The sequence below is a fragment of the Urtica dioica genome, chromosome 1 (assembly GCF_054948205.1).
Source record: "Urtica dioica subsp. dioica isolate 48M chromosome 1, U.dioica_male_clone48M_v1_H2, whole genome shotgun sequence".
NCBI classification, from domain to species: Eukaryota; Viridiplantae; Streptophyta; class Magnoliopsida; order Rosales; family Urticaceae; genus Urtica; species Urtica dioica.
The window spans coordinates 19,994,282-20,065,069 of NC_142756.1; the positions used below are offsets into that span (position 1 = coordinate 19,994,282).

General features: G+C 38.2%; 7 protein-coding genes and 1 non-coding gene across 9 annotated transcripts in view; 6 read left to right on the top strand and 2 right to left on the bottom strand.

The window, feature by feature from the left end:
* Window positions 1-342: 342 nt before the first annotated feature.
* Window positions 343-2,913, top strand: LOC149407734 (Phototropic-responsive NPH3 family protein). Its single transcript, XM_089615239.1, has 4 exons — window positions 343-450; window positions 535-604; window positions 1,199-2,278; window positions 2,365-2,913. The coding sequence occupies exons 1-4, from the start codon at window positions 356-358 to the stop codon at window positions 2,872-2,874; spliced, it is 1,755 nt and encodes a 584-aa protein (XP_089471365.1). The 5' UTR covers window positions 343-355; the 3' UTR covers window positions 2,875-2,913.
* A 111-nt stretch (window positions 2,914-3,024) lies between these two features.
* On the bottom strand, window positions 3,025-4,412 carry TK1A (Thymidine kinase). The gene is made up of 4 exons (XM_089615248.1): window positions 4,203-4,412; window positions 3,961-4,105; window positions 3,721-3,842; window positions 3,025-3,448 (listed from the first exon to the last, which is right to left on the bottom strand). The coding sequence occupies exons 1-4, from the start codon at window positions 4,331-4,333 to the stop codon at window positions 3,184-3,186; spliced, it is 663 nt and encodes a 220-aa protein (XP_089471374.1). The 5' UTR covers window positions 4,334-4,412; the 3' UTR covers window positions 3,025-3,183.
* A 9,701-nt stretch (window positions 4,413-14,113) lies between these two features.
* Window positions 14,114-18,138, top strand: LOC149407736 (uncharacterized). Its single transcript, XM_089621677.1, has 6 exons — window positions 14,114-14,295; window positions 14,394-14,477; window positions 14,573-15,653; window positions 15,879-15,929; window positions 16,015-16,227; window positions 17,932-18,138. Exons 1-6 carry the CDS (start codon window positions 14,114-14,116, stop codon window positions 18,136-18,138), a joined length of 1,818 nt encoding a protein of 605 aa, XP_089477803.1.
* A 13,194-nt stretch (window positions 18,139-31,332) lies between these two features.
* LOC149407737 (RNA-binding (RRM/RBD/RNP motifs) family protein) lies at window positions 31,333-36,210 on the top strand. The gene is made up of 6 exons (XM_089615253.1): window positions 31,333-31,676; window positions 31,806-31,953; window positions 32,217-32,443; window positions 32,531-33,719; window positions 34,561-34,649; window positions 35,570-36,210. Exons 3-5 carry the CDS (start codon window positions 32,219-32,221, stop codon window positions 34,602-34,604), a joined length of 1,458 nt encoding a protein of 485 aa, XP_089471379.1. The 5' UTR covers window positions 31,333-31,676; window positions 31,806-31,953; window positions 32,217-32,218; the 3' UTR covers window positions 34,605-34,649; window positions 35,570-36,210.
* Window positions 36,211-41,917: 5,707 nt separating this feature from the next.
* On the top strand, window positions 41,918-42,709 carry LOC149407738 (uncharacterized). Its single transcript, XM_089621686.1, has one exon. The coding sequence runs from the start codon at window positions 41,918-41,920 to the stop codon at window positions 42,707-42,709; it is 792 nt and encodes a 263-aa protein (XP_089477812.1).
* A 21,295-nt stretch (window positions 42,710-64,004) lies between these two features.
* On the top strand, window positions 64,005-65,081 carry LOC149407739 (ubiquitin-like-specific protease ESD4). The gene is made up of 3 exons (XM_089621715.1): window positions 64,005-64,184; window positions 64,425-64,906; window positions 64,982-65,081. Exons 1-3 carry the CDS (start codon window positions 64,005-64,007, stop codon window positions 65,079-65,081), a joined length of 762 nt encoding a protein of 253 aa, XP_089477841.1.
* A 4,465-nt stretch (window positions 65,082-69,546) lies between these two features.
* TRNAL-CAG (transfer RNA leucine (anticodon CAG)) lies at window positions 69,547-69,627 on the top strand. Its single transcript has one exon. It is a non-coding gene; the product is annotated as a tRNA-Leu (tRNA).
* A 537-nt stretch (window positions 69,628-70,164) lies between these two features.
* Window positions 70,165-70,788, bottom strand: part of LOC149407741 (Auxin-responsive family protein) — a 1,766-nt gene continuing 1,142 nt past the window's right edge. For both annotated transcript variants that reach the window (XM_089615262.1, XM_089615269.1), the window contains exon 2: window positions 70,165-70,788. This exon is cut by the window's right edge. In XM_089615262.1, coding sequence (XP_089471388.1) covers window positions 70,318-70,788 — 471 coding nt within the window. In that variant the 3' untranslated portion in view covers window positions 70,165-70,317.

The following is a 70,788-nucleotide window of genomic DNA, read 5'->3' on the forward strand; positions in this document are numbered from 1 at the left end:
GTAAATGTGTACGTGTATGTATTATATATAGCATATTCTATTTGCCGTGGCCAAGTGGTGGTGGCTCCAAGAATTCAACTTCTCTGAAGTCGAGACGAGAACCCCTTTATTGAAGCCTTAATATTTGGATATATAACTCACTCGTGTGCATTTTTGACTCAAGAGTCTTGACTTGAACAAAATTAAATTATTTAATAATCACCATTCAATAGAAAAAATTAATTTAGTTGCACGAATGTCTAGAGACAAACCGATCAAATTCATACCGCCTTTGCTTCTTTGTCCTCAACCAAAGAAGTGGTCTCTTATAAAAACTCACTCTAAAAATATTTCTTCATATTTGTGATCTTTCATTATGGAAGCCACAAGCTCAAAGTGTAGTTCAGTCGCTTCAAGTCCTTTCTCCTCACCTAATCTTGGAGCCTTACTCAAGATTAGAGTTATATCATGGTACGTTAGTTATTATTGTTATTTTTGCAATAGTTTCTATTGAATAATTCTCTCTGAAAATCCATGTTTATTGTGTATTATCAGGAGCCAAGAGACGGGTTTGCCGGTCACGGTTCGGGTTCGGGTCCGCGACAGGATCTTCAACCTTCACAAGGTAATAGAATTTCAGTCCAAAAAAACTCAGTTCAAGACTTGTTTAATTACAGTCTTAATGGGATCATAATGAAGTGTCATTGTTTAATTGGAGAGCTGGCCAACCTCATTATGTTTTTCAGTTGACTGGCCACATCATAGTCATTCTGGTCAATTTTTACGATTTACAAGTGAAATTTGATTAGTTGGACCAAACCAACCAACATTATAAACTGCATAAATTTAAGAATTGGTATTTTAAATTTACACAAATAGAAAGACTTTTGGCCAATTTTCATACTAAAATTTGCTTAACTTCAAAATTTTCATTTTTTTCTTCTTCTCATTATGCACTATAGTTTTATCTTCAATTTCTTTCACCTATCTCATTTTGTATCTTAATATCTCTATTTATACCAACATAAATCTAATTATCACATTCAAAATACATTTTTGTGCTAAAACTTGTATTTTTGTTGTGTGTTTTTTTTTTCATGTTTTTTATAAGAAAAAAAAATGCCTTTTTTCTTTTTGTAGGATTCCAAAATATATATCTAGGTTTGAGTGACCAATATGTATTTACCTCATTTGTTAAAATTTATGTTTTCTTTGTCAGCATCAACTGTTTTCAAAAAGCGGGTACTTTAAGAGAGCGTTTGAGCTCGAAGACTCGAACGACCTCGAGCTCCCGGAGAGCTTCCCAGGAGGACCCGACACGTTCGGAACGCTAGCGTTGTTCCTCTATGGCTCGTCCACGATGGTTGACCCCTTCAACGTGGCGGCTCTGCGTTGCGCGGCCGAGTTCCTTGAGATGGTCGAGCTGAGTGAGCGGTTCGACTTGTACCTTACCAAGGTGGCTCTCCAAAGTTGGGAAGACACGCTCATCGTCCTCCAAAAGTGTCGGCCTCTCCTCCCGTTAGCCGAGGAGCTCCTCATCGTCGGTCGTTGCATCGAGTCTCTGGCCTTCATGGCTTGTATGGAGATTCTCGACCCTGACAGGCGGCAAGACCGGCATGCGATGGCTCTCGAGGCTCAATCAGACACGGCTCAAGATTGTAGTTCTGAAGCAACAACGATGACAACGACCAATGAGCTTTGGATCAAGGACCTCATAGCCCTCCCGTTTGAGTTCTTCAAGCGAGTCATTAGGTCACTTAGGAGACAAGGAATGAAGGAAAGGTACATAGCTCCAATTATCGTTTTCTATGCCAACAAGTGGGTGATCTCAAAGAAAACAAAACAGTTCTGGGATGACAACAATGAAGAAGACGCCGGTCTCCGAGTTTCATCGCTCTTACGAGGAGTTCTTGACTTAGTTAGGCCTAGTAGACACATCCCGGTTGGGTTTTACTTTGCGCTGCTCTCGAGATCTCTTGAGCTTGACTCAAAAAAAGGTTATGGTGGCATTGAAGATGAGATAGAAGAGCGAATCGTGACATCGTTGCACTCTGCACGAGTCGGGGACTTGCTCTTAGTTCCAACATTGGCCACGATGGAGAGAATCGTGTCGAGATACGCGTCATCTGATCCAAAGAAGAACTCAGCTGTCGCCGAGTTGTGGGACTCGTATGTGTCACGCATCATTGTCGACCCAAAAATTGGGACCAAGAGATTCGTGGAGCTTATCGAAAGAGTCCCGATAAGCTTCCGACAAAGCCACGATCATCTCTACACTGCAATGAGTACTTTCCTCCAAGTAAGCAACCGCATTTAATCTTTATTATTAAAAATGAAAATTGTGGACTTAAAATTTATTTAGGGCTGCTTTTATTTCTCTCTCAGGCACACCCAAGTATAACCCAAGAAGAAAGAGGCTTTGCATGCAAGTCATTGATATGCCAAAGGCTTTCGCAAGAGGTGTGTGTCCAAGCGGTCCAAAACGAGTCTATGCCACTACGTCTTATCGTCCAAGCACTATTCGCTCAACAGCTCAACACGCACCGAGTTTTCAAAGACTGTTCAGACTCGTTTCGACGCCCAAAGGACAATGATGATCAATTCTCCAAGGAATACGACTCGACAAGCTTTAGGATCCAAAGCCTCGAGCAAGAGCTCGAATCCCTGAAGAGAAGCCTTCAAAGACAAGAAGAGCCCAATGGGTTGAAGAACAACCGGTCCACAAGCAAGAAGTCAAAGCCAAAGCCAAAGCCGAAGCCACTAGGACAAGTCACTACGAACTGCATCGGGTCAGTCAGCTTTGCTTCTCGGAGGAGGTGCGGCGATAGGTTGCTCAAGATCTTCCGCCGGATTGCCTTTTTCGGTAGCGAAAAATCCAAGCAAAAACAGAGCTAAAAATGCAATAATTATATGAGGTTTTGTTAAAGTTCTGACAGAACCAAGCTATGAATAATTTGGTTCTTTGATGTCTGAACCAATGTATACATAAGCAATTATCTATGATCTTTGATCTATTCTGTTATCCTTCTGGGACACGAATGCATATAATTTTAACTTTGACTAGTATTAATCTTACTATCCTTCATGTCCGTTCATTCTTTACAACTGAGAAAACAGAGAACTATAGAAAATAGCACGATATAAAAAGACTATTACAGGGCGAAATAAAAACAGTAAACCCTTTAAATAAAAATAAACCACCCCCTAAACAGCCACTGTGTCAGCAGCTCCGGCTCCGGCACCAATCTGACGTGGCTCTCCGTTGACTTTGCTCCTCGCCGGCCCTCCGGTGTAGTGCTGACGACAGACTGGCATGTAGAGATCAGCTCCACCGATGAGTTCCGTACGGACATCGGAGTTCTTCCTGAAAGTGAAGAAAGCCTTTTTGCCACAGAGCTCGCACCGAGCCGTAAGCTTCGTCACTGTGTCGGCCAACGGAATCACGTCCAGAACCGATCCAAAGCTCCGCCTGAAAAATTCCTAGGGCTTCCGATTTAGAAAAAGAATAAACTGATAATAATAAATAAATAAACTTGAGTTTTCCGGTTCAATTTGGAAAGGTACGACCGCTTCGCCGATCAATCACTTAAACACAGAACCGATCTCAGCCGGACAAAACAGCAATTCCGCAGAACAAATAATTGATACGAGCAAATCTAAAATCTAGATTCCTATCACACCCGCAGAATTAATCCATTGTTTTCTATTTCCTTTTCTTTTTCTGGTGTTTGTTACTTTTACCTCAAGTAATCGCCGTCAAGGCCGGCGAGAATTACAATTTTGCCATCGAGATCCGCGGCCTGGCAGCAGAAATCGTAGAGGTCGTCGAAGAATTGAGCTTCATCGATACCAATCACTTCCAACTAGAACCGAATCATGAATTGAACAGTAAAAAAGTCAAAATTACAGTTGTCTTTACGATGAGAAAAAAACGACAGCATAATGAAATAATAATTAAAGAAAATGAAGTGGATTAATTACTTTGTCGTAAGCTTCGTCTCCGAAGCTCTGTTTGAAAGAGGACAGATCGTGAAGAACCCAACACGGGAATTTAGTTCCGTCGTGCGTCACGACGGAATCGACGGCGTATCTCGTGTCCTTGCTTGACTTTACCACCGCTACGTTTCTACATTCAGATCAGAAAGAAGAAGAAAAACAAGAGATTGAGAAGATATAGAGGAGATACGGTTTTTTAAATTCGTTAGTATGCTGTTATATCAGACCTTCCGTTGTTGCTCTCGGACTTGATTCGGCGGAGGAGAGAGGTGGTTTTCCCGGCGAACATGGGTCCCATGATGACGTGGACTTCTCCGACGGAGGATGAGGGTTTCAGGGACGACGAAGAACCGGCCATGGAGATTTAGAGAGAGGAAAAGAGAGAGAGCTGCGATGAAGAAGAATGTTTGGGTGTGAGATTTGAGATTTGAATGGAATTGGGAATTATTTTTAAAGCGAGAAAAGTTTCGAAGACTTTGGAGGGAAAAGAGATTCGTTTTGGATTTGGAGGCAAATTTTTTTGTGATAAATGCCACGTGTCTTCTTCTATGACATTGTTGAAATTAATTAATAAAAATAAATAAATAAGGCTGAGCGACAATTGTACCCTCCTTTTTTTTTTTTACAAACTTGGTTTGGACGCTTTGTATGGGAATATCTCCTCTCTTTTTATTCTTACAGAAGTAGCTGAAAATAAAATAAAAATTAAATTAATAATAAACGATCACAATATCATGAAACAGGAATAGGAAATGCAATAGCCACCATCTCCGACTCATAATATCAACATATCCGACTCATTATATCAAATTAATGTAACTTTTACATTATATTAATAAAGTGTTCATCGTCAATCCATAATACCAAATCTCACACAAAATAAAAATTCTCTTTTTATATTTTTCAGCAGTACTTCATATCAATTAAATACTAACTCATCTATTAATTTGTTATGTCAATAGTAATATTATAAATATTATATTATTATTCTATATCAATAATATTAAATTAATTTATAATAATTTAAAACTTTATATCAATATTACAAAATTAACACTTTTAATTAATAAAAAACACTAAATTTTTTAAAAAATAATAATTTTTAACTTTATATTTTTATGCATGCATTTGTATTATTCAATTTGTATTTTTTTTTATTATGTCGTGTGTTTAGTTTTATTTTTATTGAGATTTGATACATATTTTTATTAGTATATTTGTTGTGGTACCTTATTTATCGTGTTTAATTAATGTTATGTAATTTATTAATTTTTATCTTGTTTATTCTCTTTTTAATTGATAATGTGTATTTTTATATAAATTATTTGAATTAGGGTCAAAATAATAAATTAATTTTTTTGGAGGTGAATTCGCAATAAAATATTGTGTTACATCAAATTTTGTGTAGATCAATAGTGCACACCAAATTTGGTGTGGTACATAAAGTAAAAATTGATGGATTGATCAATATTTCAAAAATAAAAGAAATATGGAGATCATTTTCCAAATGCATACGTTTTTTTTAAATTAAATTTACGCGGGTTGAATAACCAAATACGAAAACTTTATGTTTTGTTATCCACATTAGGTTAAATGTTCATGGTTATCACCACCTATCTACTTAGACTTAATTAACTGGCTCATTTAAACGGATCGATAAACGAACATTGGATAAATTGTCATCCCCAGATTTTGTCAAATCTTATCTCAATTAATGAATTAATTAACATTTGTTTCACCGTTCATATAAAGTTTTTTTAGTTATATGATATTTTTTTTTGGCTTCTCTAAATAGTTTGTCCTAAAATCTTTTGATTTCTTGGTATATTGGCAATTCAAATCAACCTTTCATCCATCCTTCTACAAGTGTTCTCCTTTTTGGCCTCTCCCTCAAAGCTCCATACGTGTTTTCTTTTTCCAATCTTAATATCACGACTTTGGTGTTGCTCCGACTAGTGACGGCTGAGGTTGTCAATGTCGTAAGCATTGGGTGAATCTCGGAGTATTTTCCTTTAACAACATCTAATGACTTGGGCATCATCGCTTGTTAAGACCATGGTAGTCTCTATTATAAGTGTCAGATAAATCTCAAAGGTGATGTTCAAATTCACTGGTGGTCACCTCGATCTATATCTTGTGATTATGGTATCGCACTGCCAGGTGAAGAATAAAGGCTCCACGGTCATCAATATATATATATATTTTTTAAATCTCATAGTTGGTGGCCGTCTTCATCGGATGCCATCCTTCTTTCCTGAATCTTGATCCTTGGTGGTCGGTTTTTGTATGGGGCAGTGAGTAATTCATGGTTGCAAAAACGAGGAGTTGAAGGATATGCTTCGTAAATGGGGGAATTCTTTTGGAGGACAATATCGTTAATTTCAGTTTCTTTAATTTGCTCAATACATTTTCTTGTTGGTTCTTTTTTTATGGTATTGTATTTATGAATTTGGTTTGGAATTTTCACATTTAAAGTCTGAATTATATATTTTAAGATGAAATACTCATCTTTCAGCTTTCCGATTAAAGTTTTGGGCATATATAGAAGCACTCGGACTTTCTTCCATGAGGCCCGTGGTCTCCATGTGATTAAAGTCTCCAACCAATCTTTAATGAAATTTTAAACAAGCCATGTAGTTGCTCTAAATTTAGTGTTTTTTTTTGTTGTTTTTAGCCACTTGAAAGCTTACAAACATTGTGCTATCAACCGATTATAGTGTTGAATATTTTATAGATTGAGATCTTAACTTTCTTTGTTGTAAACTATTTTTTGTATGTGCTATTGTATGTTCTAACAGTTATCTACTGAAAAAATTCGAGAAGAAAAAGAAATAGATAGAGAAGCAAAGAAAATATCTATAAGTTAAACAAACAAAGAGGATTGCTCGAGACCTAAGTTGCACTAAGTCTAACGTTTTGTACCGATGAGCCCCACAAAATTTGACAATGGTAATATAATGTTTTGAAACAAGATAATATAACATAGAAAAACAATAAAAAAGAATGGCAAAGTTTGTGCAAAGAATCAGCGAACATGTTTTATTCTCGATAGACGTGTTGAATTTCAATATTTTGAAGGGCTTTAGTGAGTAAATTTCTAGTAGCTCTTAAATAACCATGGGGGTTGTGCAAGCACATTCAAAGCATCACCAAGACTTTTTGAGTTGTTTTCAATAATAATAATAACAGGATAATATGACGTAAGCTTCATAATCTCTCCGTCCCAAGTTTGTCGGCGGAAGACCTTCCACGTATATTTTATCTACGTGAATGGGTAAGGAAATCATATTTCAACTTCCACGGATGTTGACGACTATAAAAGAAAGGTTTTACCCTTAGTGGTCAGGGTTCTTAGACATGCAAGACCGGTGGACTAGGGAATTGATTCTGTTGTGTATGTGGTGTAATACCATATGCGTTATTCATCGTCTTACTAAGTGTTATAGATTCTTTTGGGTTTTGTAGTTTGTGGTTATTGTTCATGGTTGTTGGGTATATACAAACACTTGGAGAGTGTTTCAGTCGAAGTGATGAGATCTCAGATTCAGGGAGAGCCTGAGTTGAAATTCACTGGTAGTAATAAGAAAATTACCTTGAAGTGGGGATCATTCATATAAGAACGACGTGTACTATTGACTACTTTCATTTATTAAATTTTATTTTCATCTGACAAATTGCGCCCATAATAGGTTACGTTGCACCGAACTGAGTTACCATTGTTTGTGTCATTTTTATGCACTGCATTTATATTTCTCATCAATTGCAACAGAACAGATTGTCGCATACATTGTCTCTACATTGTGTGCGACATCTTGTCTCTGACTAAATAGAACTCAATTGGTATCAGAGCGGACACCCAAAGCTTAGGGAGTGTTCCTTATGATGTTGATTTTTTTTTTGTTTATGATGGATAAAACCAGGGAAGGTGGTTTGGTTATTCGTTCATCGGTGCTTGATAGGACGAGTTATGCCTACCGAAAAGCTTGTATGTGCGCATTTTTCAAGTATGTTGACAGTAAGACTTGGAAATCTATTATTAAACGGTGGTCTCCTCCCACCATTACAGATGAAGCTAGTTATGTTGTCTCTTTTAAGTCTGAGAATGACTTGGATGATGTAGATGATGAGGATGCTCTCAATGTTATTACAATGGTGTTGTTAGAAATATTTTAAGACTTATCAATACGTGTAAGAGTGCCAAGGAGGCATGAAAAATCCTTGAGGTTGCACATGAGGGAAACTCTAAACTGCGTATGTCTAGACTTCATCTCGTCACCACTATGTTTGAAGCATTGGAAATGCTTGAAGATGATTCTATCTCTGAATTCAACGTTTGTCTCCGTGATGTTGCCAATGAATCCTTTTCTCTTGGAGAAAAGATGTCTGAAGAGAAGCTTGTCCGAAATATCTTGAGGTCACTTCCCATGAGATTTTATATGATGGTTGAAAGGAGATCCGGGAAAAATGTCTCCCATGTTGTCAAAGACAATCAACCACAAGAACAGTATCAGAAAGGTGAAAATTTTCAGCGTCGTGAGTGGGATGGTGACAGACCAAACATCAACAAATCCAAAGAGATAAAGTATCGTGAATGTGAGGAGTTTGACACATTTAGGCTGAATGTCCAATTTTTTTTGAAGAAACAAAGAAAAGGCTACAATGCTACACATTCTAATGATGACTGAAACGATGGAAGTGAATATGATAAGATAAGCAGTTTTGTTGCCTTTACTGCTCATACTCCTGATAATGTGTCTGCTGATTCCACCACTATTGTTAGTGTTGGGAATATTGCCCACTTGAAGATAATGAATAAATGATTACTAAATTCGATAATAATATTACTTTATTAGCATTATATGATTAGTGGGTTGATTTCTAAAAAAAATTAGAATCAATAACAACTATCTTCCATAGCCTCCGTATTAAACTGAGTCATGTGCTGGGCTCTTTGACTCATTCACTAAAAGGCTATCCATGCTAATCACAGCTTATGTCTTGGGAGTCTCTCAGAGCATGATTCGAGTGGGAAGTGATTTACAGATACAGAATCCAGCCTTCCTGAAAGAAGGTTAATGTTCACTCACCTAAGGGTTGATTCCAGAACCGATAGATTGCTAGCACTTTCGAAGTAAGTAACGTTCGAAAGAATCTTTCGCTGGAGAAGCAACAATGCTTAGGGCTGATATGTATCAAGAGAAGTATAACAGAAAAATTGACTTCTCTTGACATGGGTTGAACCTGGAGGATCTTGATCACGAACTGACTATATCAGTGGACACTCGTCACGATGAGTAAATATAATTCTAGTATTAAAGGAGAGTTCAGTCTTGGCTTACAAAGTGGAGTATTTGACCAAGATTAGACGAATCGATGGAAAAAGAGAAAGGACTATTTCGTCTTTTTCATCGGATTTGTTAAGCTTCTATTACTAGGTCCATAGTCCCCGATTCGGCTCTGATAAAGGCGGATAAGAACTTTCGTATAATAATGTTTATCATTATTAATCTCACTTGCTGTAATTGTGATTGACAACATAAATTCTGGAAAACGGGTATTCGCAGAATTAAATAAATATTTATGGTAGAATTGTTTATTTATTGTTTGATCAAGTAAATAAACAATGATTAATTATTTGTTTATTGTTGGACCAAGTAAATAAATGATTAATTGGGTTTTAAGCAATTTGGCCTTGCACACATGGAAAAGTCGAATTAGGGTTTTGGCACTAGGGAGTTGCGCAAATCACCTTGGCCGTGTGCCATCAAGTTCGAAAATTTCAAATTGGTATTTACTAATATTTTCTCTTTAGTTGTTTAAATAAAGGAGAAAGAATAATATAAGATATTGTCTTTTATTCTCTCCTTATTTAAAGGAAAGTATTTATGAGAATATATGAGAATATATTTAAAGGGAAATAATATATTCTCCTTTATCATCTCACTAAATAAAATATTCTCTATTTAAATAGAGAATAATATCCCATAGATCTTGATCTGATGGATGAGAGATCCGATGGCCTAGATTTAATCCACTAGTGTGAACACAATAAAAGGAAATAAAATATTCTGGAAGGTTCCATGAATATCTCATTTTACTACTATAAATAGGGGTTCATGGGAAGGCAAGATCAAGCAATTAATTTGTGGAAAATTTCGTGGCTCTCCCTCTTGGCCGTGCGAAATTTTCTGCCTCTCCCCCTCGGAAATTCGTTTCCATTCTTAGTAAAATAAGAGCGAGATTTGAAACACCACGTTTCTCATCTAGTGAGATAAAGACTGTGCCCACTCATCTTTCTTATTCGTCTTGGAGATTACGTTTCGGAAGACTAATGTGTCATCCTCGAGTCCTTCATCAAGACGACGCAAGGAGTACGCGATTGGTTTAGGAGCATTCTGTAGCTGAACCGAAAATCAATGTAAGTATTCGTTTTTCGCTCAAATCGGTTGCTTGATAAATATGCTCTCGTGAATTAAACTAATTAAACATAACTAGATCTTGTTAATTATAACCATAATTTAATTAGCTTATGATCAGCGTAATTAATTATTTTTCCGCATTAATATGGTTATATGGTAGAATCATCTCCAACGAGTGGTATCAGAACGATTGTTCGTGTCTGATACGCGCTTGATTCACCAACAGTTAGTTCTTCCCATTATGTTAGTATTCATATTCATAATGATGATCATGATGATGAACTTTCTGATGGAGTTCTTGCTGATACTAGAGACACATAAAAAGAGGATCGAGTCTTTCATTATAAATGGGTTGAAGAATCTCAGGTACTAGAGACACATAAAAAGAGGATCGAGTCTCTCATAGAAGATAATACTAGACTCTTGGAGACTGTCCTTGAGCTAATGCATGATGTGAGTCGATTGAATTCTGAGCTTGAGAAGATGACGAAGTCAGTGCAAATGCTCAATTCCGACACTAATAATCTTGATAAAATTCTTATAGTTGGAAAGCCTGCTAAGAACATGAAAGGCTTGGTTACATTCATGGCGGTTCTAGCTCCAAGACCACTTTTGTTCCTCATACTCAAAAGGAATCTAGACAGATGCCTCATATGATGACTCCTGCATATGGCAACGTTAAGCAGCAAGGCAATTAAGAACATCAACTTATTATTAGATCAATGAGGTCAATTTTTGCAACTGACTCTTGAAAATTTGAAAACTGCCATTTCACCCCTTCGCGTTAGACCCCAATTCATTTTTAGACATTCTGTTAAGTTTTTCGGCCAAAATGATGATAAATGGATGAGTCTATCACGTGATAAGTAAAACGAAGAAAATTATAATGGCTGCGTTTGGTTGGAATTAAAAAAAACCCTGTTTTTATTTTTAGAAAAAACTAAAATGTTTATCCGGTGTTTGGTAAAACTGTTTTTATAAAAAAACTTCAAAAGCGATTTTAGATTTTGTACATGAGATGGAAAATCTAGGATTCTTAGTTTTTAGAAAAAAGTGTTTTTAAGTTTACTATATAAATTACTGTAATATCCTCATACAAAATATTATTCATATATATGTATATAAATAAGCATATTAATAATTATTATTTAATTATTAAGAACATGTCTATTTTAGTCTTTTTACTATAATATATTTATTTTACCAAACGCTAAATCAGTTTTTGTTACCAGCAACAATTGATTTATAAACAGTTTACCAAACACCTTGTCAGTTTTTGAAAAAAACAGTTTTTTCAAAAATTGAATCTAAAAGCACTTTTTTTAAAAACAAAGCTATGCCAAACGGGGCCAATATTACCCTCATCCTTTTATACAGCCTATAAAACAAAATTTTATTTGTTTTCTTGATAATAAGAAATCGAAAAAAAAGCTTTCTCCGATATTCATCACAAACACAAATTTTGGGTGATCGTCGCTTTCCTCGTAAATCAAAGCCTCGATAAGTTTTGCGAAGTCCCCGTCGGATGTAGTTCATCGTCGCATAGTGTGTGAATCTGCCAAACACGTAAGCACAATTTAGGTTGAATTTGTGCGATAACAATACAATCCGACAACGACGAACAGCCTTCGAGCCATCGATGAATTTTGGGCCCTCCACCCTCGCACAAACTTCAATCCTATGTGGTCTTTTTTGTTTTTCGTGGAGAATATCGCCGGAGAATCATTTTCCACAGAGACAAAATCTCCGGCGAAGTCCATGCATCTGGAGCAGAGCAGCTTTTTTTTGCAGAGCTCACAGAAAAGATTGAACTTTGATTCAACACAAAATTATATATACACTCACGAGTAATGATTTATGAAATTAAACTAACCAGCAACATAGCAAGCTCAATGTATCAACCAAAAATTCATTTACTTTTTTTTTTCCAAAAAACACCGCATATAAAAGCCATCGAAGCTCGTCGAAGGTCTCTTTGTTACCAGAGGAATGGCTGGAAATCGAATCCTAGTCCTTCGTACACCATTTTTTAATCGAATCTCTGAGATTTGAAACAGATCCTCACTTCGTCCAATACACCGAGAGAATCTTGAAACAAAGCAATCGAACCCCTGCGATCGCGTACACCATTTTTGTAGCTTTGCCGAGAATTTGAAAAAGCTTTTGAATCAGAGAGAGAGAGGAGTGTGCGATTTTGTTTTCTTGGTTAGAGAGAGAGAGAGATAGAGAAAGAGAATTTATATTTAAATTGTTTATTTTCTATTTTTTAATATAGTGAAATTGCTCCATCTACTACCAAATCACTAACTTTTTTCCAATTTCCAACTAAAGTCATAATTTGGCCACAAATGCCACTAACTCAAATGTACAACTACCATTTTACCCTCCACTTAAATTTTTCTTACAACCCACACCAACTCTCCATATCCCCCTCATATCTCACATTAATCCCTGACTCTCTCTCTCTCTCTCTCTCTCTCTCTCCGTTGGTCTCTAAAACCCTCGGCGTCTCTACCCCCACGACACCCAAACATCACGCAGAGCCAAACGCCCACGAGTTCGTCGTCCAAGACCAGCCCGCGCACAAGATCGTCGTCCAAGACCAGCTTGCACACAAGGTTTGTCTCGCATTTCTCCATTTCTCATAAATTTCGTGGTTCAAAAAGTTCAAGTTCTATGTCATTTTGATAGTTTAAAAATATTCAAATGTTCTGTTTGGTCTGGGTATGTTCACCAGTTAGTATGAAATCGTCAACAGAGTTCATCAATTGTTGACTTCAGATGTCAATAGTGGACGTCAACTGTTGACATCTGAAGTCAACAAATAATGATTTTGTTGACTTCAGATGTCAACAATGGACGTCAACTGTTGACATCTGAAGTCAACAAATAATTAATAACTCTGCCTATGCTTTTTGTACGCAGTGATGGCGACTATTTATTTATTATTCAAGCACAGTGGAACTTGGGTTGAACCTGGTTGTTATCATGAGAATGGATCTTTCAGAATCATGGTGCCGTATGAAGTTAACTTCGCTAGTTTGATGCAAATCATTTACGCGAATTTGGACAAATCACCATCCACTCATACCATTGGTGTTGCATACGCGATGGCTGGTGCCATGAAACCTGTTGAGATAACCAACGACGCTACGTTGGAAGGATATTTATATTTGAGGAAGAAGAGAGAAGATGACACGGAGAAATTACAATTGATATTGGAAATAAATGAAATTCCATCCGGGCTCGATTCTCCAGGGGTTGGATCCACTCGCAACAGCCGTGATAGTGGTTGCGTTGGAAACCCGCCTAGAAGAGTTTCCGACATGTCATCCATACCCGAGGAGGGGTGTGGTTCGGTTCCAACTCCTGATTCGGTAATTCGTGGTACGTTCGGATTGGATGACATTAGATTGTCAAACTATGAGACACAACGACAACGACAATGCTCTCCACCACGAAACTCGCCTCCACCTATAAATTCCTGATCCCCTCCTCCACCAAGAAACTCTCATCCTCCACCACGCAACTCCCATCCTCCACCACGATCCCCTCCTCCACCACACAACTCCCCTCCGTCACCATGATCCCCTCCATCACGCAACTCCCCTCCTCCACCACGATCCCCTCCTCCACCCTCACAAAACTCCCGTCCTTCATCACCGTCTCCACCAAATTCGCAGAGCGTCCCAAGTTCATCTACTAGGAAAGGCGCAAACATGGATGAGACTATTATTTTAGATGGTCATTCCCCCGTATTTATTGAGCGACATGCATTGTACAAGGATAAAAAGACTTTACAGAAACACTTGATGTTGTTCGCCATAAACAACAACTTCACGTATAAGACAAAGAACTCGGACAAAAAACACATTGCATGTTGTTTGTCTGGGAGAGCATTGTAATTGGGCTTTCCGGGCCGTGAGAAAGGCTAACACGCCCATTTTCCAAATTAGAAAGTAAACTCTCTTTGTTGAATTATGTATGAAATTGAAATAGTGTAATTAGATCTCTGTTTTTTGACATCTACTGTCAATTGTTGACATTAGATGTCAACAAACAGAGGGCTAATTACTCACAGATGTCAGTTGTTGACATCTGATGTCAATTGTTGACATTTGATGTCAACAATTAACATTAATGTTGAAACTAAGTTTGTTATAATTTTCATGTTTTAGGTTCGACAACGACCACAGTTGTGCCCTGAACGTAAGACAAAGATGTCACCCACAAGCAACGAGTACTTTAATAGGAGAGGTTGTGAAGCATAAGTGTATTGATCCAAGCGTGGGTATGTGCAAACCGAAAGAGATAATGAACTACATGCAAATGGATTACGGGGTGTCTATGTCTTACAAAAAAGCTTGGCATTCCATAGAGCAGGCTCTAAAGTCCCTCTACGGCAATTCCATAGAGTCGTATGCATTCTTACCTAAGCTAAGGTACATGATCGAGACTAAGAATCCAGGTTCCTTATTTGACCTCGTCACTGGTGAGGGCGGCGTATTTATTAGTTTTTTCATGTCACTCGGCCCATGGAGAACGGGGTGGAAGTACGTAAGACCCGTGATTATCGTCGATGGTACTCATTTGAAGAACTATTACAAAGGAACGTTGTATACGACATGTGGGATGGACGAAAACAAACAAATTTTTCCACTAGCCTATTGTATTTGTCCTTTAGAGTCTAACGAAACTTGGATTTACTTCTTCGTCAAATTGAAGGATGCAATTGGGGAACGGGAAGAGAAAGTATTTGTATTTGATAGGCACGCTGGGATAATCAATGGCATCAAGACGGTATTTCTGAACTGTGATCATTGTTTTTGCATGTACCATCTTCACGGTAATTTGAAGACTACTTTCAAGGGGATTACGAAGGAGGTGAAGTGGAAATTTTACGGTGCCTTGAAGGCATACACTCAGCAGGAATTTGAAAGTTTCATGGTCATGTTGGACGTTGAAAATCCCGAAATACGACGATACTTAGCTAATGATGTCGGGTATCAAAGGTGGGCACAATGCATGTTCAGGAGAAAGAGGTACGGTATCATGACGAACAACAACGCGGAAGCATTGAATGCATTAAATGTAAAAGTCAGACACTTTCCAGTTTCGAAGTTGATGGATTGGCTGAGAGAGAGAAGTATGAAATGGTTTTATGAACGTCGAGACGCTGCGGCAAAAACAAACACGCTCCTGACAAAAATATACCAAGCCAAAGCAGACAAGTACATTGCATACGATGTTCGAATGGAGGTAAATGGTTTCCGAATTGTTTATTTCATACGCTAATTGTGATTTCATACTTGTATGGACATGTATTGTTGCACAACGTATGGTCAACAACAGATATCAACAGTTGACGGGTTTTGTTGACTTCATATGTCAACAATTGACATCTATTGTTGACATGTAAAGTCTACAATTGTTGTATGTTTCATGTTTTGTACAAGATTTTGATGAAATTATGTTTTCTAGTAGGTGATGCCATCTTCAGTCGACGAGTTTGAGGTCGTAGACAGAGAGGGGATTGTATATGCTGTTAATTTAGAAGAGAGGACATGCTCATGTCGGCGATGGCAGGCTCATAATTTTATTTGTCCACATGCAATCGCAGCATGTCGAGTACATAACCGTCAAGTTGAGAACTACATTTCCGAGTTCTACTCTACAGAGTATTTGCGGGCAACCTACGCAGGTGTACATCATCCTCATGGCCACATTTCGAGTTGGAATATTCCCCCCGAGGTGGAGAATATCAAAGTTCTTCCGCCTCAACACAAAGCACGTGCCGCCGATAGGCCAAAAAAGAGAAGAATACCATCTCAAGGTGAGGACATTATTAGACGCAAGTGTACGCGTTGCGGGCAAATTGGCCACAATCGTCAAACATTCAATAGTGCTACTCCTTTGTCCACGCAATAATTTCAGACCTCTTTGTGATTTCCACCATTTCAGTAGTGACTCTTGCTGATTTCTCAGTTTATTGAGAACTTTATTTGTGATCTCCGACTTGTATGCAGATTTCAGACATCTAAAGTCAACAATTGACGGTAACTGTTGACATCAGATGTCAACAATAGACGTCAACTGTTGACATCTAGATTTCAACAATTGACGTGTTGATATCTGATGTCAACAATTGACGGGTTTTGTTGCATCAATTCACAAAACAAGCTAGTACTAATCAATTCTATGAACAAACTAGTCATTGACAACAGATGTTTGACATAAGAGTACATAATGAGATGGGGAGTGCTATTGTTTACTTCAGATGTAAACAATAGTCATCAACTGTTGACATATGATGTCAACAATGGACGTCTATTGTTGACTTCAGATGTCAACAATAGTCATCAACTATTGACATCTGATGTCAATACCCTCTCAAGGAGAGGATGTTATTAGGCGCAAGTGTACGCGTTGCGGGCAAATAGGCCACAATCATCAAACATGCAACAGTGATACTCCAATTTAAATTGATGTCAACTGTTTACATCTAGTGAATGAATTTAAATTTAGTTCTTCACTTAGGCATGCAATTCACAACATTACACATATATAAAACATAGTGTAAACAGACATATTAAGCAGTTTCAGGCATTCAAGTCATACAAAAACCCATACACAAATATAAATATTATGAAGTTTAGACCAATGATGTTGGGAATTCATCGTCAGAGTCATTTCTTGTTAATCTTCATCCTCCTATAATAGAGGAGTTCCTCTCTCTGGATTTTCAGCATAAACAGTCGTGTCCCCTTGGGCACGACTTCCATAAAATCTCATTTTTTCTTCAACCGAGTCTCCCAGTCGTCTCCGAGGATTTCTTTCATAACCCTTTCGAGACACATGATCGGACCCGATTCAGTCTCACTACAAAAAGTATCCAAGTACCATATGTACTCAGCATGGCTCATTTGAAACTCCGTGAGTTATGCATCACCGAGTTTCGATCCGCTTACCTTATTAACATCAATTGACTACAATTTTAGTAATTGTCTACAATTATAGGTATGAATGTCTACAATCATAAAAAATAATAACCAAAAATCAGCTTTGCTTGGCATCAAAATGTACCTCATTTTTAGAACATTTTCTCTTTCGGGGCTCGAAGTCGTCATAGCTTGTCACTGGAGATTCAATGGAGTGTTTTTTATGACATTTCTGCATTTTTTTGACAATATTAGAGTCAACAACGTTCATTATTTGTTTATTTCAGATGTCAACAGTTGACGTCCATTGTTGACATCTAATGTCAACAAATGATGAACTCTGTAGAGTTTAGAATTCAATTTCTCTCATCAGTTGTTGACATTAGATGTCAACAGTTGACGTCCATTGTTGACATCTAATGTCAACAACTGATGAACTCTGAAGATTCTTAACATACCCAAACAATATCCTAAAATTTTAACCACAAAATTTAAAGAAAAAGCGAAACGAACCTTGTGTGCGACTTGGTCTTGGACTAAATCTGGAGTTTTGAGTTTGGCGTTTGGATCTCGTCGACGTTTGGGTCCTCGGGTTTTAGAGAGCTGGTGCGAGGAAGAGAGCTGGTCCTCGGGCTCCTGGGTTTCTTGGGTCTGGTGGCTTTGGGGTAAAGAAAGAGAAAGAGAAAGAGAAAGAGATCGGGAAAAAAACAGTCCGACGAGGGGACAGAGAGAACGAGAAGAGAGAAGAGAGAGTGAGAGAAAGATATAGATTGACGGGAAGAGAGAACGAGAAAGAGGAGAGATAAGACTGATGCGAAGAGAGAGAGAGAGAGAGAGAGAGAGAGAGAGAAAGAGAGAGAGCATAGAGTGTTGGTGAGATTGTAAGAATGTAAGAAGTGAATGGTAAATTGGTAGTTTTGCATAGGTGTTAGTGGCATTGGTGTCGAAATTATGCATTTGGTGGAAAATAAGAAAAAGTTATCATATAGGTAGTAGTTTTGGCAATTTCCCTTTAATATAAGAGATAAAGTATTTACTTTTAATTATTATTTCTCCTTAAATTCTAAGATTACAATTTTGTCCTCATTTTTACTAAACATGTGATCAGCACATGGCCATTTCTAGTCAATTTTCACGATAATTCTAAGAGAAGTACTAAAAATGAATCGGAGTTTAACATGAAGTAACGTGAAGAGGTGAAACGACAACTTTCAAAGTTTTAAGAGTCGGTTGTTAAAATCTTCATAGTCAAAGTAGCAAAAAAGTCATTAATTCAATAAATAATGGACAAGTTGACTGCAAAGATGAATATGAAAGTGTAGATGACGTAGGTATTTACAAATTCCCTAACAGATACAAAGTGATGTTCTTACACTACTATATATGAGGAATTTCTTTATCTTTAATCTTTACTTTTGTGAAAATTGTGAAACTAGTTTTTAAGAGAGAGAGAGAGAGAGAGAGAGAGAGAGAGAGAGAGAGCTTCAAACAAATTTATTCTCTCTTACTCTTATGACTAATTATTCTTCTTATTCTTCCTATATATTTGTCTTCTTCCTTTTGCCGAAACAAAAGAGGCTTCGTTTCCGACCAAAAAATTGAAAAATTGAAAGGATATTCAACAAAGTGACCAAAATGGCAAGCTCAATTTTGATGTTCATATTTTTTTCAAAACTGGAAATTGGTGTTTGAAAATTTAGTAGGTATTTTGATGATGTAAAAAATAATCCAAACTGTTAATCACGTTTTTGGATTAGCACTAAGAACCATCCGTGTTTTGATCTATGGTCGGACTCAATGATCGTACGTAGGTTAAGTTTGGTGAAGTTCTTCTCTTCTTGTCGTTCATGTCTCGTCAATGAATTTCCTTCGTGCTTCTCGCGTTCGTCGGGCTCTTGAGTCTTTGTTTCTTTGAGTCTTCAACCCTTTGAATCTCTCTCTAAAGCCTTGCTTTCAACCCGTAATCTCTCTTGACCTTGCCTTCAACCCTTTTCTTCGAGTCTTCACGTCATTGTGTTCTTCACGTTGCTCATTGTTCTTGGATCTTCAAATCCTTCGAGTTCCTTGCTGGATCTTTGAATCCTCGTACCTTCACCTAAGCACAAGAAAACATGAATCTAGAGGGACGCGGAGGGTTTTTCCTCGACGCGTGCTTCGACGCTCAACATTAGTCGTGTTGTATTGTGTTCTTGGTGAACGATTTATGCTTGTCTCTATGTGTTTTAGATAGAGAAAGCCGTGGTGTGATTTTTGTAGAGTTTTTCCAAGTTGAGATAAACTTACCTTGAGAGAGAGTTGAGAGAGGTATTTATAGAGGTTTGAGACTTGTCTTGGTTATGAGTTGAAGGAAAGAGAGGCTGGAGGCAAGTTTTGCCTTGTGGCAAGTGGGGTTGGCGGCAAGAGGCTTTGGGCAGGTTGGCGACAAGAAGCCCTTGGCAGGTTGGTGGCAAGGAGCCTTGGGAAGGTTGGCGGCATCATAGCTAGAGGAGTTGGCGACAACTGCCTCTAGGTGGATTTTTGGGGTTGGCGGCAACCTGGAGTAGGTGGCATTCTGGATTGGCGCCGTCAGGTTGGCGTCACCTCAGGTTGGTGCGTCATCAGGTTGGCGTCACCTCAAGTTGGTGTCACCATCAAGTTGACGGCATGATAGGTTGACGACACTATCAGGTTGGCGACGTCATCAAGTTATTGCCACCATCAGGTTGGCGACGTCATCAAGTTAGTACCACCATCAGGTTGGCGACACCATCAGGTTGGCGACGTCATCAAGTTAGTGCCACCATCAGGTTGACGACACCAACAGGTTGACGATGTCATCAAGTTATTGCCACCATCAGGTTGGCGACACCATCAAGTTAGTGGCATCATCAGGTTGGCGTCACCTCAAGTTGGTGTCATCATCAGGTTGACGACATGGCAGGTTGGCGCCATCAGGTTTGTTTTGTGCCCAAAATGAGTTGGCGTCAAGAGTCAAGGTTGATTCGAGGTTTTACCAAAAGATTTCTCTTGTGAACTTGAGATTTACGTATGAGCTTGCGTTGTCGTTTTTGCTCTCGGTGCGTCATTTCTACCTTGCGAAAATCTGACCCAACACAAACTTTTAAAAATCATGCATAAGAATACGCTACATTTCTTATTTTTCTCTAATTTGTCCAAAAGTCTTCAAATCTCCACCAAAATTGTTTTAAGATCCAAACACGTAGCTCACTATCAACCTAAAAAACAAAGAAAACTATAAATTAACATCAAAACACTTCAGAACTCGATTTGGATTGAGCTAAGAAATACATTGTGCGTACAAAATACATTTATAATTACCTGAACGTTTATAGGTCGGTGAACGATAAGAACAATTAAACTGCTATACGTGAATTCTCACCTCAATAGTTTGAACGGTCGATGTAGAACTTTGTTATCTTTTCTAAGAGAAAATGGGTCTTGTTATTCTGAATTCATGGTTCAGTAGTGAAGAACACGACCCACTATCCATATCCATGGCGAGGATCGAGCTCAGCATAAGTGTGTCGAGATCAAGTTATTTGTACGTCTCAAATCTGAGCATCAAGCAAATGATGTAGTCACATGAAGAACTTAGACTTTGCGGAGGACTAGAGTTGATCCAACTCTGTCATTCAAACCACCTCGGATGATTTAGGTCGAGTAGGAAATGCCTCGTGAGGTAATTTGAGAAAACTATTTCAACTTGAATGGTAAATCATTAGTTATGAATGGAAACCCAGACTCTTAAAATCGACATCCAATCTTCTTATTATTGCTTTATGATTAATTTTCTTTCTAATTCAAGCTTTGAAGATCAAGTTTACGTGTATTGTTCAACTTTCATCTTCAATAAAAATATTATTTAATTTTATATTCCAGTATAGCTCCATAATTCTCAATTAAATATAATGAGTGGTATGAATATGAAACCCTAAAATTGAGAGTTTGAAGCCCATTAAAAAAAGTTAAATAAAGTTTTATCTATTTTAAAAAAATTGAGATTATTTGAAGTGAATTCTCACTTCAATTATAATTAACCAGTTACATATTGATTAGGCCCTGGATTTTTTTTTTGATTTCTTTCTATTATTACAATATGTGTTTATAATTTCTTTTTAGGAGCAATTAGACTAATAGCTAAATAGCTCATCATCATTTTCAAAAGCAGTTCAAGTTTCATTTTATAGTTAATTTAATTTACTGCGGATCTAGTGGACTATTTTTTTTAATAAAATGAAATTTGAGATAAAATATTATAATGAGCTAGTGGAATGGCTAGTTGCAATACATTTTTGTTGTTTTTATTTAAATTAGTGACCCATAGTTTTTTTAGGGGCAGTTAAGTTACATATTGATTAGGCCCCGGATTTTTTTTTCTTGATTTCTTTCTATTATTACAATATGTGTTTATAATTTCTTTTTAGGAGCAATTAGACTAATAGCTAAATAGCTCATCATCATTTTCAAAAGCAGTTCAAATTTCATTTTATTAAAAAAGAAATAATTCAGCAGGTTCGCAGTAAATTAAATTAACTCTTACTTAATTTAATTTACTGCGGATCTAGTAGCCTATTTTTTTTTATAAAATGAAATTTGAGATAAAATATTATAATGAGCTAGTGGAATGGCTAGTTGCAATACAATTTTGTTGTTATTATTTAAATTAGTGACCCATAGTTTTTTTAGGAGCAGTTAAGTTAGTAGTCCAATAGCCCACTCTTTTTTAAAATATAGCTCAAGTTTTATTTTATTAAGAAAATAGCTCATCAGACAGAAGTTAATTAAATTAAGTTTCAATTAATTAAATTAACTTCGGTCTGGTGGACTATTTTTCTAATAAAATGAAACTTGAGTTATATCCTTAAAAACAAGTAGATGATTATCTAGTTGCAACAAATACTTAAGGGGTTTTTTTGTTATCTACTAAATAGAACAAGAAATTGGCTTAACTCTTTGTAAATCAAGTTTTTGCCCGCACTTCAATAATTTTAAAAAAAATCCCATTAAATTTTATTTTTCACATTTGATCTCCTAAGTCTGTTTTGTCATTGCATGTACATAATGTACGTCATAGTATATTGAAATTTGAAATAGAATCATTTAATTCTGAGCAATGTTCAACACGTCACGGAATGATTAAAAGAAATGCAGTAACTGAAAAAACTTTAGAGTAAAATTGACCCCTTTTTCATTCAAAATTTTGACCAATATTATAAAAATGCATCATAAATAATTTGTGTGTGTATTATATAGTGATGTTCAGCTATGCTAAATAATTGGACAAACACAAGTTACTGTGGATGAAACAATCTGGCTAATTGACGAAATGACTGTATATTGCCATATAATACACTATATTAGTCACAATGATATTAAGTTGATACTATTTTTGCATGCTGGTATAGGCGTGTACGATTAGGTAGCTAAGGAATTATATTTAAAAAAAAAAAAAAAAAAAAAAAAAAACACCTTCGTGGATTGCACTAAGAGATTAGATACAATAGACCATTCTCAACTTCAAAACAATAATTCCCCCAAGTTATGATATTCCGTCCGTATTAGCCCCAAATCAGAACAATCATAAAATCCTATATATTCGATCATGATCAAGTCAAAGCAGATACATCACGTCTCATATAATAATATTTTTCTAATAATTAATAGAGAAGTTGCCCAATTTGCCACCAATTTTATAACATTTTCCCACTTTCCACCAAAAGACTAATTTTTCCCAAAATACCACCGAGATGTCAACATTGTTGACATCTATGTCAACAATGTTGACATCTCATAGTGAATGGCAAAAATAGATGTCAACATTGTTGACATAGATGGTGGCATTTTGGGAAAAATTAGTCTTTTGGTGGAAAGTTGGAAAATGTTATGAAATTGGTGGAAAATTGTGCAATTTCTCTAATTAATAAACTTCTACAGTATATATTTCATTTTTCACATGTTTGGGCCTGACAATTTTAGAAGCCGGTTAAAAAGGGAAAAATTACATAACTAATTTAAAACATGCATCATTTTTCACATTTCGTTTATATTTTCAAAATATTTCACTAGTAATCGTGTCTCTATACCCTCATGTTTCAAAAATTTAGTAAACAATTATTGAAATTTGATAACCAATTATTGAAATATGGTCAACAACTATTGAAATCTAGTTAACTGTTATTGAAATCTAGTTAAAAGTTATTGAAATATGATCAACAACTATTAAAATCTGATTAACTGTTATTGAAATCTGGTCAACAACTATTGAAATCTGGTTAACTGTTATTGAAATCTAGTTAACTGTTATTTATGAAAATTAGAAGGTTCAACGGTTAATATTGAACAAACTTACGAAAAACGATAACTTTTAACTATTTCCACAAAAATATATGCCAATGAAAATGCATGGACATGTTATGTGTGTTAGGAATTCTTGCCCACGAGAATATTTTATTTGTAATTCTCGTTGAAATTTTTAATAAAATAAAGTTCGACATTTATTATCTATTTGAATTGAAAGCGGCTATTTCTTATAAAAGATTTATCAAACATTCATCAATCCTTAGTCTCCATATTAAACTGAATCGCATGCTGGGCATCCGAGTTCAGGCAGTGAACTAAAACATGGTCGATGATTTATTCATGACTGGATAGCTGAATCTAAAATCATATATGTGGAACACAAGTGAAGGTTAATTACTTAGTGGGAGCATTCTGCACTTGTGGTAAGTGTACGACCTGAACGAACTTTGGTTATAGATGTGTCGTTTACCGGGGTTGCTTATGATGGTCACAGTGAGACTTGATCTAAATCCTGAAGTGATCATGGACTTCTAGGTCATATCGCCAGGTTCTCTGACTCATTTCGTTAAAGGTTACTGAGACGCTGATTAAATTTATGTCTCGGGAATCCGAGATATGATCTGAGCGGAAAATGATTCACAGATATAGAATCAAGCCTTCCTAAAAGAAGGCAAATGTTCACTCATTTAATGGTTGATTCTAGAACCGATAGATTGCACGCACTTACGAAGTAAGTAGCGTTCAGAATAATCTTTCGCTGGAGCAGCAACAGTGCTTAGGGAATATAAGTATCAAGAAAGGTATAACAGAATAATTGACCTTTCTCGATACGGGTTGAACCTGGAGGATCTTGATCACGAACTGACTATATCAGTGGACACTCGTCACGATGAGTAAATATAATTCTAGTATAAAGGAGGGTTCAGTCTTGGCTTACATAGTGGAGTATTTGACCAAGATTAAACGAATCGATGAAAAAAGAGAAAGAGCTATTTCGTCTTTTTCATCGGATTTGTTAAGCTTCTATTACTAGGCCCATAGTCCCCGATTCGGCTCTAATAAAGACTGATAAGAACTCTATGATAATAATGAATATTATTATTACAATTTCACAGCTGTAAATTGTTTAGCAGCATTCTTTCGGAAATTTGTCTATTTGCCGAATTGAATATTTATAGTGGAATTAATTATTTATTGTTGGATCAAGTAATGATTAATTGAATTTTAAGTTGGGCCTTATGGACACTATAAAATTTGAAATTCCTTGGCCCAGTACCAGCAATAATGGGCGCCTATTTTGGGTAAAAAAATACTCAATATTCTCTCTTTAATTAGTTGCTAGATTTGTGAAAAAGAAATCAGGTAACTAATTAAATAAGAGAGAGAATAATAATGGTAGAGATATTATCTCTCCATTAAATAAGGAAATAAGATATTGTCATTTATTCTCTCTTATAATTAATTTTTTCTAATATCTAGGAGAATAATAATGGTAGAGATATTCTCTCTATTAAATAAGGAAATAAGATATTCTCCTCATTATTCTCAAATATCTAGATTCCTTAAAGATAGGAGAAAAATAAGGAATTATAATATGCTAGATTATGATATGATGGATGAGAGAAAAAGTAGGATATGTAGTCAAGATCCAACGGTTCATGCTTAACTACAAAATATGAAAGAATAAAGGATAATAAATATACATAGGAGATTCTTAGAATATCTCTCTTCTACCACTATAAATAGGGGTCTAAGAGAAAGCAAAAATCAATCAAGCTGATAGCTAAAAATTTCGACTAACTCCCCTGTGTCAGACGAAATTCTCTCTCTCTCTCTCTCCCCCTCGGGATTCCGTGATTCCGTTCCCATAAACACGGTACGATCTGAAATCATAAATCAGAGTCGTAGTGAGATTCAGAGTGTGCCCACACTTTCTTCTTATTCATCTCGAAGATTACGTTTCGGAAGACTAAGGTGTCATCATCAAGTCCATCATCACGAGAGTACCCAAAGATCTGATCGTGGGAGCTAAACTAGAAGATCGAGTTATTGGAGCTCAGAACGGGATCTTAAAGAACTTGATTAAAGTTTCTGTATATAAGGAGAAACCCGTAAGTTTTTCTAATGACTCTTCTGTATAATTCGGTTGCTTGATATTGTTCTCCTGCTTAATATTAATTAAAGTAAATCTAGATCTTGTTATATAACCTTAATTAACTAGTTAAGTAGCATAATTAATTATTTCTGCATAGTTATATTGGTGCATAATCACCAACAATTTGTAGATATCCCTATTTCAACGTTGGAATGAGTAAAAAGAGGGGTTTGGACTTTTTCTCAAAAAAGTAACTAAGGTAAGAGAGAGAATTTATTTTTCTTCAAATCTACCCTTAAGAAGAAGGAAAAGAAGAGAGAGAAAGAAGTGACAAAAGAAACCCAAATTTTAAAAGTTCATAACCTTGGATTTCTTCCTTCATTTTTTTGACAATTTTCGTATCAATGCGAAGCCCTCGGAGACTAGTTTTTTTTTTCAAGACCGATCTTGACCATATTTTTTTATCCTAAATTTTGTGACCATGTTATCACAAAATTGCTAAATTTTCAGTATCGTGACAATGTCGTCACAAAATTTAGCAGTTTCGTGATAACATGGTCGCATAATTTAGTGATTTCGTGACAACATGGTTTTATATTCTTTGTTTTTTTTTCTTTTTCATTCATTTGCCAAAGTGAAGCATGAGCTTAAAAAAGGAAAAAAAAAAAACAAAAAATATAAAACAGTAGAAGTAACCTTGTATATATTTTGATCATGAGGCCATAACATCTTATAGCTCGGTAATACAATTATAAAAAAATATATCATTTTAGCAAATTTTAGAAATAAATAATTTTTGTGATTTTTTAAGGGGATGCTAAGTAACTAGCCCAAATAGCCTCTCTTCTTTAAAATTGTAGTCTAACTATTAACATGTTTAGGAAGTATCTAATCTCCTTTGTTAAAATAACATTTCAATATCCTAATAACACCTTTAATTGTTAATATTATTAATTGTTTGAGTAAATAATAGGGGAAACGGTGGCAATTATACTCAATGTTTGGTCAAAATACTATTTATATACTCAAAGTTTTTTTCTTTGACAAAAATACCACATGTTACGTTATAGTGGATCCGTTACTACTCGGACCGTTAAGTTTAAACAAAAATTTTAACGACAAAGTATTTACGTGTAACTAAATTTGAAATTTTGAGTATTTTTGCCTAAGAAAATAAGAATGAGTATATAAGTAGTGTTTTGTCTTAACATTGAGTATTTTTACCACCATTTCCCCTAAATAATACTAACCTTCATATAATCTTGTCAGTTAATTTTATTAACAATAACAAGAACGGAAATAAATCTTATCAATGGTGACAAGAACAATAGGTAATCTTTTTAATGATAACAAGAAAAATAGTCAATCTTATCAACGGTAACAAGAACAATAGTTAATCTAACAATTAATCTTATTAAAAGTAACATGAACAATAATAGATATTATTAACGGTAATAAGAACAATAGTTAATCTCGTAGTTAATTTTATTACTAAGAACAATAGTAATTCCTATCAATGGTAACAAAACAATAGTTAATCTTATTAACGGTAACAATAACAATTGTTAATTAATCTTATAAACGTTAACAAAAAAATATAATCTTAGTTAGTCAACCTCAACAATAGTTAATCTTATTAACGGTAGCAAGAAAAATATTTAATGTTATAAACAGTAGCAAGAACAATAGTTTATCTTATTAACGGTAACAATAACAATAGTTAACCATGTTCATCAATCTCAATAATAGTTAATCTTATTAATGATATTAAGAGCAATAGTTAATCTTATTAACGGTAACAAAAACAAAAATAAATCTTATCAACGGTAATAAGAAGAATAGTTAATCTTATTAACTGTAACAATAACAATTTTTAATCTTATTAACGATAAAAAAAATAGTTAATCTTAGTTAATCAAGCTCAACACTAATTAATCTTATTAACAGTAGGAAGAACAATAGTTAATCTCATTAATGGTAACAATAACAATTGTTAGTCTTAATAATGGTAACAAGAAAATAGTTAGTCTTAATTAATAAAGCTCAACAATATTTAATTTCATTAACGGTGAGAAGAACAATAGTTAATCTCACTAACGGTAACAAGAACAAGAGTTAATCTAATAGTTAATCTTATTAACGTTAACAATAAAAATAGTTAACCTTGTTAACATTAACAAGAACAATAGTTTATCTCAAAGTTAATCTTATTAATAGTAACAAAACAATCATTAATCTTGTTACCAGTAAAAATATTTTCTATATTCTTGTCTAATGAATCGAATGGTTAATAACATTAACCTGAACCGTTAATGTTATTAAATGTCAATGTATATAATATTGACTTTCACACTTAATATTTTTATCAAATTATCTTCGGCTCACTCATTATGAATTCGGCATCGCTCCCGAATAGATGGTGGGTGCAGGTATGTGCGCTATTCTTCGGAAAGCATTAACTCTTTAGGTCAGATCGATCTTAAACAAACTTCGAGCTATGTTTACAGCAGTCAATAATACTAACTGCCAATGTAAATAGTATTAACTTTCATAGTTAATATACTCTTCCCATAGTAAATATTTACAATTATTGGCCCAAGTCGCACAAAACTAATTCATTTCTTTGTGCACTCAATTATTTACTTTCAAAGAAAGAAAGAAAGAAAAATATACTTGAGAATCCAAATAAGCCCAATAATCAAAACTATTAAACTAATCACACACACGTTTAGCTACTTAATCAAATCTAAACAATAGACAAAATTTACTGAAATACATACCAAATGAAACACCCTGATTTTGAACAATTCAACAGTCAACTTCTAAGCATTCAAACACATAAATTCCAACATTTCTTAACCTAAACCCTAAAATCTCACATGACATCTTTCGATTTAAATGCTATGATTTTCGTTGCAGAAAATGATGGTATTTGGCGGAACCATGTTAGTCTCAGTCTTCATACGGGAATTAGAATAAGAGGAATTGATCAGAAATGTAGCAGTGTTCTACCCGGAGCCTTGGAGGCACGGTGGCTCTCAACGGCGAGCCTCTAGACTCTGCTCTCCAACCCCTTCCCAGCCCAATCCTTCCCAACCACGCCACCCCAACCCTCCACCGCCATCCAACCCTTCTCAGCCACTCCCTCATTGCCCAATCCAACCCTGCCATCTAAGACCCTGCTCCCTTCGCCCAAACTTCTTTGAGCAACCCCACCACCCCTCCCATCCTCCACCCTCCATCCAAATACCTTCTTTCTCTGCCCAACCCTTGATCCCTACCCAAACCCCCTCCTCCGCCACTAGACCCCGTATTCCCGGCCTTGCCAAGTCTATACTCAGCCCCAATGCTTTTGATGATCCTCTCGCCCTTAGCCAAATTTATTTATTTTTGGTTATTTGAATTTGTTTTATGATTATGATTATTTTGGGTTTTTAACCCCATCTGACGTAGACTTCTGTCACCGTCGCCCTTTTGTCAATGTCACAAAATGAGCCAAGCTTGTGTAACGCTTATAAGATAATTCTAACCAAATCAACACTACCAAGTTAATACTAATTGAAAAATTGGTCGCTTTGATGGATCCGAAGTTGTTTAAGTACTCAATTATATGTCATTAAGTTCTTATTCACACATGCTATTTTTTTTGTTCGGCGGTCATGAAATCATGCTAATACTGTTCATCAATACATACTCTAGTATATTCTGAAATGATGAGCCGTAGTTCCTAACTCAAATGGCATGTGGTTACTCGATCTGATCATTGAAAGAAGTGAATGATATATTAGAACTTAATAAAATACAATTCTTCACCTAAAATTATGTGTCTAGACGTGGATCGATACATCACGCTAAATTTGACAAATGTACCTCTCACCAAGTTCATCATAAATCTTCTCTTATATGTCACACACCTAATAAAGTGATTATCCAATGAGACAATATAATTGTACATAGTATTGTACTTCTGCATAAAAAACATATAATATATACTGTAAATGCATGAAAAAATATAAAAAAAAACCTAGAAGATTTACCAAAAAGAACTCAACCGATTGCAAATCACTTTATAACCAAACTATTTGCAAGCCATTGCAACTCATCGCATTTTTTTTTATAATATATCACAATTCATATAGAAAAACCACAAAAATGCTTACAAATTTATCACAAATAATCATAAATCATAGCAGAGAAAACATATTTCAAGCCATAACATCGCTACAATGTGATAAACTATTGCAAACTAAATTTTGACAAACTTTTTTAAAACATCACAATGTTTGACCAATTCTCCATGATTGATCCAAATGAATCACATAAAACCTACACGAATGTGATTAAGTAGTAAAAGCAAACTATCAACTAATAATATGTATATATAAATAGCTCTATTAGATCATTAATATTTGACTTTGTAAAAAGAACTTCTACAGAGACGGCGATTTCAATGCTCGAAACAATGAAGTTCGATTTGGTGGAACGATTTGCGACTGTGGAAGACGAGTTTCAATGGTGCCATATACATAGAAGAGTTAAAAAAAATATTGTCAATATTACAAATGATAAAGAGTTACCGTTTATACATAAAATAAATTAAATGTTCCTAACAAGCTTAGAGAAGACTATATAGTTGGCTGTAGAATGATTAATTTGTATCCAAGGAACATGAGAGAAAAATGTACCTAGAGACATATGCATAGAGGATTTTTGATTCGGTGATAAGTTTTGAGTGAGTGAGATAGTGTTTTTTATTTATTTATTTTATTATTGGAGTGTAGAGAGAGTGAATTTAGAAATAAGAGAAATAGAGATGATAAAAATATGTTTTTTTTTTTAATTTCGTAATAAATTTATTTAAAAATAGAAAAAAATTGTACAAAATAGTTTTCAGCAAAGTAGCCAAAGTTTCAACTTTTTCAGCAAAGTAGCCAAATTTACGTTTTCAAAATTTTTTGACAGCCAAGATTAAATTTTTTGACAGTTATTATAAGCAATTTATCACTTTCAAAAAAATTAATCTTGGGGTCAAATTTTTTTTTGAAACCAGATTGCTGCACATTTTGGCTATTTCACTAAATTAAAACAAACCTAGGTTATTTTGCAAATTCATAACTTTAAATCGACTATTTAGCTACATCAACCCTAAAAATATTATAATAAAAATAAATTCAAATTTATCTTTGAGAAAATTTTTCATGGTGTGATCAAAAGAGACCATAAGAAAGTCATCAAGATCAATAGCAATTCCTTGCGAGATGGCCCACTTCACATGAGGCTGAAATTCCATGCACTCCCCCACACTCAATCAACCATAGACCACCACGCAATTTATATATTTATTTATGCTTAATAACTATATATACTTTTATTTTTTATTTTTTTTGAGAAGTAACTATATATACTTTCTGAATAACTAAAAAAATATAAATGGAAAGAAATGCGAGGACAAGCAATATGCTCACTTAACATAATCCCCCTACCATTTCATTTCATTTCTTTTATCTTAATGGCTTTTATTTTCCAAATCTAATTTCGCATTTCTCAAAAATAATTTTTAAAAAAGAAGAAAAAAAGGGAGAGAAAATCTTCTACCTCCATTACTACCAGACTCTCTCTTATATATTCCTCACGTTAGAAAACCTCTTCTTTCTCTTTCTCTCTCTAGAACTCCTCTCTCTCTCTAGAAACATACATTTCCATGGCTTGCAATCAGTTCGGTAACTGAATTCGCATTTGGTAATCAAACAAACACAATTCAAAGAACTAGAAGAGGAAAACAAAAAAAGAAAAACAGTAGAGATTCTAGGCCAGAAAAGAATATTCAAAAGAGAGAGGAGGTCTGAACGAACCAAAGACGAAGATAGAGCAGAAAAATAAAAAATAAACATTGCCTCCTTTCAGATCTTAGCTCCGTGGTTGATTTGGCATCTGGTTTTCTGTCAATCGGTGGGTTTTGATTGGAATCTGGATTCGGGATTTGCTCTTATCTTTCTCTTGTTCTGTGGAATCGCTGTTATGTTTGGTTTCGGATCTTAGCCTGATTTGCTTTCTCTTTTGTTGATGAGGTTTTCCCAGGCTTGATTGGCTCTGTGTTCGAGTGATTGATCGGCGAACGATCGTACCTTTCTAAATTGAATCGGAAGACGCAAGTGTTTTTAGTTTTCATTTTCGCACATCGGACCACAAACAATTCTCGAGTTCTGCCATTGATATTGAAACGAAGGTAATGTTCTTTCTCCCTGGTTACTCTTCTTGTCATTGTCCTCATTTGATTGAGATTGAAGCGAAAATGAGTCTTTTTAGTGTGCGAGATTTGATTGAGCTGTGTATACCATTGCGATTGATAACAAACCTCAATTGGGGATTGGATCCATCATACTAAATAAATTTGTTAATCTCAATTTCTCCATTGGGTTAGATTTACATTTTCGAATTCGGTCCGAGTTGGGATTGATTTGAAGCTGCTCTTGTGGTGTGTGTGTGTAGAAATGATGCAGTCTGACAATGGTAAATTGTTTATCGGAGGAATATCTTGGGACACCGACGAGGAGAGACTGAAGGAGTACTTCGGTGCTTTCGGCGAGATCGTCGAAGCTGTGATCATGAAGGATCGGACCACCGGGCGGGCCCGTGGGTTCGGCTTTGTCGTCTTTTCCGATCCATCGGTCGCGGATCGAGTGATCAAAGAAAAACACAATATCGATGGAAGAATGGTGAGTTTTGAAATAGTTGCATTGTGTGTGCATGCCACATGAATCGATCACACATTTTTCCCTTGCATTCCTTGTGTTTTCAAACAGGTCGAGGCAAAGAAGGCTGTTCCGAGGGACGAGCAGAACATCTTGAGTAGAAGCAGCGGGAGCGTCCATGGCTCTCCGGCGGGTCCCGGTCGGACCAGAAAGATTTTTGTGGGAGGTTTGGCCTCGACAGTCACCGAGAGTGACTTCAAGAAGTACTTTGAACAGTTTGGAATAATCACGGACGTTGTGGTGATGTACGACCACAATACACAGAGGCCTAGAGGGTTCGGGTTCATCACCTACGACACTGAAGAAGCGGTGGACAAGGTTTTGCTCAAGACTTTCCATGAGCTGAACGGAAAGATGGTCGAGGTCAAGCGGGCGGTCCCCAAAGAGCTCTCTCCCGGTCCGAGCCGTAGTCCTCTCAGCGCGTACAACTACGGTCTGGGTCGGGTCGGGAACAGCTTCCTTAACGGATACACTCCGAGTCCGAGCAGCATCGGAAGCTATGGGCTCGGTAGATTCAGCCCCGTGGCCGGTGCCAGAAGCGGGTTCGCCTCGTTCGGCTCTGGCTACGGAGTGGGAATCAATTTCGACCAGCAAGGACTGACCTTGGGTTTCGGAGGGAACGCGGCGAATTACAATAGTAGCCTCGGCTACGGAAGGGGATTGAACCCGTATTACGTAAATAACCCTAATAACAGGTTTCCGAATCCCGGGGCCGGTGGGTATGAAGGCGGTGGCAGCGGAGGAAACAACTCCTTCTTCAGCTCCGTGACCCGTAACATGTGGGGAAACGGAGGGCTCGTCGCGAATTCCCAGAATTCAAGCCCGTACATTGGATCGGGAAGTGGAAATCCTGGTAACTCTGGCGGGGTCAACTGGGGTGCTTCGGGGATGTCTGGTCAAGGTGGTGGTGGAAATGTCTCAAACAACAATGGAAACCTTGGCTATGGAGCCGGGGACGGCGGTTATAATCTCGGAAATTTAGGGTACGGTAGAAACAGTGCCGTGAATGCGGCCTCGTCATCGTCATTCCCTGCATCAAACGGAGGCTTCGACGGGTCTTTTGCTGAGTTTTATGGTGGCGGTTCGGGTTACGGGGAACCCACTTGGCGATTATCAAACCCCGAGCGAGAAGGGTCCGGTTCTTTCTCTTACGGGTTTGAAAACCCGTCCTCGGATCCTTCTGCTAATAGTAACGCTCCCGGTTATGTTGGTGGCTATAACAAGAGACAGTCGCATAGAGGTAAGAGCTTTCTGATTGTTAACATCATCCTGAAACTGACTTTATTTTAATCTGTTAACAATTATCTAAACGACGCTCAGACTAATTGATATCGTGACTTATCCTAAGAAGATCTGAGATACATTTATTTTGGATGATTGGTTACTTTCACATAGCTGATAAAATTATAGAAATACTTTCTCTGTCATTGCTTTTCCAACGGATAGACACCACTACTCTTCTGGTATATAGATAGTTGGTGTGTGTGTGTGCGCGTGTGTGTTTATTCTAGATATCATCCATTAGCGTTTATAGCAGAGAAAAACCATAAGAGAAGCTAGGTCCAGTAACCACTAGTTCTTTCCATTTTCGTCTACATAATTATTTAATTTCATGCGTTCTTTTCATGTAAAAATCTAAATCGAAATTAATATCAATGGATTCTATCAATAACAAAAATGTTACCAAATCCAGCCAAAGTGCAAAAGCTGTGGTTTATGTTTACAAAGCATAAATCAATCCCTTTAAATATCCAAGCCTTGGATTTTTTGAGGGACGAGAAAACTTTTGATTTCAACTGTAATGTCAAGTTTATTTAACAATAATGAAAAAAAAAGATTTGGTGACGTTTCTTGATTGGGCTTGATTGCAATTTCTCTTGTGATAGTATCCCTTATTTGACTATCATGAGAAAAATATTTTTTTTGTTTATTGTACTTTGATCTTTAAAATGGTTTTCGTAAAGATTTGAAGCTGCATGAGTTTCCCATTGGAAGCTCTCGATGTCATCATTTAGGTATTTGTATTTCATCCTTAAGCCTGCTACTATTTCTTATAAAGATTTTTCTTTTGGTTGGAGTAGGAAGTGTAAGCCCTCAAATGGACGAAGATTCCTTTTTCTCTTGAAGGATGGGCATTTTAGCACTTCTTTTCGACTGGAGCTCCTATTTAGTAAGTTTATTCCCAGCCCACTATTGATGAGTAATATCCATGTCTCTGTATCCGTAATTTTTAAAATCTTAATGATAGGATTTCTGTTTCAAATCATTACTAGATTATGATAGAATTGGTCCATGAGCAAGTTTAAATCTAAGGGTTACTGAAACTAGTTAGTGTATATAATTCGAACAATCTAAAATATATTATCTTAATGCACATGTTATGCTCTGGATACAATCATAACTTTATAGCCTTTTTGTATTTCTTTTCTTCAACATATGTGTATGATATTGCTCATATTTATTAGTATATAATGAGTGATAACTGTGGACTAAACTTCCATTATGCAAATTATCTTCTGACGCGTCATTAGTAATCTTGATGTTTAATTATTAATGAATTTTATGAAGATATGTTTGTAAAGCTTGCATTTAGATTAGGAATGTAAGTTTTATAATCCACTTAATCCATATTTTTCAGTCCTTTGAAGTTTTAACAAATAAATAATTTTGCATATAATATAAGGATTTAAACAACCCATGTGCTCCCTTGAAATTTAATGTGGTGAGGTTCCGGGGAAAAAATATTATATGAAGTCTTGATCAAAACTCCAATAACTGTGAATAGTTAGGGAAGAAAAATAATGGACTTGGCCTCGTAAATATTTTTCCAACTCTGCCCATAAATTTACTTCGAAGTGTAGTGTTCTTAATCAATGTCATGGATTAATACTAGAGTCGGCTCATAATTATATAATTTTCAGATCATGGTCATCATAATCTACCTATTAAGAAATATAAGCCCTGACCCTTATCCGTGCTTCTACATTTGAATTCATAAAAAAAGGAAGCACTAATTTATTGCGATTCTTTTTGCGAATTAAACTCTAGTGCTCACAATTTTTTTTTTCCGTTTTCTTAAATTTATTTCAGGAATTGCTGCCTAGTACGATAAATTCAAAATGATAGCGTTGTAGGTTGAGATGATGATCTGGCGAAGCAGGTGAAATGTGAATTTCGCACACCCTCCTCGTTAATATATGTTCAGTTACAGATATTTTGGTTAGTAAATTCTAACTGGAGTGCGCGTTTCGGAGGATTTAAGTTAGAGGTAGAAAAAAAATTACAATGGATTTTGTGTTCAGGAATGAGTTTTTTTGAGTCACCATTTTTTAGGCTTTTTTTTTTGTTTCTTTATTCTGTTTTTTCGAGTGAGATGTAAAATCAGATTGCGGGATATAGTTTAAAGTGTATCATGCATCTCTGGTGAGACGACGATACCGGGAAAGGAAAAAAAAAACAAAAACCAAAAAAAGAAAATAGACTTAAGATTTTTTTTTTCCTCTTACAATTTTCTGTAATGTCTCTGGGAAAAAAAGTTATGGCTTTCCAGCGAGGAATACTTTTCTTCGGTCGTTAATTTTTTTTTTAATTTTTAATTTTTCCGAGCATTTTGGTTTGTCTTTTTGGCAGATTGTATTTCAGGTTATTTGTTGATGTTACTAGTGTGAAACAATTAAAGGGATACCCATCTAGGGACCCCATGAATAAGCTATTTCATATTCTGATTCTTAGTTTGCGAATTTTTTTTTTCGCTGCGCAACTTGTAGCATTTTTTATCTTCTTATCTTGTACTATTTTTTAAAAAATTTCTTTTGTTATTACTGTTGCAATGCTTTTCATTTCTTATGGTCTAGGAATGATTTATTTCTGTATTAGAGTTTCCATGTAAAGAACAACCTACCAAATATAATTCTTTAATACAAATGAAAAAAAGACGTGTAAATGATATTAAGTGAAGGAACTTTTTGAACTGTTATTCTATGTTAGGAGCATGTTGGTATTTTTGTCAAACTGGCTACAAATTCTGGTTTTTCTTTTTTTCTCTTGAATCATGGTGGGCACAGAATATTGTAAATAAACATGTCTATGTCATTTCACACCATCGAAAAAGTTTGTTAAAAGGCGAAAAGAATTGAATGATGTCAAACTTAGTGGGTTTTATTAGATGCTATCATTCAAAGTCAGTCGTTCATATGTTAACATAGTTATCAGAGTGACCTATAATTTACAAGTGCCTTTCTTTTTCCATATTCCATGCTGAATTGGATATGTATTGGTTTAGTACACAAATAAATCCGAGTCATAGAACATGAGATAAGGCATTAAAAGATGGCAAGTTTTGTTTAAAACTCTCTCTCTCTCTCTCTCTCTCTCCACCGAATGATGTTTGTTTATGTTGGAGTGGGAGACCAGGCAAAACATGCTTTGAGCAGCGTGATAAGCGGGAGATGGAGAGCCTAGAGAGAGAGAGAGAGAGAGAGAGAGAGAGAGAGAGTTTATGGTTACTTTCGAGTTATTATTCTCTACTTTATTGGTATGTTATCATCTTTTAGTTTTTTTTTGGGTGGAAAAGAGGAGAGACTTGAGTATCTATTTATAATCTCTTTTCCCATAAAAAAGAGTTCAGAAAAGAAAAGAGAGATTGAAGGGTTGTGATCGATGATTAAAGTTGACTCTTTGCTTGCCCAATATAAATCCTAAGTACTCATACCGTACGGTATATCATCAAATATAGTGCAAAATCTTATCCGATCATACTGCAAATACAACACTATATTTTAGTGTGGGTACAGTATCACGCCAAATTTGGTGTGTTACTGTGTGGGAGTTAATAATCAATTTTTTTTTAAATAATCACTTTAGTTGGGCTTTAGTTCGACCAAAAGCCCAACAGCCGACCCAGCCCGACTCTCGACGACCTATACAAGCCCAATTCGACTCTTGAAGGTCGGCCCAAGCTCAATCAGCAGCCCAATTCGCCAAAGGAAGGACGAGTCGATCGTGCTGACTCAGTCGAAGGAACCAGTCTTAGTCAGATAGAAGACTTCGCCACGAAGACCGGATCTGAGACGACTTCGGCCAGCGACGTGGCAGAGTCGAACTGATCAACACGTGCCCTCCCCGATGAACTCCTCTTCTGTTATAAATAGAAGCCGATATGTTGATTTTCGCACACAAGCCTACGCAATTACTTCCAATATTTATTTATTATCCATATTCTCATTGTTGAGCTCGTCTGCTAGAGTTCGTCACCTCGTCCCCTTTGTAATACATTTGGTCATCAATAAAAGTATTAAGTTCTTTTGTTTGCCATTATTCATTTATTTTTTTTATAAAATCTTTGTTTCTTATACGAAGTCTTCTGAGACCCATATTTAAATAAATCAAATACCATATTATAATTTGTGATTGTTGACGATCTCGAAATCGACATCAACAATTTGACGCTGTCTGTGGGACATTCGGAAAGACAAACCTCGAAAGAAACAAGTTTGCCAGAAAAAATATCATGTCTTTCACCCCGACTCATTATGAATCAGGAGAGGAAATCCCTCCGGGGATCAGGGCCATCCTGGATATGTTGAACAAAAAAAAATAGAAAGTCAGAAAGAAACCAACCGAATTCTTAATGCTAGGTTGAATTCCCTCTCGACCACCTCAGAATCTGCTCGGAACACGGCGTCAGCCGCGCAAACGAGTTGGGTTCTTCCTCCTGGCGTCCTCCTGGACTTCACCGGGATCCAAGTCTCCCAAGGGCTAGATCAGTCCCCCGGTCCGAGCTCCCAGCTCGGAGGGACTGCAGAAGAGGCCACCACTGAAGCTGCGATCGATCCAGCCGGACTGCCCCCGCCGGCAGGAGCACCCCCCGGATTTTTCCCAACGAGTTTTGGACCTTGCCCTTCGACGACCTCCCAGATGTTCACCGCACAGTATTTTGGCGGGCAGAACTAGACCCACTATAGTCCGACCGAAGTCACTACAGTCACACCAATGCGCACGGGACTTCGCCCCTGTCAAGGAGGCGAACCCAACATGACTGAGTTTGAAAGATTCAAGGAATTAGTGACATCCGAACTAAGAGCAGTCCACTCAAAGTTTCACAGTGCGACTAGCTCGGCCCCCGAGATAGACCGACTCGTTGCAGAAACGAGAAAGACTCCTTTCGCTAAAAACATCACCGACGTTTCATTGGAGACGTTGGGAAGGTTCGCCTTCCTCGGTACAATGGAACTTCGAACCTGAAGGCTTATATCATGTCCTTCAGAATTGCGATGGGACGGGCCATGCTGACAGAGAGAGAACAAGAGGCGGGGTACTGCCAATTGTTCGTTGAAAGCTTGTGTGGAACTGCCTTTGAGTGGTTTTCCATACTTGAGCCTAACTCTATCGATAGTTTTGCCAAACTATCGGTATAATTCCTAAGACATTATTCGATGTTTGTAGAGGACGAAGTCAAAATAGCAGTGTTGTCAATGGTTCCTACAAGAAGAGTAGTAGTCTTTACTTATGTACATTTGATGTAATAAAGTCATACGAAGACTATTGCTTGTAACGGCTGAATAATTAATAAAAGTTGAAACGTTCATTCATTCTTCCTTTGTCTGTTTGAAGCTTTATGATAAACTATAGTCTTTAGTCCTTAAACAAACCTAACAACAAATGAAGAGTCAAATATAGATTTGCATGAACAAACTCTTCATGGTTTGCTTAAAACAGTATATTCACAATCTAAGGATAAAAGGGCTATTGATCTAGGTATGATTGTTAGGAGAATCTATGATGTCTGGTTATGAGGCAGTTGGAGACTCTATAGTTCTTCCTAGGTATCTTTTGAAGGTACTGAATTGACTAGTGCACTTCTAGAGACAGAATAAGAACAAAGCATTTAACCTCTTATGTCTCGGAGTCACTATGTATGAATTGCATCATGCTTATCTCAATCCTAAAATGAGACATGTCATTTCATAGCTTATGTACTCTCATTTGAGAAAGTCAGAGCTCTAGACTCATTATGTGATATAGACAAGACCTATTGGTGAAGTACTAAGTTATGAAGATGTCATGAACAACTTTGTGAAGATCTCATAGATATGGAATTCATGTATAAGATTGCTGAAATGCAATGTATATCACCTCATGCTTTGCTGAAATGCAATGTATATCACCTCATGCTTTGTTCCTTGGAATGTGAATAAATGAACTGGGCAGTGTCCAAATTGAGTCATGACTCTTTTGGATGAATTAATGTGACTTGTTAGCTCCTCGTCAATACATTGTTTCTAACTTGTTCACAAGCGACAAAGGAGTTTAGGAAATAACAACTACAAGGGTAAAATGGTAATTTTGTAAATCCCATCTAGTTGATGATATTCATGAACGGTAAACATAGATAATATTCCATGGATCCACTCATTACAATTAAGTAGAATTATTGAGTAGAAAATATATTCATTTGAACCGAGAGATTTTAGTGTCAACTCTTTAGTGGAGTTAGTTGACATTAAGCTAGAACTTGAAAAATGTTTGTGAACTTTTGAGTCCAAGTCGAAGGGTAAAATGGTAATTTTGTAAATCCCATCTAGTTGATGATATTCATGAAGGGTAAACATAGATAATATTCCATGGATCCACTCATTACAATTAAGTAGAATTATAGAGTAGAAAATATATTCATTTGAACCGAGAGATTTTAGTGTCAACTCTTTAGTGGAGTTAGTTGACATTAAACTAGAACTTGGAAAATGTTTGTGAACTTTTGAGTCCAAGTATGCTAGCCCAGCTTTGTTCATTTGGATCCATGAGGTCACTACCACAAGTCATTAGAGTAGGATTAGTTAAACATGAAAGCTAAGTCAAAACAAGTTCAAAAATTGAACTAGACAAGTTTTACGAAAATTGTCTTAAAGGTAATTTTGTCCTTTTGGACATGGGATGGTATGAATGTCAATAAATAAGTTTTTTTGACATTGTCATATGATGAGAATGCATTTAATCACTGGGCCACACTTGAGAAATTTGGGCCTTGAGGATTGAATTTCATTTCATGGAATTTTATGTGAAAATTCTTAATTGGTTTTTCTTACGTTGTCATGAACAAATGAAGAAACATCTAGAAGCATGTTCTAGAAGCCCTCCAAACCGTCCAACATAGAGAGGAAAGAGAGATTATTTTGTTCATTGATGTATGAAGATACTTGCCAAAAGAAAAAGAGGAAACAAATTTCATCTAGAAGGAAAACAAAGGGGGCGGCCAAGAGGGAAGCAAACAAATGAGGAAACAAATCCAAGGACTTGGTGCATCATGTTGCACGTCCAAGGTAAGGAAAAAGGAAACCAAATATTTGCTCACGAATATGTGATATTTAATAGAGAAGAGGAAACTACCTTTTCAAGGTAATTCTCCCCCTATAAATACCCCACCTCATTCACAATTCACAACATACAATTTTGAGATTGAGAGCTTCTCTCTCTAAGTTGTAGCCGGCCTCCCTCTCTCTCTATCTCTTCTTGTCCCTTTTGTTTTGGCACCTAGGTCCTCGTTAGACCTAGCATTTTGTTTTAGCTCTTTGGCTCAAAGACTTGTTCTTGTGTCATAGTGTTTAAAAGTGCCCACACACTAAATCCTAACCATACTCAAAGACTCTAGTGGTAGAAACTTTCATGGTTGCTCACAGGTTCAAGAAGACTAGTGGGAGAGGCGAGCTGCGTGGGGAGACGAGCGTTTCAACCTTTCATAAGGCTTCTCAACGTTCAAGCTCCATTCAAGGTTAGTACCGAGTAAAAAACTAAATGTAGTTTTAAAATTTTAAATTATATGTTCATGCACTTTGTCTAGGTTGTAAAAACGTTTTACGAGTTTTTAAAGAAATTTTTTATATTCCGCCTTTTGCCAGAAGCGATAAATCTTTTCTTAATCCTAGATTCCAACAAGCAGATTTGTTGGGGGTCTAGTAGAAGGAGAACGAATCCTTGAAGGGCTACATGGTCCACTACAAGGATGGTACTCTAAAAAATCTCTGACGTTGATCCCGAATCTGCCATAATCTCTCTAAGGAACGGTCTGTAGCATGAATCGAGATTCAAGCTAGAGATGACTGTTAACCGCCCCCTTACTTTGGAAGACGCAATTCACAAGGCCGCTAACTACGCTAAGGCTGAGGAGGAATTCACTTCCTTAGCAAAATAGCGTATGGCCGAAAAGAAACCACATGGAAACACATGGGTGCAGCCCGTAAACGTCGGGGGTAACCCCCGAAGGGCCAACCCCCAAGGCCCCGGGCCACAAGTCAGAAAGCAACATGCCCCTCTGGGTTTTACTTTCAACATAGGAGATGAAAACAAGGAAGGAGGTCCCCAAGCGAAAAAATGGACTAGGGACCCGGACGCGTTCTGTGATTTCCATCAGACTAACGGCCACGCCACGTAAATTGTGAAATTATGCGCAAAGTCTTGGCTGAAAAATATGCAAATGGGGAACTAAAGAACATCGATTTGGGTCCCCCGCCCAAAAAAAAGATCTTCAACAACAATCGAGGGAGGATTAACCCCTCCCCTAAGAGGTCTAGGCCCACTGATGAATGGGAACCTGGTTCCCCGCCGACCACCGCAAAACATCGGGTGGACTTCATAATGGGCGGTTCAAAATTTTGCAACAGCTCCGTCAATTCAATTAAAGCTCATCAACATCATTTGATGAACAAGACCACCAAAATTGGAGCAGAACAGGATATTCAAATCTCGTTCTCTGAAAAAGAAGCCTCAGGGGAAACAGACCCGCACGACGGCGCACTTGTGATAACGATCGACGTGTTCGACTGCGAGGTCGCCCGAGTCCTAATCGACGGAGGAAGCTCTGTAGAAATCATCTTCAAGGACACCCTCACGAGGATGAGGATCAAAGAATCCGAGATAGAAAGGGAACAAACCCAATTGACAGGCTTCAGTGGGTCGATTACTCTATCACTAGGGACCATTAAATTGCCCATAAAGACAAACAGAGTAAACAAGATAGTTCAATTCCAGGTTCTGGAATGTCTCTCCCCCTACAACGTCATCTTGGGACGACCATGGATACATAGGATGAGGGCCGTGCCCTCAACCTTTCACCAATGTATTCGATTTCCCATGCCTGGAGGAATAGGAGAGATAAGAGGAAACCAGGCAACCTCCCCTACCTGCTATCTCACTAGCCACAAGCATAATGTTAAAGAGGCTAATGAGAAACAATAGTAATTAATGAACGTATAGCCAGCTAAAAAAGAAAGGTCTAAACTAGAGGAGTTAGACTCACCAAGTACTAAGATGACAGTACAAGTGTAGCTCGACGGCCTCGATCCCTCCAAATGTGTGGCGATCGGAGCCGAGCTCAAAAGAAGTACACGGCGAGAGCTGATTTGTTTCTTGAAATGAAACAAATCTACCTTTGCCTGGACGACGGAAGATATGCCGGGTATTAGTATCAACGTTACGTCTCACCAACTTAACGTTGATCCTAATTTTAAACCAGTAAAACAAAAGAGGCGCAAGCTCGGTCCCGACAGGGCATCAGTATTCAACGACGAAGTCGAAATACTCCTCAGGCCTGACTCAATCCACGAAGTTAAATATCCGGATTGGTTAGCAAACACCGTCGTCGTAAAGAAAAAGAACGGAAAATGGAGGGTATGCATTTACTTCATGGACCTGAACAAAGCATGCCCCAAAGACAGCTTCCTCTTGCCGCATATCGACCAATTGGTCGAGGCAACCGCCGGACATAAGATACTTTTGTTTATGGACGCATTCTCAGGATATAACCAAATCCTAATGCATCCAGATGATCAAGAAAAAACGGCATTCATAACAGACCGAGGCACATATTGCTAAGAGGTCATGCCATTTGGATTAAAAAACGCTGGCGCCATCTATCAAAGGTTAGTCAACGAAATGTTCAAGGAAAAAATAGGAAAAACAATGGAAGTGTATGTCGATGATATGCTCATAAAATCCCCAAGGGAAAACGACCACGTAGGACATTTGGAGGAATGTTTCGAGGTACTGAATAAGTATCAAACGAAATTGAACCCCACCAAATGTTCATTCGAAGTATCCTCCGGGAAATTCCTCCGGTACTTAGTCACCCAACGAGGAATTAAAGCCAACCCGGATCAGTTACATGCCATACGAGAGATGCCCTCACCTCGTAACAGACGCGAGGTGCAGAGGCTGACATGCCGAATCGCCGCCCTCAATCACTTCATCTCTCGATCCACGAACAAATGCCTCTCAATCTATCGACTCCTCAAAGGAAATAAGAAGCTCGAATGGGAGAGAAATGCGAAGAAGCATTTAAAGAACTAAAAGCGTATTTTTCAACACCACCAGCCATAGCAAAACCCGTGGCGGGAGAGCCAATCTACCTATACGTCGTTGTTTCCCAAGCGGCGATTAGTGGAATGCTTGTCAGGGAAGAGCAAGGGGACCAACGACTCATATTCTACGTGAGTAAGTCGTTAGTCGATGCAGAAACTCGATATCCTATTATGGAGAAATTGTCTTTAGCAGTTGTTTCCGCCGCGCGAAAACTCCGGCACTTCCAATCCCACTCCATAATAGTGATGATGACCCAACCGCTGAGAAGTTTCCTACACAGCCCTAATCAATCTGGGAGATTGACCAAATGGGCCGTAGAACTGAGCGAATACGACATCGTGTATCGAATTAGGACAAGCGCTAAATCCCAGGTTTTAGCAGACTTCATTGTCGAACTCCCAAGAGAAGACCCTGTCATGACCGAAGTCAAGGGCACCTAGACTCTAAAAGTGGATGGAGCATCGTCAAAATAAAGGGCATGAGTAAGAATACACTTAACATCCCCCCATGGCGAAATCATCGAGCAATCATTCAGACTTGACTTTATTGCATCCAACAATGAAGCCAAGTACGAAGCGCTAATAGCCGGACTAAGATTAGTTACAGCCGTCGGAGCAAAACAAGTGCAAGCTTTTTGCGACTCTCAGCTCATAGCAAATCAATACTTCGGTGAATACGAAACGCGGGACGAACGAATGGAAGCCTATTTGAAGGTCGTAAAAGATCTTACGGCGCAATTCAAACAATTCTCTCTAACGCGAATCCCTAGGGGTGAGAACACCTCGGCAGACGCATTGGCCGCCTTGGCGTCCACTTCGGATTTGGACCTTAAAAGGATCATACCAGTCGAAACAATCAAAACCTTTCATAGCCATCATCGTTGCCGTAGTCATAACTATAGAAGGGGGAGATTGGAGAGATGAAATCATACATTACATCACAACTGGTATGGTCTCGTCTTACGAAATGGCGAAACGCAAACTCGTACTAAGAAGTGCAAGATTCTGCGTGATAGATGGAAACCTGTTCAAAAGAAGCTTCGCATGACCATATCTTAAGTGCGTTGGGACGGATGAGTCAAAACGAATCCTAGAAGACGTACACGAGGGAGAATGCGGAAGTCACGCAGGTGGAAGAGCACTCACCATCAAAATAAAGAGATAATGCTACTTTTCACCGACCATGTTGCAGATTGCGAGACACATTCACGCCGCTGCGACCAATGCCAACGCCACACACCTAACATAAAAAGACCCGCAGAAGAGTTGTCCTGCATCTCGGCTCCATACCCATTCATGAAATGGTGTATGGACATCGTGAGACCAATGCCGGCCGCCACTAGCGGATTAAGATTTTTGCTAATCTTAACGGATTATTTTTCCAAATGAGTTGAAGCAGGCGCCTTCGTCTTAATCAAAGACGTCGACGTCGAAGCATTCATCTGGAAAAATATAATCTATCGGCATGAAACTCCCCACGAAATCGTGGCGGACAACGGGTCACAATTTATATCCACAAAATTCAGAACATTTTGCTACAACAATAACGTGAAACTGAGGATGTCAACACCACGATACCCTCAGGGAAACGGACATGCAGAGGCAGCAAATAAGACCATCATAAAATCCAACAAAAAGAGGCTCACGGCTAAGAAAGGACAATGTGCAGAAGAGCTACCAGGTGTGCTCTGGGCCTACCAAACCAGCCCGCGAAGACCGACAGGGGAAACTCCGTTTTCCTTAGTACATGGAGTCGAATCAGTCATCTCGGTCGAACAGCAGATGCAGACTCTAAGGACGATGCACGCACACGAGGATGAGCCAGAAAATGAACAATCACTATGCGATGCTTTGGATTTTATAGACTAAAAGTGGCAGTCGACCTTGATACAGCTATCCCACTACAAAAAGTCTATCGCCAGGTTCTATAACAAGGGCGTAAGTTCTAGAAAATTTGAGATATGGGACTTAGTCCTCTGAAAAGTATTTAAAAACACTACCGAGAATAATGCCGGGAAACTAGGCACGAATTGGGAAGATCCTTATAGAGTCACCAAGATTGCACATCCCGTCGTCTATAAACATGAAACACTTAACGAAATCCCGATTTTAAGGTCATGGAACGTCTCGAACCTTAAAAAATACTACTGCTAAAACCAGTAAGAATCGAACTACGTCCGACTTGATCCATACATAAAGGTACGTAGACAGCTTTTCTTTGCAAAGGCACAGTCCCATCTTAATAAAAATATCTAAATCTCTCTTCTCGAGAAAAGAACTAAAAATATAACAATAGGGGTTCGGAGCTCACACTTCGTCCGAACAGTCCGGACCTCTTACTAGGACTACATTGTAAATACCTCACGATTAAGGCGAGATCCGAAATCTCATTTCGTCATCTCACGTAACGTCTGAATTAGAGGTCGCACCTCGACAAGGTCAACCTCGCCCAAGAACATAAAGTGAAACTTTGTAGATTTCGATAATCTAAAAGACTTAACAACATCTGGGTAAAATTCATTTGATTACTTTAGCCTATGGGAAACATTTTAGACATTGACGATCTAAAAGACTTAGCAAATATAAAAGACATGTCCTCGCGACTCCGGCCTAAGGGAAACATTTTAGATATTCGACGATCTCAAAGACTTAGCGAATTTGAAAACATCATTATATGACTTCGGCCTAATATCTTAAGGGAAATGTTTGGGGTCTCAGCGATCTAAAAGACTTAAAAGATTTTAGAAAACCCAAGTTATTAAGACTTCAACTAAGTAACATTAAATGGAAACCCTCAGAGCAAGAGGGCGATCTAAATGACTTAGCAAAATTGTACGAATTTTCATGCATTCAAAAAGATTTTGACGAAGTAAAAGACTTAGCAAAAATTTTAAAAGATGGCAGGCAAATTATAAAATAGAATCCAAAAATAACAGCTGGAAAATAAAATAGGGGTACCGAAGCCCCCTATAATTGTCTGAAAAAGATAACAAGAATCTTGCCCAAAACAATGGGCCCGAAAAAAATTTAAAACAAAAAAACAAAAAAAAATTGAGAGGATTTTAACTTAGGCTTCGGAGCGCTCCGGGGTCGGGGTGAACGGCTGCGCGTCTTTGTTGCCCTCCATAATGGGGTTCAAGGCCTTGTCCGTCAGGCCCATCATCAACCCGAGCTCAACAAACGGAGGAGCTTCTGGCTCCGGGACCTCGGCTGGAATATCGGTGGCAGAGTCGGCGGGGACTTTGGGAGGGGAACGATCGGCGTAGGGCGTGAAGGGGATATCTTCGACCTCGGGAACGGCGATGGCCGCGTATTCCACCTCATACTGAGCGATATCATCCTTAGTATCTTTTAGTTCGTCGGCCCAGTCTGAAATATCCCCCATCAACGCCTCCGAGATCAACTCCTTATTGCCCCGGCACTGCTAAAGCTTTTTGAGGACGAGGACGGCCTCGTCCGTCTTCTCTTTTTGAGCGCGATACTTTAGTATTCGCTCCCGATATCGTAGCGAGGTAGACTTCCTCGCCGCTAAGACCGTCCTCACTTTCTCGGCCTTGGCCGACCTCTTGAGTTTCGCCGCTTCATCCCGAACGGCCTCCAGACCTCGGTCCCGGCTCCTCACCCTAGCCTTGGCCACCTCGAGCTTATTCTTCAGTTCATAACGCCCCAATGCTCGATCGTAGCCTTATTCTTCTCGACCTTTGCCTCCAGAGCTTTCGTCTTCGCGACCAAATCCGCCTGTGCGGTTTGGTACTTCTCTAAGAAGGCGTCCTTGGCAGCGACATCCTCCTCAAGAGAAACAACTTTATCTTCCACCTCCTTCAGCTCGGTCTGAAGGGACTCCGTCCCCCTTTTTGACCAAGGCCATTTTGGCAAGAGCAGCACTTGCCTTCCGGAGGCGCTTCTCGTACCAGAACATGCCCCGGTTGAACTGAGTTGACAGCTGCACACAAAATATCCCCATTAGTTCGGTCATCCCATTTTTTCTTTCAAAAAAAGAAAATTTTTTCCCAAGTGTCCAAGTTTGACTTCGTAATAAAAAAAATAAAAAGAAAACTTACCCCGGTAATGGTCGACACCATGCACCGGTACCATTCCGCCTCTGTTAGCTCAAGAAACCTTAGGCAGCTCGTGATCTTCTATGGTCATTTGTCTAAGGAACCCCGCATACGAGTAGAGGTCGTCGCAGAGCAGATGTTCCTGGTTGTAGTGGAAGTTGACGGTGTGTGCCTTCTTTGGCTTTGAAGAAGAGGCACCGAGGTCACCGCCTCCGCGAGACCTCACCAGACCTCCACGAGACCTCGCTTGACCGCTTCCCCTGGCCGGGGTCTTCTCCCCTTTGTCCCCCTGAGCCACTTCGGCCTCAGGAGCTCCACCTTCTGGCCCGCTTGCGGCCACCACGGACTCCGGGTCTTTACCCCCGTTGCCCTTCTTCTTCTTCTTCTTCTTCTTCTTCTTCTTCTTCTTCTTCTTCTTCTTCTTCTTCTTCTTCTTCTTCTTCTTCTTCTTCAACTCGCCTTCAAGAGGCGCGTCATCCTCCTCGCTTCGGCCCGCTGACAGCTTCCTTTTCTTCGGAGCCGCCGCGGCCTCGGCCAAATTATCAGTCTGCCCAGTCGCCGCAGGAGGAACAGACCCGGGGGCTTGACCGCCCTGCACATCGCCGGTCCCCGCGGGGGCCGCATCATTCTCGACAACCACGACCGGGATGTCGGACCGAAGACGCCCTCCTGTGACCTCGACTTCGGGTGACTGAGGAGGATCCGAAGGCGCTGTGGCCGAAGAGGAAGCCACGACGGCCTTCTTGTTGGGCCTTGCATTGCGAGTGCTGACAGGTACGTTCATGCTGTCCTCGATAACTATAAAAAAAAAAGAATTCTCAGTCGAAAGACTTTAAAAAAAAGAGGAAGAAGTTTTGGTCGAACTGACCTTCTTCGATGACAACGGTTGGAGGAGATGGCCAAAGTCTGGTCGAAATGAAATGCTCCGGAGTGAAGCTCAACCACTCACCACGACCTTCATGAAGTAGGGCGAGCTTGGCAGTAAACTCCGCGAGGGAAGGAGCCTTGATTTTTCCTAAAAAAAGCGTTAATATACTTAACAAAAAAAAATTAGCAAACTTTTAAGACACAAGAAAATCCGCATACTCGGTGAGCTAGCCCACTTCGCTGAGAAATTGAGAGCTCAGCTCCAGAGGGATTATTCGTTATCGGTGAAGTAAAAGTAACGCCGTCCCCAATTCTTATATTTCAAAGGGAGACCAGAGATCACTCCCCGGCCCACGGCCTTCGAAAGATAGAAACACTTGGGGTTGTGTTTTGAGTTCGCCTTTAGCACGCAAACACGGACTAAGTCCATCAGATCGAGGTCGACTTTTTGTTCATGGGCCACGAGTAGAAGGCCCAGAACCATCCGAACAAAGTTGGGGCACATCTGAGGTAGGATTAACCCTAGGGCCTCGACGAAGTCGAAAAGAAGAGAGTGGATTGGAAATCTAAGCCCACACGATTCTAACCAAACCTCGTAAATACAGCAGTACCCATCAACCAGAGTATCCGCCGTAGCGAGCGGTGGAGGAAGAAGGAGCCCAATCTCAGTGGCTATCTGATATTTGCGTCGGATGTCTGTAAGATCCGAACTCTTGACAGCCGATGGCATGAGGATGTCCTCATTACCCAAACTTCAAACCTCCAAAATTTCATTTTATTAAAAAAAAATAGCTCATTTGGCCGAAATTAATTAAATTAATTATAACAGTTAATTTAATTTATTTTAGTCTGGTGGGCTATTTTCTTATTAAATGAAATTTTGACTATTTTATAAAAATAGGGTACTAACTCTTTTTCTTTTTACAATTCTTAACACTAAAACTTGATGTGAAAAAATGGAAGATAGAATGGATGTGTATTCGGAACCAAACAAAATGGTTGTGTATTTTGTAGTTTTTTTTAGGAGAAGGAATATATATTCAATAAAAGTGATTAATTGTTGAAAACGAGCTTTTTATATGATGAGCTTTTTTTTTTAATATTTTTTATAGGCACGTCTAGAAAAGCTGTAACGTAATTCAAACATTAATTATTTTTAATTTATATATTTTTGAGATTATTCCACGAGTATGTCCTTCTCAATAATTTTGAACCAAAATCCAATAAATTTATTTTAATCCAAAAACATCACTACCCATTTTGTGTATTTACCTTTTTAATCGTTCTCTTTCCTCTCTCTCTCTCTCTCTCTCTCTCTCATGCATGGCTATTTTTTTGAATTGCTGAATCCTCATGATGTTCACTTTCGTTCTCATATAACTGTTTGAAAAAAAATAATCATTTGAAGATTCTGGAAATTCGTTTTAAGATTTATTTGTATTTTGTCAATAAAATTTTTATGGATGCCAATAAACCTTCAACAGACCCACAATCTTCAAACAAATTCCTAGAATCTTTTAAGAAATTCTCAGTAGTTTTGAAGATTTATTGACACCCATGTCATTAAATTGACAAAATGTCAATAAATCTTCAAACGAATATTTAGATTCTTCAATTGAAAAGAAAAAAACCAAAATAATCTTCAACACAAGGTTCACAAAAATAAATCTTCATATGGTTCTATGAGAACGAAAGTGAACGTTGTGTTGAAGATTATTTTTGTTTTTTTTTTCTTTTGAAGAATCGGAAAATTCGTTTGAAGATTTATTAATATTTTGTCAATTTATTGACATGGATGTCAATAAATCTTCAAAGATTCTGGGAATTTCTTCAAAGATTTTGGGAATTCGTTTGAAGCTTGTGGGTCTGCTGAAGATTTATTGACATCCACAAAATTTTTATTGAAAAAATATCAATAAATCTTCAAACGAATTTCCAGATTAATTTTTTTTTCAAACAGTTCAATGAAAATGAAAGTGAACATTGTGAGGATTCAGCAATTCAAAAACAAAAAATTAGCAATGCACGAGAGAGAGAGAGAGAGAGAGAGAGAGAGAGAGAGAGAGAGAGAGAGAGAGAGAGGTTAAAAAGGTAAATACACAAAATGAGTTGTCATAGTTTTGAATTAAAATCAACGGATTAGATTTTGGTCCAAAATTATTAGGAAGATCATAGCTGTAGTATGATCCTCTATATTTTTTTTATGAAGTTGTGTAAGCCATCTAAAAAAATTGGGCCTTTTTAGTTTGTGGGTCTAAAACAGCTGCTTTACTTCCCTAGAGGTCTAGTCGGGCCTGAACGTATGAAACATGGTAAACATGATTTTATGGTTCCGTTCCATATTATATAGAATATTGGATTTTTAGAACCGTCAAAAACATAATTGAGAAAATTTTGAAACCATTTTTATGACTTCAAGAATTCGCAGTACCAATTTTATGGTTTATGGAGCCAATATTTTTATTTATTTTTTAGTTTTTATTTAATTATTATAATTTTAAAGTAACTTACATAAGTAGAAAACACATACAATTTTTTAAAAATGCACTAAAATAATATTATATAGGACTAAACAGAGATTTCAGTTATGGTCCCACTTTCCGGATGATGCTAGAGCAAAAATTCCTACACTATTTTTTAAAATTTAATTAATTAATTTATTTCTCGAATGTATCAATAATACAAAAAATAGGTATAACAAAAATCCCATATGACTAGCTTTTACTCATTCCTCTGCCGAAGTGATCATGTGGCAAATAAGCTTTCACTTCATTCTCCAATCTAACTCCCAAAACAACGGCTCAGCGATAAAACAAGAGCGTTGTAGATTTGTAATCAAAACTAAACTATAAAATTAAGATGTTGCCAACGTTTAAGAAAATAGCAAATGAAAATTATATTTGACTTAAATATCCTTATAATAAACATGTTATAATAAAAAAAATATAAATAATTTAAAAAATTCGATAATTAGTGTACCAATGGCGAATATTGGCAGAATTCTACAATAGTAAACATGATTTTTCATCCAACACATTGGGTTTATTTTTGAAACTCTCTTCGCCACGTATCCATATGATTTGAATCACTTAATTTCGAGTTCATATGAGGAAGATATTAATTTTTGAAGTTTTGATGAGAAAAAAAACTGTATGAGAGAGAAAATGATGAATCATTATAGCAAAAAAAAAAAAAAACCCGGATGGAAGGACAAAATGGAAAATTTAAATGGCTTATTCAAGTGCCACCTCATGTGTTTGGCTATTTTTTTTAAAAATAAGTTTCTAAACGTTAGCTATATTTCAACGTGATGTTTGGAATAATATAGGAAGATACAAATTTCATAAAACAATGGACTATTTTGAATAACATTATTTTGTAACCATATAAGAGGAATCTGAATACATACATGAACATACAGTCCCTATTTCCTGATATTGCACCAAAGCACTATACATGGCTGATTTAATATTTTACGATTTGTCATACATTTGTTTTGAAATTAGTTTTTACGAGTTCTACCCGTGCGTTGCTACGGATTTATTAAAAATAATAACCATATTCTAAATTTTTAAAATGTTTATGATGGGCTATTTCTATGATATAGTCACATTATCACTTGTTAAATAGATTATTAAGTACCAGTCAAAATCTAATATACTCAATAATTTAATAGGTTAGAAAAGAGAAAGAACGTGCATGTATAATATATGAAAATACAAATATATCCACATAATTTTATATTTATTTATGTATGTATCATCTAAAATATAGAGCATGCTTCTTTATATTTGATATGATATACAAATGCTGCTATGTATAGAGGCTCATTTAAACAAAGAATTTGGGCATTTTCCCTCAAATTTCAAAGGTCTTTAGTGGTTGCTTAGCCCGCTTTACTGTTGGGGAATTGACACAAATAATACCATATGAATGTCCCTTACCAAATATAGCTCAAAATGAAAAATTTGACACATGTAGTACCTAGACCACTGGGTAAAGACTATTATACCCTTAAAACTCATTTAAACGAAAAAAACCATTCCAAAGCCAATTCCCTCTTTTTTTCTCAAAACTTTCCACACACACCTCTTCATCTTCTTCTTCTTCTTCTTCTCACTCGGTCGCTCAACCGCCACGCTCAACCCAACCCACGATTTCCCTCAACCAAACCCACGATTTCGGTCAACCCAACCCATCTTCGCGCGCTCTCTCTCTCTCTCTGTCGCGCCTCTCCTCGCTCTCTAGCCTCTCTTCTCGCTCTATCTCTTGCACACCTCTTCATCTTTATCTTCTTCTTCTCACTCGGTCGCTCAACCTCCACGCTCAACCCAACCCACGATTTCGCTCAACCAAACCCACGATTTCGCTCAACCCAACCCATCTTCGTGCTCTCTCTCTCTGTCGCGCCTCTCCTCGCTCTCAAGCCCCTCTTCTCGCTCTATCTCTCTCTCTCTCTCGACCCTGTTTCTTTCTCTCGGTCGCGCCTCACCTCTGTGTTTCTCTCTCTCCACGATCTCTATTTCTCGCTCACCCAAGATCTCAGTTTCTCGCTCTCTCTCCCCCGATCGCGATTTAGGGTTTCTCGCTCAAGGTAAGTCTCGTTTTCCTTTTTTCCATTGAGATTGTTGTTATGGTTGATGTATTTAAGATGATTGTGTAGATTGTTGTTATCTGATAATGAATGTTGCGATTTTTTTGAGATTGTTGTTATGGTTAACTGGTATTGCGATTTTTTGTGAGATTGTTGTTATGGTTAACTGGTATTGCGATTTTTTGTTATCGTGAGATTGTTGTGTAGATTGTTATTGTTGCGATTTTTTTTGGGAGGAGTTAGTGAGATGTTGCGATTTTTTTGATGTTGTTGTGGTTATCTGTATTTTTTTGAGATTGTTGCGAATTTTTTTTTTTCTGTAGACTTAGTGAGTAACTGGGTTTTGTATGTATATTGAAAAGACGTGAACAATGGTAAGAGATGATATTTCCTTTGGTAAGTTTAGAGAAGTGAAGAAATTGTGAAATAGAAGGCGTGAACAACGTAAGAGAAGTGAAGCCAAACAATGGGTAGATATGAAAATAGGATTTGTGGTCTTAGATGTATACAAAATGTTAGAGCAGAGAGTGCATGAAACGTTGTTCCTCTATCTCTAAGTGTGTGTGTTATGGTAACACCATTGGTGAAATAGTATTCCTTCTAATTTTTCTGTTATGGTAACAGTGATTATGACTTGATTTGTTTTAGGTTTAATCTTTAATGACGAAGTCTAAAGGAACCAAGGTAGAGGAGGTCTCCTAAAAAAGTGTCCGAAGAAGCACTAGGACGGCGAAGAAAAGGAAAATAATTTCGCCGTCCGACGATGACGACGCGTTCATCGTCGCACCACCAAAGATGAAGAAGGTATAGAATAAAAATTAAGTGACTTAATTAGAGCAATGTATGGTTATTTGATTTTGTTTTGTGTTTGATATAGACAAAAAATAAGGCTGAGCCCTCGGGCGTTGCGGCCGCCTCGGAGAGTCCTACCACTGTTATTTCCCGAAAGGTGAGTGTCACAAACTTATTTTTATGCTTGAGTTCGTGACAGATGTGTCACAGACTCGATGACTTCGTGACAGATGTGTCACGAAGTCAGCGAGTCCGTGACACATCTGTCACGAAGTGGGTGAGTCCGTGACACATCTGTCACGAACTCAAGCATAATGGTTTCACTAATAATGTCGTTGACTCATATGTGTAGGAGTGGAGACGGTTTATACCAGAATCCAATGTTGAAGGATTTTCCTTTAACTTCCACGGGGGATTGGAAAATTTCCTCGCTCTCTTACTCGGCCGCAGCGCCGAAACTCAAGCTGGTTTCGCCCAATCATGTTTTGGGCAGTTTGTGGGGCAACCCAAAATAGTCCGGTCATCGGCGATCATAAGCCACTTGGTGTTGAGGACCGGGAGCTTCGACGGAGAAACCACTGACGGGCTTCTAATTGAGATTGGAGGCCAAGTCCGGGAGTTCACGAAGAGAGACTTCCAGGAGATCACATTCCTCAAAGTCGTCGATGACTACGAGGAATTCAAGTTTGAGGGGGTTGTTTCTAATGACAGCCTCTTCAAAAAATTCTTCTCGGGGAAGTATTTGAGTCGGAACTTGGTCAACCAATTCTTGGAGGCGAGCGTAGATTGGCCGACAGAAGTTCAGGTAAATTACCTGAAAATTTACTTCGTCTTGAATGTCCTCCTGGCGGACGACGCGAAGAACAGGACACCGTGCTTAGAGCTCATTAAGGCGGTGGAGGACACGGACACATTCGGTCGCCATCCATGGGGCAACATGGTGTGGAACTACCTTCTCGGCGAAGTCCGGAAGTTTGTAAAGAAGGGTGGCGAGCCATTGGATCAAGGTAAAAAAAAGGAAGCTCCATCTCCCCGGATTCGTCGAGCCGCTTCAGGTTTGGGGGTACGAGTGTCTTCCTTTCCTGACAAACATGGGGGTTTGTGAGAAAGTCTCCACCACAGCTCGGCCGATAATGCGTCGGTGGAAGTCTATCGGACTTGTTCAAGATGCCGCCATGAAAGGAATCAACTTCAATGAGGTAATAAATTTGTAGGTTAATTCATACTTAATAATGATCACACTCATTTGTTAACTTGTCCTACGTATAGGTTGAATTTCACGGAATCGGTGACACTTCTTCAAGCGTTGCAACCCCTTCTACGACGCTAGCGGGGGTGGACAAACGCCCGGAGAAGAAACCCAAAAAAGACGCCCCACAACCAGAAGCACCACCACAACAACCACCACAACAACCGTCTCATTCACAAGCACAGACAGTTGAGGTAACACAATTTTGGGTTCTATTTTAATTTAAATAACCATACTCCGTGACAGATGTGTCACGGAGTGGATTCACTTCGTGACACATCTGTCACGGAGTGGATTCACTTCGTGACACATGAAGTCGTCAGCCAGCTTACTTTGTTATTTTGGTCATGGGCAGTCCCGGCTCGACTCTCTCAAAAATTCAGTTGGAAATCCCCACGAGCGTTTCCGCTATATGCAAGACGACTACATGAAGTTCAAAAAGGATATTTTGGACGCGGTGAAGAGCTACAGAGTGGCTCTTGATGAACTAGATCATTACTACGATTGGAGAAACGCGTTGCAGTTAGAAAAGAAGCGCCGGGAGAAGAATGCCGAAGAGAAAGCGGCCAAATTCAAGAAGTACGAAGAAGAGATGGCGAAGAAGAAAGCGGAAAAAGAAAAGAAAAAAAAAGAGGAACAAGAATATTTTGAGAAGCTGAAGAATATGCAGGAAAAAGAGAAGAAACTGCAGGAAGAAGAAGAAGAAGAAGAGAAGAAGAAGAGAGAAGAAGAGGAGAAGAAGAAGAAAGAGGAAGACGAGGAGAAGAAGAAGAAAGAAGAAGAGGAGAATAAGAAGAAAGAGGAAGACGAGGAGAAGAAGAAGAAAGACGAAGAAGAGAAGAAGAAGAAAGACGACGAAGAGGAGAAGTAGAAGAAAGACAACGAGGACAAGAAGAAAAAGGAGGATGACGGGGACAAGAAAAATAAGCAGGACAAAGACGACAAGAAGAAGAAGGACGATGACGCCAAGAAGAGCAAGAAATCGGAGGAGAAGAAGAAGGATGGCAACCAAAAGAAGAAGAAAAACGAAGTCGAGAAAGGGAAAAAGAAGAAAACCAGTCAACAAGAGGTACAAGATATGCAATAGACATATTATTTTGTTGTTTAAAATCTTAAATGCGGAGATGAGTGGATTCACTCCGTGACAGATGTGTCACAGAGTGTACTTAGTCCTTGACACAGTGTCACGGAGTCGCTGAATTTCGTTATTTTGATTACACTCATGTTGAACTAAATGATTTTGAATGGCCGCCAGGAGGACGAAAGTGATGTGGAAAACACACAAGGTCAACAATCTTGGGGTGATGAAGATTCGCCTCTCAGTCTGGAAGTCCAAATGAATGCAGAGGCTATGGAAGAGTAAGAGTTGTCAGGGACACAGGGGGTTCAAGAGGTACCTCCATTAATTTGATGGTTGAACTTAATTCTTGACTTGTTTAGAAGCATGACTTTATAACCATATGAATTGTTATCTTTTACGGTTGAACTCAAATAAGCATATGAATTGTTATGAATTATTATTTTATGTTGAACTCAACAATAAACTTGAACTCAAATAAGCATATAATTGTTATGAAATATTATTTTATGGTTGAACTCAACAATAAACTTGAACACTATTACATTTTTTTCATATATATATATGACTTGAACACACCGAATCCCCATATCCTGATTGAAGACTCACCTATCAAGAAACATTTGACCCGGCAACGACGCAGCCCCGATAGGTTTACACCTTCCAAAAAGGCGTTGCCTTTTCTGAGGTTCACGAATGCTCCGGACGTGCTTCCTGATGAACTGCCGCTGTCGGAGGTAACCAAACGATCGGACCAGGGTGACGTTGACTGTTGGAACCGATCTAGGGTTTAAGAAAATAATTAACGCTTCGGTAAGCGGCGGAATTTTAAAAATTTTCTTTTACAAGTAAAAACAGTTTTTTACTAACCTAGACAAAGTGCAAGTACATGTAATTAAAAACTAATATGAGCTAAGAAGTTTACTAACCTTTCTTGAAGCTTGATCTTTGAGAAGCTCTTAGAAAGTTGCAACGCTCGTCTCCCCTCGCAGCACGTCTCTCTTTCTTTCCTCGGCACCTCGAGCAACCACAAAAGTTTCTATCACTAAATCACTCGAAATAAAGGAATTAGTGAGTGGACACTTTTAAACACTACGACTTAAGAACGAGTCTTGAAGTCGCAGAGCTAAACACTAGGTCGAGTGAGGACCTAGGTGCCAAAACAAGAAAAATCGAAAATAAACTAGAGAGAGAGAGAAGAGGGGCGGCAACCACAAGTTCTAGAGAGAGAAGCTCTCAATCTCTAACTTATGTGGAATGAGAAAAATGAGAAGAATGAGGCTCCTATTTATAGGAGAGGTCTTACCTTCAATAAGGTAGTTTCCTCTTCTATAGAATATCACATATTCATGAGCCAATTTCCTCTTTTTCTCTATGACATACTCTGCCAAGGTAGGCTTCATTAAGCCTTGGATTTGTTTCCTTTTTTGTTCCTTGCCTTGCTTCTTTCTCAACTTGGGCGCCTACCTCATTTCCCTTAGAGGAAATTTGTTTCCTCTTTTTCTTTTGGCAAGTATCTTCATACATTTATGCACAAAATATTCTCTCTATCTCTTGGGTATGTTGGGCGCCTATCTCATTCAAGAAAGGCCTTCTAGAAGCTTTTCCACTTGTTCATGACACCATGAAAAATGCCCATTAAGTGAAAATTCTTATGAAATGAAATTAATTCACAAGGCCCAATAATTAAGTCATGGCCGAGTGACATTAAGTCATCAAATGAACTTGTCAAAAAATTTATTGACATTCATTTCATCCTATGTCTCAAAAGACAAAAATACCCTTTTGACTATTTTCGTTTTTGTTTTGACTTAGCTTCTAGTTTAACTATTCCTATCGATGTGATTCGTGACAGTGACCTCATGGACCCAAATGAACAAAGCTTGAGCTAAACACTTGGACTCAAAAGTTCACAAACCTTTTTCAAGTTTAGCTTAATGCCAACTGACTCCACTAAAGAGTTGACACTGAAAATCTCTCGGTTCAAATGAATTTATTTTCTACTCAAGAATTCAACCTAATTATGATGAGCGGATCCACTGAATATTATCTATGTTTACCCTTCATGAATGTCATCAGCTAGTCGGGATTTACTAAATTACCATTTTACCCTTCTAGCTGTTATTTCCTCAACTCCTTTGTCGCTTGTGAATAAGTTATTAGAAACAATGTATTGACGAGGAGCTAACAAGTCACATTGTTTCATCCAAAATAGTCAGGACTCAATTTGGACACTGGCCAGTTCATTTATTCACACTCCAAGGAACAAAGCATGAGGTGACATACATTGCATTTCAGCAATCTTGTACATGAATTCCATATCTATGAGAACTTCACAAAGTTGCCATTCAGAAAGGCTGTCTTGACATCCATTTGCCAGATCTCATAGTCGAGAGCTGCAGCTATGGATAGGAGTATGCGGATGGATTTAAGCATCGCGACTGGCGAGAAGGTTTCTTCATAGTCAATCCCTTCTTGTTGGGTATAACCCTTCGCCACAAGTCGTGCTTTGAACGTCTCGACGTTCCCATCAGGACCCCTTTTCTTCTTGTATATCCACTTACACCATACGGGTTTAATCCCTTCAGGAAGGTCTACAAGTTTCCAGACTTTGTTGATATACATCGAGTGTATTTCAACTTTCATGGCGTCAAGCCAAAGGTTTGATTCAGAACAAGCCATCGCTTGGCTATAGGAAACAGGATCATCCATGTCAGAGACGGCTACAAGAGAGTCTCCATAAGACATGTACCTGTCAGGCTTTTGAGTAGCCCTCCCACTACGTCGAAGTACTACTTGACGAGATTCTGATGAGTTAGGTTGTGTTTCAGTTGGGGTAAGAACAGTTCTTACAGATGAGGTAGAAGCTTCCTCACCCAACTTTTCTTCAAGCACAATTTTGCTTCTAGGTTTTGCATCCTTCATAAAGTCCTCCTCAAGGAAACGAGCATTCGTGCTAACGAAAGTCTTATCGTCCTCGGGACTATAGAAGATGAAACCCTTGGTTTCCTTTGGATATCCCACCAACAAACACAATTCTGATCTACTAGCCAACTTGCTAGTCTTTTGCGTTAGCACGTGTGCAGGGCAACCCCAAATTCGGATGTGGCCCAAACTAACTTTACGGCCAGTCCATCGTTCATAACGAGTACCAGGAACCGTTTTGGACGGAACTTTGTTCAGAATGTAAGCGGCGGTTTCGAGGGCATATCCCCAAAAGGAAAGAGGGAGTGATGAGTAACTCATCATTGATCTAACCATCTCCATAAGAGTTCGGTTTCTTCTCTCTGACACTCCGTTTTGTTGAGGTGTGCCAGGTGCGGTAAGCTGAGAAGCGATACCTTCTTCTTTAAGAAAGTCATCGAACTCTGCAGACATATACTCACCACCTCGATCAGATCGAAGGGTTTTGATCACTTTGCCAGTTTGCTTTTCCACTAAAGCCCTAAAGACCTTAAATACGTTAAAGGTCTCGGATTTGTGTTTGAGCAAATAGACAAACCCATATCGTGAGTAATCATCGGTGAAGGTAACGAAGTATTCGTATCCTCCACGTGCCTGTTGGCTGAGCGGACCACATACATCAGAATGTATTAGTTCCAGCAACTCAGTGGCTCTTCGACCCTTATCGGAGAAAGGTCGCTTAGTCATTTTTCCTTCTATGCAGGATTCACAAGTAGGTAGTGAACCTATTGAAGAGGCTTGGAGTGGACCGTCCCTCACAAGTCTCTTAATCCTTTCTAGACTGATATGACCAAGTCTTAAGTGCCATAGGTGTGTTGATTTTGTTAGATCGGAGGATTCAGAAAGTTTGATCCTCTTTGGCTCCCTAATTAGATCATTATCTATTTCAGTATCTAAAAGAGAAGGTTGAGTGGGATAGATGTAGAAAATAGCATTCTTCATACATGCATCAGTGACAAAAGAATTATCAAGAAACGAAATACGAATTCCATTCTTTATGAACTTTAAACAATAATCTTGCTCGAGAAGACGAGCAACGGATAATAAGTTCTTCCCAAAGGTAGGAACAAAATAAACATTATTCAAGTTTAAAGTGCGGTCTTCAAAAGACAGCGTCACGGATCCCATAGCCTTCGTAGACACCAGGCTCCCATCACCCCATTTGAAACAGAACTCGCCTTCCTCTAAGCTTTTGGTTTTCTTGAAACCATTCAAGGAACAACAAATATGGTTAGTAGCAGTGGAGTCAAGAATCCACGTTGATACATTATCAGCTACTAAGCATGCTTCGATAACGAGTACAATACTATGTTCCTTTGCTTCGAGATAGGCATGACAGTTCTTTTTATCGGCCTTGTAAGGTCCCTTCTCAGTTCTAGAGGCGGAGGCTTTGTGCTCGGTAGCATGTGCCTCTCCTTGATTCATCTTTCTCTTAGTGAGACCTACAGCAGTGTGAAGTTCCTCCATAAGCTTGGTAACAGTGTACTCTAGCTTGTTAATGGAGTAGTTTATCTTGGAGGTATCAAGAGATACGGGGAGAGTTTCTAAGATCACATCTATGACATTCTTCCCATCAATCTCAGATCCTAGGATTTCCATTTTACTCAGATGACTAATGATCAATATCATAAAGTCTCCAACAGGAGTCCTAGCCTTCATGCGACAGTTCATAAATTGTCGGACTGCTTTTTGCCTTCCTTGACGCCTTTGCCCTCCAAACATCTCATGGAGATTGGTGAGCATGTCGGCGGCAGTCTCGATGTCACGATGTTGTTGTTGCAACACATTGTTCATTGATGCTAAGATATAGCACCTCACAATCGCATCGGAGCAGAGCTAGGCCGCCAAGGCATCTTTGTCCTCTTGAGTTGAATCATTATTCGTCAGAGGAGGACACGGGGTGGTGAGTACCCATTTGTGCTTGGTAAGAATTATGTCGAGGTTATGTTTCGAATTTAACGTAGTTCATGGTTTCGAGTTTGATCGAGGAAAGGATGATCGAGGGATGTTTGCGAGGCATGTTGCTTATTTAAGTTGAAACAAGTTTATGATTAGTCTTTGGTTTAGGATTTAAGTTTTATTAAGACTTTTATAAAATCCAAAGGTGTTATAAACCAAACGATAATTTACTCCTTCAAGAGAAGGCCGCGAAAAATCTCCATTTATAAGTAAATGACACATCATTAATGCTAAGCCAAGATGTCAATACATCTATTTTGACTAGCCACCTTTTAAAATGGTTTGATCACTCACATCCTTTCGTAGAGCCTCAAGGGAGGATTAATAGGTATTGAGCCTAAGTGTGCAACCAACCACTTAGTCCAAAAGGTCAACTTTGAAAAACAATCCCCCAAGGGGAGGCCTTGCCATCATCGTCTCACTCTCGGACGTAGCTCATTGAGGGTTTAAGAAAATAATTAACGCTTCGGTAAGCGGCGGAATTTTAAAAATTTTCTTTTACAAGTAAAAACAGTTTTTTTACTAACCTAGACAAAGTGCAAGTACATGTAATTAAAAACTAATATGAGCTAAGAAGTTTACTAACCTTTCTTGAAGCTTGATCTTTGAGAAGCTCTTAGAAAGTTGCAACGCTCGTCTCCCCTCGCAGCACGTCTCTCTTTCTTTCCTCGGCACCTCGAGCAACCACGAAAGTTTCTATCACTAAATCACTCGAAATAAAGGAATTAGTGAGTGGGCACTTTTAAACACTACGACTTAAGAACGAGTCTTGAAGTCGCAGAGCTAAACACTAGGTCGAGTGAGGACCTAGGTGCCAAAACAAGAAAAATCGAAAATAAACTAGAGAGAGAGAAGAGGGGCGGCAACCACAAGTTCTAGAGAGAGAAGCTCTCAATCTCTAACTTATGTGAAATGAGAAAAATGAGAAGAATGAGGTTCCTATTTATAGGAGAGGTCTTACCTTCAATAAGGTAGTTTCCTCTTCTATAGAATATCACATATTCATGAGCCAATTTCCTCTTTTCCTCTATGACATACTCGGCCAAGGTAGGCTTCATTAAGCCTTGGATTTGTTTCCTTTTTTGTTCCTTGCCTTGCTTCTTTCTCAACTTGGGCGCCTACCTCATTTCCCTTAGAGGAAATTTGTTTCCTCTTTTTCTTTTGGCAAGTATCTTCATACATTTATGCACAAAATATTCTCTCTATCTCTTGGGTATGTTGGGCGCCTATCTCATTCAAGAAAGGCCTTCTAGAAGCTTTTCCACTTGTTCATGACACCATGAAAAATGCCCATTAAGTGAAAATTCTTATGAAATGAAATTAATTCACAAGGCCCAATAATTAAGTCATGGCCGAGTGACATTAAGTCATCAAATGAACTTGTCAAAAAATTTATTGACATTCATTTCATCCTATGTCTCAAAAGACAAAAATACCCTTTAGACTATTTTCGTTTTTGTTTTGACTTAGCTTCTAGTTTAACTATTCCTATCGATGTGATTCGTGACAGTGACCTCATGGACCCAAATGAACAAAGCTTGAGCTAAACACTTGAACTCAAAAGTTCACAAACCTTTTCCAAGTTTAGCTTAATGCCAACTGACTCCACTAAAGAGTTGACACTGAAAATCTCTCGGTTCAAATGAATTTATTTTCTACTCAAGAATTCAACCTAATTATGATGAGCGGATCCACTGAATATTATCTATGTTTACCCTTCATGAATGTGATCAGCTAGTCGGGATTTACTAAATTACCATTTTACCCTTCTAGCTGTTATTTCCTCAACTCTTTTGTCGCTTGTGAATAAGTTATTAGAAACAATGTATTGACGAGGAGCTAAAAAGTCACATTGTTTCATCCAAAAGAGTCAGGACTCAATTTGGACACTGGCCAGTTCATTTATTCACACTCCAAGGAACAAAGCATGAGGTGACATACATTGCATTTCAGCAATCTTGTACATGAATTCCATATCTATGAGAACTTCACAAAGTTACTCATGACATTCTCACAACTTAGTACTTCACCAATAGGCACTGTTCGGAATCACATATTGAGTCCGAACTCTGACTTTCTCAAATGAGAATACTAAGCTGTGAAATGGCATGTCTCATTTCAGGATTAAGGTAAGCATGATGCAATTCATACATAGTGACTTCGAGACATAAGAGGTTAAATGGTTTGTTCTTATCTTGTCTCTAGAAGTGCACTGGTCAATTCAGTACCTTCGGAAGATACCTAGAAGAACTATAGAGTCTCCAACTCTCAATGCCTCATAACCAGACATCATAGATTCTTCTAACAATCGTACTGAGGTCAATAGTCCTTTGACCCTAAGATTGCGAATATACCGTTTTAAGCAAACTACGAAGAGTTTGTTCATGCAAATCTACATTTGTCTCTTCGTAAGTTGTTAAGTTTGTTTATGGACTAAAAGACTAAGTTTTTATCATAAAGCTTCAAACAAAGAAAGAATGAATGAACGTTTCAACTTTATTATTAATGAATAAGCAATTACAAGCAAGAGTCTTCGTAAGACTATATGACATCAAATGTACATAAATAGACACTACTACTCTTCTTGTGGGCACCATTGACAACATTGACATCATGAAGTTGTGGATCCAAGTCGGCTTGAAGAGGGGCCACAAGAACATATCTCAGGGCAAACCAAAATATAAGTCGGAGGAAGAAACCATAGCGCCTTCTATGGAACTTGGACAAGTGGCTATCAACCAGAAGACCTTCTTCTACAACATGTGTCACGAGGACGGTTGGTTGTCTGATCAGGTATTAATGAGTGTTAGTAATTTTTCAAATATGTCTTGTAGTCCGTGACAAATGTGTCACAGAATGAATTCACGTCAATTAGTCTGTGACACATGTGTCACGAAGTGTACTTAGTCCGTGACACATGTGTCACAGACTGAATTCACTCTGTGACACATTTATCACGGACTAAAGTCACTCCGTGACACATGTGTCACGGACTGAGGTATTTAGTGCTTATGTTTATCTTTTGTCATGCAGCATGTGGACGTCGCGATGTACTACCTCTGGAAGAAGAAAAAGGCGGGTTTGTTATGTCACTCCTTCACCATCATGTCCACGGTCTTCTTTAAGTATCTCCGAGATAGTTATACTCAGTTCAATGCTAGCCAAGATCCGGGTGTATTCATAAAGAAGAAACTGAAAAAATGTGTCGTTGACCACATTACCGGGGAGTCTGGAGCGGAGCAGCTGGTGGACCCATGGGACGGGGTCGATGATGTCTTCATCCCTGTAATAGATGGCGGACACTGGTATCTTCTTGTTTTCAATGTGTGTTTAAGGTGTATAACGGTGTACGACTCCATGAGTTTCACCGGTGGACACCAAACGCTCGTGGACACTGAAGTCAGAAACTTGGCCACCATTTTGCCATATGTTCTGCATGTCGCCGGCGTTTTACTCTCCAATGAAGAAATATTCAAGGTCGTCCACTACGATCAAATGCCACAACAAGACAATGGGTAAATATTTTAATTCTTAATTTTACATTCTTAATGACACATATCAATTAAAGCATGCGTTTTTTGTTCCTTCAGAAATGATTATGGCATGTTTATGATCAAGACTGCCGAGTTTTTGGCGCACGACCTTCCATTGTCTGATTTGAAACAGGAGGACATGATCATGTATCGATAGAAAATGACCACCGAATTATACCGACACGGAGCGCCAAAACTACACACGCGTGGAAATGTCAATGTTGAGGCAACTTGAAATTATGTGTTTATGATTGTACGCATGTGTTTATAACTTTATATATGTATTCTTAGAACTTTATGTATTGTCTTGACATCAATTTCTTAGTTTAAAAGTGTATGTATTGTTTCGAAATCAATTTATGTATCATAAACTGACCTCATTTCGTGACAGATGTGTCACGGAATGAGATCATGTGTCACGAACTGTGTTCACGTCTTAACAATAACATTGTTTCATAAACCATTCTTAACAATACACTCAATACCAATAAAGTTCAAAACATTCCAAATGTAATACATAGCAAAACACCAAGGAAGTTCTAGATATTCAAGGATAAAAGTTGTCGAATTACAAACCAAACCAATGACCCATCCCCGGAGCCCTCATTTCTGGTGGAATTGGGTTGCGACACGTAGCTCTATTGTGACCTACACCTCCACAACGGGAACATTTACGAAGCGGGGCATCAGATTCTCCAAGAGAGGGAATCCTTCTCTTCTTAGGTCTACCCGCAGGACGACTTAAGAAGTTAGGCGGATTTACTTTGATCTGCTTGATTTCGTCGGGAAAAGTCCATGACGATTCACTTCCTTGAGGATGAATAACCCCTGCATACGCCAATTTCCAATACTCGGTCGTGTAGTACTCTGCACAATAGCTCTCAACTTGTAGGTTGCGTAAGCGACAAGCCGCAATGGCATGGGCACATACAAATAGATCAGTTTGAAATTCTCGACACGAGCACGTCTTATCAATCAAGTTCACTGCCCATGGTGTTCCTTCTGTGTCTAAAACCTCGAATTCGTATACTGCAGAAGGCCGGACCTAAAACATAAGCAAAACAAAGTTTAAACATAACCACTCAGTCCGTGACACATGTGTCACGAAATGACCCGAGTCCGTGACACTTGTGTCACGAAGTGGATTCACTCCGTGACACATGTGTCACGGACTGAAGTCACTCTGTGACACAAGTGTCACGGACTCGGGTCATTTCGTGACATAATTTAAAAATTAAAAACACACTATAACCTGCATATTTGCCGAGACAACAAGTTTTTTTAACATTTCGGTATGATATTCCATTGACAACACACTTTGAGTTGATGCCGCCTTTTCTCGTCGTTGGTAGAACCAAACTTGCATTCTCTCCCTCAACCAATCAAGGCACTTCACTATTGGAAATGATCTTGCTTTAACAGTTAACGCATTCAAAGACTCTGCGTTGTTTGAAGTTATGATCGTATACCTTGATGTCTTGAAAAAACAACGTGCCCACTTCTCATTTCCTACTTCGTTGACAAGGTACAGACGTATCAACGGGTCTTCCTTGTCCAACATGCGCATAAACTTTTGATATTCAAATATAGTATACGCTTTTGCTGCACCGTAGAACTTCCAATTGAATTCCTTGCCAAGTTTTTTGAATTTTGCCTTGACGTTATTCTTCACGTGGTATGCGCAAAAACCATGTTCTGCTCTTGGAAAAACTTTCTTCGCGGCGTTAATGATTCCGGTGTTTCGGTCGGATACGATGACCATGTTATCCCTCTCCCCCAATGCTTCCTTAAGTTTGTTGAAGAAATAAAACCAGGACTTGGAAGTTTCGGACTCACCAATACCATAGGCAAGCGGGAATATTTGCTCATTTACGTCCATCGCGGAAGCCGTAAACATGCTGCCCTTGTGATAGTTTGTCAAGAAGGTTGCATTAACAATTACAACAGGCCGACAATACTTCCATCCCTCTCTGAACGGAGCCAAAGAAACGAAAAAGTACATGAAATATTTATGACGGTCAGTTTTTAGGTCGATGAGAGAACCTGGATTCTTTTGCTCTAACATGTACTTGTATTTTGCAAGAGAGGCATATGACTCATCATCAGTCCCATACAAGGATTGTATTGCACATTCTTTTGCCCTTCATGCTTTTCTGTATGAAATATTGACTCCAACCTCTGTTCGCATGTAACTCTGAATCTCCTTTGGGGTACAACTATGTACAGTTGGATCAATAAATTTGTGTTTCACCCTCTCTCCAACCAACTCTGCAGTAGCTTGCGGTTGCCCTTTTTGTCTTTCCTCCACAGAACAAGTGTGCTTTGGATCATATCTTGAACCATAAACACATACACACGATCAAAAATATTTTAAAAATAAAAGGGCATCCATTTCCTGACATATCTGTCACGAAGTACATCCACTCGTGTCAGGAGTGGATTCACTTCGTAATAGATCTGTCACGGACTGATTCATCTATGAAGAGAAAGGAAATTTCAAATAAAATCAGTTTTTAGGTCGTGAAATTTTACCTTCTAATTTCAAAACAATTAGTGTTCTTTAGCTTCACTGCCCGGACCGCCCAATCACAATTTTTACCCGCACAAATGACATGAAGTTTGAGCGGAGATGAGTTCTTCGTTTTGAACTGATAATGATTATTGATTGCATCCATCTGCAAATGCTTCAACAACGCCGCTTTGTTTGCATATAATCCTTTTTTTACACTTACTGGAGATAAAATGTCCAACACCTCAATATCGTTACTCTCGACACATGTATTTGATTCGGGAGCCGTAACCGAACACCCCCATTCTCTTGGCTCGATACCTTCTCTTTTCTTTGTGATCGAGTTGGCGGGTGTGGTGGAAGAGGAGGCTCTTCCTGGTGTTGAGTCTGTGGTGGAGCCTCTATCGACAAAATAACTGGTGGTGGAGACCTTCTGGGTTGGGGTGTTGCCTGGCTAACAGTATTGATGTCATCCAACCCAACAGTATCATTGTCGAAAGCCTCCGGACTTGGTACGTCCCATTCACGTGCCTCGGATATAGGACTCGGCATGTTTGGAATGATCCTGCTTCGATTGCAACCAAATCCACTATCGCTTGTGTTTGGTGTTGGAGTGGATCCAACCCGTGGAGAAGACGCGTCATCCGATTTTTTATCCTGAAATGCCTCCGGACTAATCTCAAGTACAAGATTCAACTTCGTCTTCGGTTCGTTCTTCCTCAAGTACAAATAACATCGCAAACTTTCGTCGTCGTCTATGGTTGGCGGTACGAGCCCGTCGGCTTCATGTTTGACGTTGATTGAATGCGTTGCAGGGGTCACGTTCAACCGAGCATACAATGTTTGCATCAAACTTTGGTAATTCAATTTGGTAGGAAGTAAAAGCGTAAGAGTACCACCCTCTTGATATACACCCGGTTTTACCCACTTCCCGCTATGCTTAGCATATAAACATATTTCCGTCATACCTGTATACGTTTACTCGTATTAGATATGAGTATTAAAAGACGGTTATTAACATGGAAAAACATCCAGTTCGTGACACTAGTGTCACGAAGTGAATCCAGTTCGTGACACACTTCGTGACACCCTGGAAAAATCGGGATTTCAACAAAAACACCATTTTGACAAACAAATCACACTCAAACACAATGGAACCTATTTCAACATGAATCAAAACATTTAAACATGTTCTTATATGTTAAAAATAGGATGAACTTACCAACTTATGTTTGTAGAAGTTTTGGATCTTGGATTTGCAAGAAGAAGAACCTTGGATCTTGAAGTTTTGATGAACAACCTAGGATTTGCAGGAAACTTCTTCAAACATTATTGCAAAATGGGTTTAAGATGGGTTTAGCATTATTGAAAAATGGGTTTAAGATGGGTTTACCATTATTGCAAAATGGGTTTAAAATGGGTCTAGGAAACTTACCGTCGACGAGCAAGATTCCGGCGACCCAAGATTCCGGCTGTCTCGTCAAGCAAGCTTCATCAACTTCTCAAGCTCAGACCCAAACGAGGGAGAAGAAAAGAAAAAAAAATCGGCCACAATAGGTTCTCAGAATAAAAAAAACGTAAGTAGAGGGAGGGTAGGGTTGAGGGTAGATGGGGAAAAATTAATTTCTCTCACTCAAATTTTTCATTTTGGGCTATATTTGGCAATGGACATTCATATGGTATTATTTGTGTCAATTCCCCTTTACTGTTGGGCTTAGTGTACGTATATATCATGATCATGGCCAACATGGTGTCGACCTTTGATTTAGGAAAAAATAAATAAATAAAAAAGATGTTAGCATTCGATTTACACGCTTATAAGTGAGGGTTGACATTCTAAAATTCGTGACTATCTTTTTATTATAATGGTATATTCTATTTATAACTATCATCGACAATCTATGACAAATTTAGGACTAACAAAATGTATTTTTTTAATTCAATATTTGACAAATATTTAAAAAAAATTAAAATTACCGAGGGGATAAAATAAATCTATAGTTATTGCTGTATATTTGTCAATTCTTAACATTAAGCTGATGTATTCCAATTGACTAATAGAAAACTGTTGAAACAATGACTATTTTATTTATAATGCTAGGGCAATCACAAAGTCAAGATGGCCGAGTTGGTCTAAGGCGCCAGTTTCAGGTACTGGTCCGAAAGGGCGTGGGTTCAAATCCCACTCTTGACAAACTTTCTCCTTTTTTTTTCACCTGCTACGTTTATAATTCACAAAAAAAAAAAAAAAAAAATGTCGTATCCAAAAGAATGAAAAAAAGGAAAAAGAACATAAAGCAATATCTTTATCCCTAAGTTCGTATTTCATCAGAATGTAACGGACATCTAAATATTTCCTTACTAGAACCAAAATTTAACTATATTCTTTAGCAACAAAGGATTGCCTGCTTCTTAATTTTGATAAGGTTTATATAAATCACCAGCACCAACCACCAATTACAAAAACATTTAGTGCCATAAAAATTGGAAACATACTTTTGGCGACGCTGGTCATATCCTCTAATCACATCTTCTCCTCATTAGCGTCACCTACTTTTACTTTACGTTCACTTTTTTGGACATTAATAATGCTCGCCAAAAACTTAATTATCATATTTGTATAAATTACCACCAACCTCCATTTTAAACCGAAATTCAAATTTTATTAGTTTTTTTAATATTAATAATAGAAAATAGAGTGCATTCCTTTTTATAATATAAGGTCAGTAAGTAAACTAAAGTTCTCCCTTTCAAAAATATGTTTCAAAGTCATTTCCCGCCCGAATACAGAAAAGTAACTTGTTTAACAAGCTAACACAAAACCGCATAAAAAATTGAAATTAAATATACATATTATATAACATGTATACGAATATATTATTTTCTAGGGTGATCTAATATTGCTGTTCAACAACATAATCCCACTCATCCCTTTGTCAGTCCCGCCGCCACTATCGGCGGCGATCAAGCCCTCTCTCCTCATATTCTCTTCCTTGGCATTCCGGCAGAAAATAACCCAAGAGTTGACCTCCAAGGAGACACAGCCTCCGAGCATGGCCGCGAGAACGAGGCAATACCCTAGCTTAGCGTAGGACCTTCCTTCTCCCATGGCCTCGAAGCCTTGAAACACGTTGACCACTCCGACCACCACGCATGCGTAGCCCACCATGTGGTGGTACGACTTCCAATACCGCCGGAACCGGTTCGTCGTCTTCGGCCGGAAAAGCAGAGCCAGCGTCTGGAGCGAGCCCAAGCCCACCGCTGCGAACCCCAGCTTCCGATGGAGCGAGTACGGTCCGGACCCAGATCCGATGTGGAGGCCGAGAGCGAACCCGATGGATCCGAGGGTGAAGCC

Excerpts from the sequence above, each read along its gene's own strand:
- LOC149407736 (XM_089621677.1), top strand. The coding sequence starts at position 14,114 with ATGGATGAGACTATTATTTTAGATGGTCATTCCCCCGTATTTATTGAG. Across the intron at positions 14,296-14,393 it reads TGTTTGTCTGGGAGAGCATT|TGTAATTAGATCTCTGTTTT; the intron begins GTAATTGGGCTT and ends AAATTGAAATAG. Across the intron at positions 15,654-15,878 it reads CATACGATGTTCGAATGGAG|GTGATGCCATCTTCAGTCGA; the intron begins GTAAATGGTTTC and ends GTTTTCTAGTAG.
- LOC149407739 (XM_089621715.1), top strand. The coding sequence starts at position 64,005 with ATGAAGTTGTGGATCCAAGTCGGCTTGAAGAGGGGCCACAAGAACATA. Across the intron at positions 64,185-64,424 it reads ACGGTTGGTTGTCTGATCAG|CATGTGGACGTCGCGATGTA; the intron begins GTATTAATGAGT and ends TTTGTCATGCAG. Across the intron at positions 64,907-64,981 it reads ATGCCACAACAAGACAATGG|AAATGATTATGGCATGTTTA; the intron begins GTAAATATTTTA and ends TTGTTCCTTCAG.
- LOC149407734 (XM_089615239.1), top strand. The coding sequence starts at position 356 with ATGGAAGCCACAAGCTCAAAGTGTAGTTCAGTCGCTTCAAGTCCTTTC. Across the intron at positions 605-1,198 it reads GGATCTTCAACCTTCACAAG|CATCAACTGTTTTCAAAAAG; the intron begins GTAATAGAATTT and ends TTTCTTTGTCAG. Across the intron at positions 2,279-2,364 it reads CAATGAGTACTTTCCTCCAA|GCACACCCAAGTATAACCCA; the intron begins GTAAGCAACCGC and ends TTTCTCTCTCAG.
- LOC149407737 (XM_089615253.1), top strand. The coding sequence starts at position 32,219 with ATGATGCAGTCTGACAATGGTAAATTGTTTATCGGAGGAATATCTTGG. Across the intron at positions 32,444-32,530 it reads ACAATATCGATGGAAGAATG|GTCGAGGCAAAGAAGGCTGT; the intron begins GTGAGTTTTGAA and ends GTTTTCAAACAG. Across the intron at positions 33,720-34,560 it reads CAAGAGACAGTCGCATAGAG|GAAGTGTAAGCCCTCAAATG; the intron begins GTAAGAGCTTTC and ends TGGTTGGAGTAG.
- TK1A (XM_089615248.1), bottom strand. The coding sequence starts at position 4,333 with ATGGCCGGTTCTTCGTCGTCCCTGAAACCCTCATCCTCCGTCGGAGAA. Across the intron at positions 3,843-3,960 it reads GAGACGAAGCTTACGACAAA|TTGGAAGTGATTGGTATCGA; the intron begins GTAATTAATCCA and ends ATTCGGTTCTAG. Across the intron at positions 3,449-3,720 it reads CTTGACGGCGATTACTTGAG|GCGGAGCTTTGGATCGGTTC; the intron begins GTAAAAGTAACA and ends GGAATTTTTCAG.
- LOC149407738 (XM_089621686.1), top strand. The coding sequence starts at position 41,918 with ATGCGCAAAGTCTTGGCTGAAAAATATGCAAATGGGGAACTAAAGAAC.